The sequence below is a fragment of the Thalia democratica genome, chromosome 3, assembly GCF_965202585.1.
Source record: "Thalia democratica chromosome 3, ktThaDemo2.hap1.1, whole genome shotgun sequence".
Taxonomy (NCBI): domain Eukaryota; kingdom Metazoa; phylum Chordata; class Thaliacea; order Salpida; family Salpidae; genus Thalia; species Thalia democratica.
The window spans coordinates 38,711,505-38,783,593 of record NC_139167.1 but is presented as its reverse complement, the minus strand read 5'-3'; the positions used below and the strand labels follow the sequence as shown (position 1 = coordinate 38,783,593).

Here is a 72,089-nt window from a genome sequence, read left to right as displayed (position 1 = left end):
CCTTTTATTTTTCAACCTCTATAATGTACAAACAAAATAAAATATATGTGATATTAGAAGCTATGATAAGCTTAGATTGCAACAAGCTTTTGGTTTTTTCTTAATTAAAATAATTTTAGTGTTTACTAGTTACGACTAAAAACTGCCTTACAAAGAATGTTTTGATATATGAGGTTTTTTTTTGAGATACTTAATAAGTAGTTTAAATTTTATATATATTAGGTTTTTCATAGTACTTCAAAACTGAATAATTGAAGTATACTTTATCTTACAAACTTTTCATGATTGTGGTTACGCTTTTTATTTTTAAAGTACAAGTAAAGCTGTAATTCAAAATGTGTCACAGAATGCTAGAATTACCTTTGAACTTGAAATAAAAACTACTATAAGTGTTTTGTACCAAAATTTTGTAGTCAAGTAGCAACACGTTTTATCAAGGAGATGCTTTAAACTAAATAAATTCATTCTTTTTAGAACTTAAGTTTTCAAAGTTTTAATCAACAGTAATTCAACATGTTTTTGCTACATGTGCTGGTTGTTTATCTTTGTACTGAAAATAAATTATACTTAAATTGAGTTTATAATATATTTGCAGCAAAATTTTTGTAAATGTTAGTATAACTAAAATATTTTAAACAAATAATAATTTGATAAAACTATTTTATTAAAGCTACTTAAATAAAAGGTCAATAAACATGTTTTTAAATGCTTATTAACTTAAACTGTTTTAATTGATGTTTACAATAGTATAGTATAAGGTTGTTTGAAGCATTAAAAAACAGTGTTTTCTGGTTTTATCCCAAACCGCTGCGAAAATCTCTGTTAAAACCAACAAAAAAAAAATTAAATTTAAATTTTTAACAACTTAATATCGCAACAGGCCGGTGCAGGATTGCGAGGCGGACCAGCCGCTGATGTCGGTTTGCATCCTCCACAACGGCCACTCTTTGTTCGTGGGAAGCTCGCTCGGCTCCATATACAAGTACGACATGCGCAAGTTCGGTCACGTGATCGACAGGGTGGAGGGAGCCCACCACTCGCCCGTGCACGCCATCGTCAACCAGAACAGGAGGCGGGTTCGTTGAATGTTGTAATGTTTTCGAAATTACCTGTTAATGTGAAGTAAAACTTGATAGTTTAGTATTTAAATAAGTTGTTTGGTTTGGAAATAGTATTTTATTGTTTTCAAATATTTGATTGTTTACCGGAAGCTAACTTCAGTTTTTAAGTTGCCGTAAAGTTTAAATGAATAACAACTTGGTCATGTTGTATTTTGAAACAACGACTTTATTTAGAGTTGGGATTTTATTTATTTTTATCTTTACAGTCAACAAGGCAGTCAACAGCGACGAAAAGCAGCTCGTCAAGCAGAACTTCTGCAAGCAACCCCTCCAGCATCGACCTGCCCCGTTTGTTTTTTACTTTCTTTATAACTTACTTAAACTAAATTAGAACTTTAAGCACATACTCGTTTACTAATTCTAAAAGTTTTCCTTTTATTTTTTTATAGGAAATTAGATACTTATGTACATGATTTGATTGTGATAGATGATGAACTTATTTGTTGCTTTTTTTGTAAACTTGTTATCACCTACAGTAATTAATTAGTACAAAATTTAATCAGAAAATAAACGATAAAGTTTTTCTTTCAAGAAGTATTTTTTATTCTTAAATCAGCTTAAATAGTTTTAATAAACTCATTATTGCTCATTGATGAATAATATTAAATCAGTTTTTGTAAATACCAAAGAGTTTTTTACAGATTTATTTAATTACAAGACGATAGTGTAATAAAATAAAACCCACGCTTTCATTTCTTTCAAAAATATTTGTTCAACAAACATTGCAATTGAAACGCTTTTCTTTGTTTTTGTCAATTGCTTCAAGTTTTTGTTTCTTAAAAATCTCAAGAACTTCAAAAAGTAAGCAAAAAAGATATTTTATTTTTTGTTTGATTTAAGGTGTAAGCTTGTCTCCAAATACTTTTGTTGGTTTGCTTTTGATGAAGTCAAGTTCATTGAGTGCTGCATTAATTTCTTAAGAAACTAATTTACATTGAAGGGCGCTGTCATTTATGTGTATTTAAATTGTTTGGCAGAAAAATAACTTCAATTTTATTTCAAGTTATACTTACTTATAAACAGTTAAATTAAGTTCTGTTGGTAAACACATAATACTGACCAGTTTAAATGTTCAATTTCTTTAGATATATAACAAAAAATTTAATACATTATAAATTTATTTGAAACAGTATGCATGTCTTAAATTATTAATTTTTTGAAAATCAGTTTAAGTACATGAAAAATAAAAACTTAATGTTTTTAAATTTAAGCGTTGTATAAGTGAAAAGCGTTTGAGTAACATAGGACAATAATCAGTACATACTAATTATTTGCCCATCCTCATTTAACTAACAAAATTTTTGATGAACATATTTTAGGCTCGTCAGTTTGTGTCTTAAAATTGGGTTAAAAATTTATACAAACTTGTTGACTCGATGGTTTACTTTGATTTACAATTGTACAGCAAATGGTGGCGAAAAGCTGATGCTGCGACGGATGATGGAGAAAACTTCCCGCCCTTCCGAGTACAGCACCACCTCTTCCTCCAGCGTGTCGAAGTCCATCAGCGAACACGAATTACGTTTGTTCGCATTTGCTTCTACTTTAAGAAAATAACTGTTTTGATTTGTCGTAACATTTAATTTTACCGCTCAACAGTGCCACCCGTCGGCGAAAAGAAAACTTCGACGCCGGTGCAAGCTGCCAAGCTGCAGGCGAAAAGTTCCAACTTCGACTCTCACCTGGACCTGACCACTTCCACCGACGGCGGTTGGGAGAAAAACAACCTGCAGAACCTCAACGTCACCGATTTCAGCAGCGACACCAGCTTCGGTCACGGTTAGATTACGATGATTATTGTAAAAGTTTGAGTAAAATTAAAAATAAATTTTTTGATAATAGTGTAGTGAAATATATTTTTCGTTCATAAATGATTTTAATTTTTACAAAAATTCTACATGATATTACGTTGTGAAAATTTTTAACTCCATCGCATACTTTTAACCTTACACATCAATTCAGGCAACATTTTTCCTGAAAAGAGCAGCGAGAAGAAGATTCCTCGGAGATCTCCGGACGAACTGAAGCTGGACCTTCCGCCGAGAAGTTCATCGCTGAGGACTCCCTCGCCGCTCTCACCACCTTCACCCTTCCCCACCGTCAGAAAATCCAACGGCCCTTCCAGACTCCACGAGAAAGATGTGCAGCCCTCGAACGGTAAGTTGCAATGGAAAAGCTGCAAGTGTAATCTAGATGCAGTTTTATGTTCTAGATTCAATAAAAAAAATATTATAGTTCCCATGTAACCATCCTAAGGTTAAATTTAAAAAACTTATTTTCTATGAATAAAAATAAAAAACATAATGAGAAATTAAAAAATACACATAATATGTATTAGTTAAGCATCATTGAAAATCAAAGAACTAAAAATCTTGAATTAAATCATCATATTATAGAATATGTAAAGAGTAAAACTTCTAATAAAAGATTTTGTATAGTTTTAAGGTGAATGGAAAAATATTAAACTGAGTAATAATTAAATTTATGGTACAAACTAATGCTCACTAATAATAAATAAATTACTTTACTGCTTATAAAAACATTCATATTAATTTAGGTGATGGAGACACTGTTCATAATAATTTTAAAGAAGAACAAATAAAGAAATCAAATAATTCAAATAATTTACCAAATGGGGGAGAAAATTTTCAAATTGGAATTATAAGAGACCTTATCAAAGATTCAGAAGACAGAATATTGTTAGTGTTTAGTAATACATATTTTGTGTAACGTTATTAGATAAGGTTTAAGATTTTTATTATTGTTTGAATAAAGATTTAAAACAAGATGAAGATCAATGTTTTTTATTTTGTTACTTAATTATTAAAGTTTTATTGAAAAAATAAAATTAAAAAGTTAGTGTGTTTTACGCTAGGTTAACCTAAATGATTGTAACTAATAAAAAAATTTTTTAGTTAAAGTTTTTATGTTTGTTAAATTAATTTCTTGTAACACAATACACTACTTCATGTAAAAATCATAAAAACTTTAATTTCAGAGACAACTTCAACGAAGTGTACAGTCAGTTGGAAGCTTGCGTGGCGCGGAACGCCATCGACATCGAAGATCGGATAGACGCCAGGTTCGACGCGCTGGCAAGTAAATTAATTGCAGAAAACAAACAGTTGAGAGAGGAAAACGAAAAGTTACGGCAAAACCAACGGAGATTTCCGTTTTAGGATACTTTTTTTTTTGTTGAATCCGGTTTATTTTAATTTGATATTAGTATTCTGAATACGTACACATGCCAAAATTAAGATATTTTGTTCATTTTAATAAGTTTCAATATTTATTTGAAATACATTTAGCACAAATTTATTACTATTTGTTCCTCAACTTTTATAACACATTTATAAATTCAAACTAGTGTTTACCAAAGTATAAACTTCTAAGATAAACAATCGTTTTATTGTTTTACTAGTATTTTTTACTTTACAACTCGATTTTGTTAAAAAGTGTCTTTAAATTTCTTTATTATGCTTTCAAAATATTTTTGTAGATTTAAAATTCTGTTTTAATTTGCCTTAGAAACCTCTTTTTGTTAAGTTTAAAAATAACTTTATTTTTACAAACTAAATGAGATTTTGTCAATAAAGTAGTCTTTTTGTAACTTTGCCGTTAGTAAGTGGATTTTACTGTTTAAATTATACATTTCAAGTTCTTCTAATTAACAGATTAGACTTTTTTACTAAACTTGTAAACGATTTAATTTTTTATAACTGTTTTTTAATAAAGCTATTAAAAAGAGTATGCTTTGTCCAGATAAATAATTTCATAAATTAAAATCAATCGTTCTATGTTTTCATTTTATCTAACATATAAAGGTTTTTTGTAATTAGAAAGCTTTTTTTTACTTTTAAATAAGTTTCACCTACATTTTCAACCATTAAAACAAAATTAAGTTTATGTCATTTCATTCTGGGCGGGCATTCGGTAATTAACTTTTTTGGTGATTAGAAAGTTAAACAAAGAACTTATGAATTGTTTAATAAAATTATTCTTATCATCTAAAGAAGTTTTGTTTCTTTTATGCTTTAAGTATTTTTGAGTTTAAAGGCGCCCAATAAATTTAATTTGTTGTTTAAAACTTACCAAGAAATATTTTTAATTTTTCGTCAAAATTAATGCTTGCAACAACTTAATAGAGCTTAGAAATAGATGTCATTCCTTATTTTTTTAAAACAATACATTTAAACTAACCAGAACAATCTGTAAAAATTTTAACACGGTTGCCAATTTTTTTTTTTCTTTAAAGTAACAAGTTTTTTTAGTGGTTAATTTACTGCTCATGGCTCCCCTCTTACCCCTTTGCTGCTCGTGTCCCCCGTGTTTCGTCATGACCCACTTTGGAAAACCCTGGTCTAGACTGTAAATTTCTGGTAGGCAACTCTTTTAGTCGGCTGGCAAAATTAAAAAAAAATTTTGTCCTTGGCGGGCCTGGGCATTTCAGGTTGATCAAAAACACGAAAAATAATAAAAATCAAACTTGTTTCGACAAAATACTAATTTATATGGCTTTTCTCACTATATCTAGTATAAATTTAAAATATCCTGTAAATTGTGTCTAAGACATATTTCTGTTGCTTTTCATTTTTAATCACAGCAAAACTAGTATAATTTTTACGTTTTTGTTTAGCAGGACATATTTACATGCTCTCATCATTTACATTTTGAGGTCCCAATTCCACATATATTTAAAATTTTGGCCGCCAGTTATTTTCAATCCGTACGCTGACGTTGCCCACCCATAGTCTAGATATTTTAAAAAATTGTTAAATGCAGGGTTGCTACTACATGATTGAAATATATTGTCCTGAGTGTCTTTAAACTGTCCTTACTCAACTAGAGTATTTTTAGTTTCTTTAAAAATGTTTTCTTACTTTTGAAAATTTGATAAAAACCAAGTTCTTCAACAAAATTAGTTATAAAATTACAGAGTATTGCGATTAGGTTATCTAAATCTCATTTAGATTCTTAAAAAAATGTTTTGTTACTTATAAAAAACTTTAAACTACCCTGAGTTAAAAAAATCAAAAATATACCGAGTTGGCCGAAGTATAAAAAATGAGTTAGAATTTATTACAACATAAAAAATAGTATAACATTTAGGCGGGTTCACGGAATTCGGACAGTTCAAGTTTCGACAGTTCGAATTTCTTAATAAAATCTTTAAAAACAACTAAAGAGGTAATACGTATTAAACTAAATAAAATATCCGTATGTTTGTCTAATCAATATCTAAAAATAGTTTCAGTTTGTTGAAAAAAAAAATTGGAGATATTCCTTAATTATTTCAAAGTTTAGTAAAATATAGCTAGCTGCTTATAATTTTTATTTTAATAAATATTTTTTTTCTTCAAATTGTGCTTTTTGAGTTGTGGCTCTCCAACATTTTTTCGATATTTAGCAATGTCAAAATTTGAGTTGTACGAATTTAAATAGTCATGTAACCAAATTGAGCAATAATTTTATTCACGTTTTAAGTTAAATATTTAACAAAAACTTAATTGTAAAAAAGTGATCTTTTACACAACTTAAACATTTATAAATTTATATATTCAATAAATTTATCAAATGAACTAATGAAAACTGTATCAGTTTTATAAAAAAGTGTTATAAGCTTAAACTTAACCAATAAATAACCAGAAGAAGGATTAATAAAAGGAAAAAAAATAAATAATCAGACATAGAGAGTGTAAAAACTATTTAAAATCTTTAAATTAACATAGAGGTTTTCTGTGTTTATTTTTTTTCTTTTTTATTGCCTAAAACGTAACTTGTCATTTAAGCTGTAAATAAAGTCTTATTAAGTTGGTGTTTTTGTAATTAAAGAAATTTAATACACTAAACAAATAAACAGTGGTAAAACTATGTTGATCGTTGAATAAATTTTAAAACATAGCACTCTCTTCTTCAGAAAAAAAATTGTTAGCACTTGATAGTTGTGTTATTCAACGTAAGACGAACCAAACAGACATTATTATTTAGTTAGAATAACTGGTTGACCACCTGAATATAATTTTTTTACTTCACTTCATACATTATCAAAAAAATTAAAAATGTGCAAATTTCATTTAGTAGAGTAATAAAGAAAATATATTTTTTTAAATTCATTTACATAAAAAGGTATTTGTATTATTTTTTAATACATACTTTTCACTGAATAAATTGTTTACTCTTTTATATTCATTACGCAATACTACTTTATTCTATTTTCACAGAGATTGCTTTAAACAAATAGAAAAGGAAAGTTTGTCACTAGGTCTAGGAAATTAATTTTAAAAAATTTTTATCACTTTGTTCTTTGAGTAAAAAACTACAGGATGTGTAGTTGATTTCAGAGAAAACTAACTAGTAACTTTCATTACTTTCAGGTTTTTTTATTTTTGCCTGATAAAAAGCAACTAGAGAAACGAAACTTTTTTTTTTGATTTTTACTTTTTTGAAATTTAACATTCACTTTTAAAAAAATTAAGCAACAAATTACAACCTAATCCAATAAAAAAGGTTTGTTTTTTTACTAAACAATGTTTTTACTTAACTATCTAAGCTTCTTTTTCCTCGTCTTCTTCTTTTAATTTCCAGCACAGTAAGTAGAAAAGCAGTTAAAACACACTTCTGGCGTTACTATGCTAGTTGCTAAATCTAATTATATCTATTATTTTTTATATTGCAATATAATCTTATATACCATCTGTTTCAAAATAAAAAAGACAAGGGTAGTAACAAAAAAAGTTCTTTGTCATTATAAGATCTACTTTCTATTATATTAGATAGATTTTTAATTTTGTTAGCTCGAAATCTGAAACGATAACTTTTCATAAAATAAAAGCATTGAATATATGCTCTATGTGTTAAATTTTCTTTGATAATATGTTTGCAGTTTTTAGCAAATCTCATGCTAGTGAAAATTTATTGTTTTCCTTAAAAGAATTTGTTACGATTTTAAGAATATAAGTTTTAAACACATCATTTTTTCATCCTTTGATTAACAATTTTTTTGTAAATTTATTGCAATTCAGACTAACACAGACTAGTTTTTGCTTTAAAGGGCAAAATCGTTGTAAATTGAAATGACTTAGTAACAAAAAATAAACTTTTTTAAGTATATTATAATTAAAAAACATAAACAGTTGTCGACGGCGAATGCGTACTTATATGACTGTTGCTTTGGTATTTTTTGCATTTGCTGTTCGAACCAGAGGCGTGTTTTGATTGGTTCCTGGTACCTGTGTAGCCCACAAAAAAAAAAACTTAATTTATTTACTTTAACCTTAGATTTTGAACAGAACTTTTACACACGTTAATAGATATGGTTGTGAATTATTGTTCAACTTTAAAACAATGAATGTTGAATTTTTGAGAAAGAAATTTTACTTATGATTTTGAATAACGAGTGTGAAGTTAGCTTGAATAAACTTTTAAAAAAATGTCCAAACTTTAGATCCTTTAGCTAGTGCCTTGCTATAAGCTGAACTATATTTTTAAAATGTTGTAGTGTTATAGTTTTCTTTATAAAATTTAACAGCCTAATTGAAATAAAAAACTTTTTTTAGAGAGCTTTAAGTTTTTATATGTCTATAACTTAACTAAATAAATGTATTGAATGCAACAGAGTTGCCACAAAACCTACGATCCTGGAAAAACCTTGAATTTGAGAAATTTTGAAAAAAAAAAGGAAAAACATAAATCTTTGAACAAAAATAATTAAAAATCCTGGAAAAAACTAGAATTTTAAACAATATCACACTTAAAGTAGTAAAATTTTGGTTTGAACTAATAAATTTGTCATTATCAAAAGTTTTTTTATTAAAATAGAAATATAAAGTAGCTTTAAAGTATCTTTTCTATTTTGTTATACTACTTAACACAGTTTTTTTTTTACTTTTAATTTAATTTATAATTAAAACTAAACCTAAAAACGTGTACTTTTAAATTCCAGGAAGAATTTTAAAAAAAGTGAAGAAAGTTTTTTAAAAACCAAAGGCAACCCTGATGCAATGTTTTTAAAACTAAAGCTATTATTTTACTTCAATGTTAATTTAAAAGTTTGAAAACACTTGATAACTTATATTTTATAATTTTTGTTTAATAGCATTTAAGAGTTGGGTTATGATAGTGAGACTCCTTTACAGTTTTTTGCTTTAATATTTTTCTATTTTATTTGGTTATTTTATTTTTTCAAGTGTTTTATTCTAATTTTATTCACTAAAACTGAACATATTATTTTAACTACTCAACTACACATAAATAAAGATAAGTTTTAAATTTTTCTCAAAAATTTCAATTATTAAAAATATTCTATCTTTTTTGTGTATGTGTCGACCACTGGGATTGATCTTGCAATGTTCAGCTCAAAATTTTTGAAAACCATTAATAGGTTCCCTACACTACACCATCAGTCCAAGCTTATCTTTTAAAAATACACTAGTTTTAATATTTAGTTTGATGTCAAAACCCTAATTTTATATGGTAGTAGTTTAACTAATATACAGATGAAATTAATTCTAACTAAATTATTAAGATACGTGATTCCAAACAATGGTTCAATCAACTTGGCTCTAAAACCTAGAACTACAAATAGACTTTTTTACTTAGTCTTCTAATGTTTTTGTTTATAGCTAATAAAAGAATAAATTGCTGTTGAACATGTAAAAAATATGCTACCCCACTTATAAAGGTCTAGAAACGCCCCTGGTTTGAAATATTAATTTTTATAACATAACAAAAAATGTTTAGTGTTTGTTTTCATTGTAGTTTATATTTTATAAAAACGTTAATAAATTAAGTTTAAGTAATAATATAGAATTCTTAAAAAACAAATGGATCATTAATTTTCTTTTTATCAGGCAAAATTAAAAAAAACCTGAAAGTAATGAAAGTTACTAGTTAGTTTTCTCTGAAATCAACTACACATCCTGTAGTTTTTTACTCAAAGAACAAAGTGATAAAAACTTTTTAAAATTAATTTCCTAGACCTAGTGACAAACTTTCCTTTTCTATTTGTTTAAAGCAATCTCTGTGAAAATAGAATAAAGTAGTATTGCGTAATGAATATAAAAGAGTGAACAATTTATTCAGTGAAAAGTATGTATTAAAAAATAATACAAATACCTTTTTATGTAAATGAATTTAAAAAAATATATTTTCTTTTTTAGTCTACTAAATGAAATTTGCACATTTTTAATTTTTTTGATAATGCATGAAGTGAAGTAAAAAAATTATATTCAGGTGGTCAACCAGTTATTCTAACTAAATAATAATGTCTGTTTGGTTCTTCTTACGTTGAATAACACAACTATCAAGTGCTAACAATTTTTTTTCTGAAGAAGAGAGTGCTATGTTTTAAAATGTATTCAACGATCAACATAGTTTTACCACTGTTTATTTGTTTAGTGTACTAGATTTTTTTACTTACAAAAACACCAACTTAATAAGACTTTGTTTACAGCTTAAATGACAAGTTACGTTTTAGGCAATAAAAAAGAAGAAAAGAAAACACAGAAAACCTCTATGTTAGTTTAAAGATTTTAAATAGTTTTTACACTCTCTATGTCTGATTATTTATTTTTTTTCCTTTTATTAATCCTTCTTCTGGTTATTTATTGGTTAAATTTAAGCTTATAACACTTTTTAGCTTTTTTATAAAAATGTTACAGTTTTCATTAGTTCATTTGATAAATTTATTGAATATATAAATTTATAAATGTTTAAGTTGTGTAAAAGATCACTTTTTTACAATTAAGTTTTTGTTAAATATTTAACTTAAAACGTGAATAAAATTATTGCTCAATTTGGTTACATGACTATTTAAATTCGTACGACTCAAATTTTGACATTGCTAAATATTAAAAAAAAATTTGGATAGCCACAACTCAAAAAGCACCAGTGAAGAAAAAATAAAATAAAAATTATAAGCAGCTATGATATACTAAATTTTAAATTAGTTTAGCCATATGTCTATTTATTTTTTCAACAAAATAAAACTTTTTTAGGTATTGACTAAAGAATCATATGGATATTTTATTTAGTTTAATATAATTTAATGTTTATACATTGATATATAATTTAGTTTAATACATATTACCTCTTTAGTTGTGTTTAAAGATTTTATTAAGAAGTTTGAATTGTCGAAACTTGAACTGTCGGAATTCCGTGCACCCGCCTAATTGTTATACTATTTTTTATGTTGTAATAAATTCTAACTCATTTTTTATACTTCGGCCAACTCTTTATATTTTTTCTTTTTTTTAACTCAGGGTAGTTTTAAGTTTTTTATAAGTATCAGAACATTTTTTTAAAAATCTAAATGAGATTTAGTTAACCTAATCGCAATACTCTGTAATTTTATAACTAGTTTTGTTGAAGAACTTGGTTTTTATTAAATTTTCAAAAGTAATAAAAATTTTTTAAAGGAACTAAAAATACTCTAGTTGATTCAGGACAGTTTAAAGACACTCAGGACAATATATTTCAATCATATAGTAGTAACCCTGCATTTAACAATGTCTTAAAATATCTAGACTATGGGTGGGCAACGTCAGCGTACGGATTGAAAATAACTGGCGGCCAAAATTCTAAATATATGTGGAATTTGGACCGAAAAATGTAAAAACGCGGCCTGAGAGCATGTAAATATGTCCTGCTAAACAAAAACGTAAAAATTACACTAGTTTTGCTGTGATTAAAAATGAAAACCAACAGAAATATGTCTTAGATACAATTTAGAGGATAATTTAAATTTATACTAGATATAGTTAGAAAAATCAAATAAAATTAGTATTTTGTCGAAATAAGTTTGTTTTTTATCATTTTTCGTGTTTTTGATCAACCTGAAATGCCCAGGCCCGCCAAGGACAAAATTTTTCTAAATTTTGCCAGTCTTCTAAAAGAGTTGCCTACCAGAAATTTACAGTCTAGACCAGGGTTTTCCAAAGTGGGTCATGACGAAACACCGGGGACACGAGCAGCAAAGGGGTAAGAGGGGAGCCATGAGCAGTAAAGTAGCCACAGGGGGCATGAGTTCATAATTTGAAACTTACACTAGATATTCTTGAGTTGCAGATGCAGAGCGAAAAAAAAAGGTGTTTTTGAGTAATGTTGTTGAAAGGGCCATGGCTTTTTTAATTTATTTAAAGGGTCCATTTGCAAAAAAGTTTGGGAAATCCTGGTCTAGACTAATATTTGTTCCAACCACCATAGCTGTACGCAAAGTTAAAACTATCGTTTCTAGAACATAGGGTTTCAACAATCGTGTCGCTTTCTCAGTGCTGTCTGTTTCTACAATAGCAAAATTGCTTCCGGCAAGGGTTCCCTATTTTTCATGGTTTCGTCATAGTAATTTTTTTAAGTTACCGAAGTTATATTAAATTTCTAGCTTTATCTTTCAAAACTAGTTTATTCTCTTAGAAAAAGGAAACATATAGGTTGTTTGTAGTATACTCAAACTGTTATTTTAAGACCCCTGCTCAAAACAGACCCTGCAAATTTATCTAATAAACTAGCTGTGAAAAACCAGGAATTATTGAATACTGTACAGTACAAATATCACGTCATACTGTTTTTTGTATCAATTTCAAGCAAAATACTATTTATTTTAGACCGTAATAGCTGAATATTAAAAACACTTTTTTTTATGTTTTTACGTATCTTCTGTTTTATTTTTAATCGACTTTTCTTGATAAACTATATAAAAGCCCTTTATGTGGGCTCACAGGAAAATAATTATGTTCAAATTATTATTGTTATTATATTTTTTATTGCGCAATGTTGGACTCAGCCATCAAAACCTGAGCCACTTAAACAGGACACGCAAAAAGAAAAAGAAAATAAACTTATATTTAACACTTAAAGATAAGTTATATATATATATAGAAAAACATAGTTTAAATGAAAACACAAGTTAAACACAATATGATATACAAATGAACTAAATTAAAAAAAATCATTTTATATATTACTTAGTGCACACAATAAAGAAGTTTGTCTAAAATCATCGCTTATAAAACATAATTCATAATTACAAAATAAATGAAAGTAAACCTCAGTCTGTAATCACATTATTTTCTATTGGAAACAATATATATAAACATCAACAAATTTAAAGGGATCAAACTGTGCTAAAAGACACTTTAAGTAGTGATAAGAAGTTCGACACTAAAGTACATGATTCCAAAGATAATCATTTAGATGAAGCTTCACACTTAGAAGCATCACTTTCTAGTAATGATTTAGATTCAGATATTTCAAATGAAAATTCAAATTCAGAAGTTTCAAATGAAGACTTAGATTCAGATGTTCTAAACGAAGATTTTAAATCAGATGCATTAGAAGAAAACTCAAATTCAGAAGTTTCAAATAAAGATTTAGATTCAGAAGTTTTGAATGTAGACTTGGATTCAGAATTTTCAAATGAAGCTTCAGAAGTTTCAAGTGAAGATTTAGATTCAGAAGTTTCAAGTGAAGATTTAGATTCAGAAGTTTCAAGTGAAGATTTAGATGTTTTAAGTGAAGATTCAGATGTTTCAAGTGAAGATTCAGATATTTCACACTGGGAAGAAGATAACGACATACCTCCAGATATTAATTGGTAAGATGTTGTTACAGTATTGAAATAGGGTTGCCAAAAAGTCTGGAGTCCTAGAAAAACCTGGAATTTGATAATGTAGGTAAAAACCTTAAATTTGAAAAGCTTTTTTTTTAATCTGGAATTTCGAACAAAAGCTACTAAAAGCTCTGGAATTTTCAAGAAGTTTTACATGCAAAGTAATGAAGTTTGATGGGAAACTTTATCATAAAGAAAATAACTAGCTATAGTTTTTTATTATAGTTACTTTTAAAAAATGCAAAAAATTTGGCAACCCTGTTAAAACTTTCACGGATTGTTCTGGTTAGTTAAAAAAAAAATTTTTAATAAAAAAGGAAAGACATGTGTTTTTAAGTTTTTACTCCTTGCGCCACAATTAGCTAGATTTTCAAATACTTACAATTTAAACGATCTTTATTTTAGCTTATCTAACTATTTTATGTATGTAAATCAATTAAAATTATCAAACAGCTATCACATATTTAGGATTAATCCAAGAAACGTTGTGTCTTGTCTAAGAAACACCATAACAACTTTTATTGTTGTTGATTTTAAATGAGTGTTTTTCTAAGTAGTTTTAAAGCACAAAAAGCTTTTTATAAAAACAGAATAATTTTAAACAGTATGCTTTAATAGGTGTTAAGTTTGTAAGTGATTCTTATTTTTAAAAACACGAGCTAAACAGTTATTAAAACTTTTAGGTTTGAATACTTGCCAAATGACATTTCAAATTTTGATGAAAAACTTGTAATTGATGACTATCATTTAGGAGAAAGGTATTATACTTATGACGAGCAAAAGTGTCTGCAGATATTTTTTAACACTGTCGACTTGATTCTAAATAACTACATGTTTATTTTATTTCAAAGTATTTACCACGTTTGCTTGTTCCCTAGGAGCTGTTCTTTAGGTAAAAACAAGTTTGTAGAAGTAAGAAAACAACTGTTTGACTTTTTATATATGCACATGGATTTCATCAAAATCAACGCTGTCATTGTTAAGCCTAATGACTCAAACAAAAGTAAAAAAATTCGGTTATATTATTTACACAATGCTTCTAAACTTCTTGACTATAACTACTGCTTAAAAACGTTTCACTGGTTGGTAAAATTAGTTGGCGGTGAAAGTAGTTTAAAAGGAAAGTTTTCAGTAGATATCAAATATAGTTATAACAGAAAGATTACTTTGGAAGCGTTAAAAAACTTGTTTAAATTAGAGAAAATTACCGAGAAAAACATGATTGATTTAGATGAAAACTACTTTATTGGAAATGATGGTTTACTGAACACACACCAAATAGATTCGTACGAAGGTTTAATTGATTTTCTAGAAGACGATTATTTGGAGCACACTATAGATTTTATGCTTGAGATTTATGTAGTGGATGTTGTAGAAGCATATATATATTATTTGAATGTGATCTCAATAGTTAACCGTAAGTCAAATGATTTCAAAGTACACTTGAGAAAATTTGAAGAAGTTTCAAAAGAACTTTTTAAGTTTGCTGAAGCTCACAAAAGTGTTATTGAAATAAAAGATGTGTATATTCTACATTCTACAAAAACAAAGACTGAGTTTACTAAAGCTGATTTTGATTTTTCGAAGAATGGTCTAGATTTTGTTAGCTACAATGATCTTAGGAAGTTGGTTAAAACGAAATACTTATTAACGAGAAAACATAATAAAATGATTGACTTACAAATTAATTTTAATTTCAATAAGAAAAACGCATTGAAAGCCTTTGGATCGTTAACAGACAGCACATTTGAATCATACGAAGAACTCGGACAAATGTGTTTGGATAGCAGGTATTCAGAAGCACAAATCGGGTTATTTTATGACAACTTGGAAGAAACAGTATGCAATAGGGTTTGCGCTTTCCATGAAGGAAAAGTGTATTGCGCTCACTTTAACAATTTTTGCTCCACGTACGAAGGATCTACAGATGAGAACGGAGAAACACCACAATGTTGCATCTGCATGGAAGAACTAGAAATTGGAACTGAATTTTGTCAACTACCGTGCGGACATTCCAACTGCAAGACTTGCATTGAAGGTTGGTTTCTTTTTAGAGCTGAAAACTTAGAAGATCATGCATATCTAATTCCGGTGCAACAAAGAAGAAATCAATGTCCGGTTTGTAGGCATATTTGCTCTTAATAAGTTTTTATGTAGATCTTGTTTTTATTACTGATCTTGTACATCAAGCCATTGAAGTTAAAATTTTGAGCGCTTATTTTTTATTGTTCAATAAACAACTAGTAGTTATTTGTCGATTTTATCATAATATAAAAATAAGTTTAAGCTTAGACGAAAGTAAATAAGTAGTTGCTTTTTAGAAAGCATTAAAAATAGATTTTGATGAATATGTTTTTAGTTTCTTTAGTTCATAACGAAAAAAAATAATATTTCAATTATTTTTTAAACTATACATTTTGTTATTTAAAAACCTTCATAGCTTAAATTGTAAGTTTCATTAAAAAAAGTATTGTTGACATAATCAACTATTGAAAACGAAAGAGTCCTAATAATAGGATCTTTAAGTTCCAACCCGCGTACAACTTTAACCAAAACAGTTCATATCTAAATCAAAAGTTCCGACCAATCAATCTTGCACGTCACTTTAACACAGCATCATGGAGAGAAACTTATGTGCAGCGTCAGTTTTGCATAAGGTAATTTTGCACGAGTCAGCATTTTTGCAACCAGTCACTTTTCAACAAATCACAACTTTTGCATGGCTGCACTTTTGCACAAATCATTATGTTTTTATGGCTTTAACTTTTCATCGGTTCAATCTTTAGATATAAAATCAAAATCAAGCCTAAAACATACATTGTTCACTGATTCAAATTACCGATTATTGTATAAGTCCGGGGCTCAAAAAGTTTACTTAAGTCAGCTTAATTATGGTTTCAAAATATTTTGTAGATATGAATGTCTGTTTGAATTTCCTTAAAGACCTCGTTTTTTAAATTGAAATATGACCTTGTTTAAAAAAAAGATTTTGTTGTTATTAAGATTGTGAGTAATTTAATTAAGTTCTTTTATTACTTCTTATTTTTAACATTAAATCAATAAAAAGTATACGTGTCATCAAGATGAATAGTTTCACAAATAAAAATGTATCTTTCCTTTTTTAAATTTAGATTTTTACTTGTTATTTAAGTTTTTTTTATAATTAGAAAGGTATATATAATTTTTGAATAAGTTTAAACTACATTTTTAAGCAATAAATGAAAAATAAGTTAATGGATTTTGTCTCTTTCAATTAAATAATTTATTTCATTTTGGGCTAGCAAGCGGTAATTGACTCTTTTGCTGACTATAAAATTAAACTTAGTAATTATAAAATGTTAAATAAAAATTTTCTTAATCTTTTAAAGAAGAGTTGTTTCATCTATGCTTAAAATATTTCAGAAAATAGTGAGTTTAAAGGTGCCCAATAAAACTTAAAAACAAATTTTTTTTGTATTTTTGTCAAAATTAGTGCTTGCAACAACTACATAAAACAACTGAAGTATTTGTTTATATGTATACTCGTTTTATTTTCTACTAAAATCTATTGAGTATCAAAAATAATATAAAGTTTTCGAAAACTCAAAATTTTGGGTTTTTTTATGGGTTTCAGTTTAGTTTTTCGAAAACTCCGTGGAGGTTTTAAGGCAATTTTAGGAAATACTGAGGATTAAATAACTCTTCACACCTTCGTGAAACATAACTTATTTCTTTAGGCAAGAGCACATACAAAAGAGGAGCTAAAAAACATAAAATTAAATTCTAAGGAAAAAAATTCAATGTTTATGTAACAAAGTTTATGTTTTTTTTTTAAGAAACAGTTCAAAACAAAAAAAAAAGTTTTAAAACTTAAATTTTGATACAATATCACCTTATTTTTCGAAGGACAATCAATTATACTTAGGAATAAATATAAAAAAATCAGATATTAATTTATTTTATCTTTAACAAAAACTTCGAAGAACTTCTAGTAATTTTTGAGCTAGCAGACATTTATTGTATTTTAACTTACCTAAATTCTTAAACACTCAGAACAAAATTAATTGGAAAACAAAAATCCAATTATATTTTAAATTAAACTACGTATAACACCTGTTTTTTTTTTCACTAATTTTTTTTTCTATAGTCAATTACCGCTTTACCCCCTTTTTAACCTGTTTTACAATTTAGAAAAAAACACTCGAGTATAAGTAAGACACTTCAAAGTTTATAGTTACCCAATACATTCTTTACTTTCTGCATCTCTTAAGCATATTGAAGAATAAAATCTATCTACAAAATATGTTTCAGGTTTTTAAATTAAATGCTAACTTTAGAACGTCTCTATGGCAAACAAGCATTTATTGGAGTTGAGTTTGTATACAGTTTCTATATGTTGAAACTTGTATTTAAAAAAATTAAAAATATAAAAAGACTCCATTCATATCAAGTATTTTCCACTCCTTTTGTGCTTTATCAAACTTCTTAGAGCTATATAACTAAGTTAGCAATTTAAACCCTTCAATGTATAATTTATAAAGTAATTTAAGTATTTTTGTAGTAATATAAAACCAGTTTGTTTCTTTCGTGTTTATCTAAACTCAACGTCGTTTATTACTGACATATCAGAAAACGAAAAAAGTTAGGTTTGTAATATTTTTTATGTAGTTTTAAGTTAAAATGTTACACTTTATGTCGAAATGTTTTACTTTTTTTTTGCAGTTATAAAACCGTTTTAGATTTTTTTAACAACATGCCTTATCAAAAAGTACGCTTTGAATATAACTTCTAACTATTTTATTAAGTTTATCTTTTTGTTGGAAAAGATTAATTGTGTAAAGTTGGTTTAGTTCTAGTTGAAAACAAAAGAACGTTTACACAATGTATGTAGCATTGTTTGAAATTAAAGGAAACTTCAAAATAGATTTAGGAAGTGATTTTTGAATTTATATAATAAAAAAGTATTTTTAAAAGATTCTACTATTTTATTCTATCCTTTTCTTATAACATTCAAGTTTATACTTTTATAGTATTTCATGAAAACTAGCTTAATTTTTTATTAAAAAAATCCTATAAAACTTCCTACGTTTTATTAAACAAACAATCTAACCTATAATATAAGTCAACTATAAATATTTTTTTGGTAATTTTAGTGTACAAAAAAGACGAGATAATGTTATAAATATTTTTTAAATATTTATTACTTAAACATAATCATTTCATTTTATTCTAGAAATTATTACACGACCTGAGCAATTTTTTTTACTATTATTTTAAAACTATCTGCTAGTTGTCGTTGAATGAGTTAGCCGAAGCCGAAAGTAAAAATATAAACAACTGGCTCAGTTCTATGTGACGCTTCAATTACTTTCTTAACTCAATGCGATGTCATCGTGCTTTGACATCAAGACAACGTTTATTTTTGGTTCATTTGTCTTAATGTGTCGTTTTAATTGAAACATTGTGTGTTAACAAGATATTAGATTATTTTATGTTGCTTATAAAAGACATCCACTTTGCTCATTTGTAAAGTTTTGTTATTTACAACTAAAACTACAGATTTTATTTTTTTCAATCAGTTCTAATAAGTTCAGGAAGTTTCAGAAGCTGAAAACGTATTTTTTAGTCTTAAAATATTTTTAACGCTTAACGTTTAGAACTTTTAGTAAGAATAAAGCATTCAGGAATATATTATAATAATCAAGCTCTTGTAGATAATTATAGTGTTACCGCACCAAAAGTCTTCATTGGTACATGTATATTATTCATTTGTGTTATTTTGTACAAATGAACACATTCCAACATCAAAACTTAAAAAACATTGCAAATCAAAATACTTAAAGTAAAGTAATTTAAAACATTAATTGTTAAATATATTTTGATAAAAATTCAGTAGTTCTACGAAAAAGGTGGTCACACAGTTAAAATACTGAGCTTTTGTATCCTATTCGATTTCTTATGTCGATAAAAACAAAAAAAAAAGTATAAATGGTATTAAAAAAAACTAAAACTTCAGTCTGGAAGCGACAACGATTTCTTATAATAAATTATTACTGTTAAACAATAAGTATTACTTTTACCTCTTTTCCATCGTTAAAGATTAATGAATCTAGAGTATTTAATTTATGTTTTAAGTTAAACTACCAACTTTATTTTTTGTTTAACATTTTCTTTCTCTCGAACATTGTTATTACTAGAAACCTGGTCTTCCTGACACCAATTTAAAAAAATGAATTAAAGTACTGCCTTAACAGTTCAATTTTTTTTATGTCACTCATTATGTTGAGTCTTTTTATCGTTTTTCTTTTTTCTATTGTAAAAGAAATCTGTAAGTTTTTTTTTAGGACAAGTTGACATGTATAAAAATAATAAAAGTGTTAAGTAAAAACTATTAATTTTTTTACGAACTAAAATGGTATAAATCAATTCATAATTATTCCAGGTTTTTCAGATGTAGATTTTGTGAACATGAGCTTATTATAACAACGTCTATTTTTGGTCACTAAAAGAACATGTGCAACAACATAAACAGTTTTTTATATTTGTTAGAAACATGTGTGCCAAAAATAATTATAAATTATTTATGAATTTTGATTTCAAAGTTTATGTTAAATTTTAGCCTTTTCATTTTTTTTTTTTTTTTAAGCATCGATTTTTAACTTATGTTGTTATAGTTTATAATTTATACATGGATAAATTGAGCTAAATTAAGATTAAAAAAAATTTTAACGTTCAATTACACAAATAAACTAGAAATTTTACGGCTTTAAAAAATACTTTTACATTAAACATTTTATTATTATTTTTTATTTCTTATGTTATGATGTACACAAATAAATCATTGATCAAACTTTTTTGTCAACCAAAACTACTTAAATAATTTTTTAAATCTTCTTTATCTTCTTATGCTTTGCTGTTATTAAACTTTTTTGTTAACAAGTTAGAGGTACACTTTATTCGTATATTACGTGGTAATTTAGATTTGCATATTTAGAACTAATGATATTTACAAAAAAAAAATTTAAATTTGATAAAAAAGGAGACAACACAACCAAAACTACCTCAACAAAAATATAAACAAAAGTTAATGATTAACTAGTAAACCATTTCAACAATGCAGTATTAGTTTGCTTCAGCCTCTAATATAATATAGTATCTTAAATTTTATGACTTCCAGCAATTAAAATTCTTTTTAATGGCATCGTTTTTTCTTTCTTCTAGCCATATTTATTATATTTTTAATTAGAATTTGTTTTTATTTATTTTTGCTTGTTAGTTTTTTTTTTTTATGAAACCAGAACAAAAAAAAATTTGAAAAAAAACTTTGTATTAAATCAGAACAATGATAATCTCATCGCCATATACTTTACTAAACGATAATTTTCGTTGTTTTTTGTTTTACGGAGGTTTTGCAATACTCAAAACTCTAGCAATGTCACCTATCACTTCTTACTACAGTAAAACAAGAAAAGTTTTTCGAAATGAAGAAGATGCCAAGTGGTACTTTGGAGATGAGAACAAAAGTAAAGTTCGAAAATCGCTTGAGAAAAACGAAGAAGTAGAACGAGTAGGTGTTTTATTAGATTACAATTAATTATTATCAGTTCCTAGTAATAAAACAATACCTATTAAATGTTCAAAGTTTTTCAGAAATTAATTAATTGAATGTGTTAAAAAAGTTTTTTTTCTTTTCAAAACTGTTTTGATTATCGAATTAGAAATTTTTTTTATTTGTTATGTAAACTCAGTTTTTCTAATACAATAAAAGTTAATTACTTTAACTCTTGTTTTGCAAACTGTAAATACATAAAATATTCTATAAAAAAGAAAAATAATAATGCTGCTGTAAAACCAATCATAGTTTCTTATACTGAAAATAAACATTAGTTAATAGATTAAGTACTAACTAAAACTTTCAAAGTTTGTTTTGTATGAAAACATTAAACTCCGTATAAAATATAAAAGGTTAGGAGGTGCCACCGAAATGATTTAGAGGTTGTGTTTGCATTTGTGTTGCTCAGTTTTTTCTATGTGAGTGCAAGGCCGAATGAGTTCGTAGCTGATTTGCACTTCAAAGTAAGTTTTCTTAGTGGTTAACATTTTAAAAATTTTTTTATAGCTTTTCAGTTTAATTAGTAAAATGTTTATGAAGTAATCTGTTAACTTATGTATTTAAGTTCATTAAACGAAAAAAAAAACGCTTAAAAATTTGGTTCAAGGGTTTACAAAAAAAAACTTTCGGTTCTCGAATGATACACCAGGGTACATGTCCACCAGGTTTAATGTCATGTCCAGGACAAAAAAATGTTGTTAATTTAGCATTTGGTTCACTAACCTGTCTTCATTAATCTTTATTTAGAAATATAGTTTTACATCAGAATAAAAAAATTGTCAAATAAGTTTTACTTTAACAATTAAAAAAAAATAATAATAGACATCACAGTTTGAAAAAATACTTAAACTTAAAGAAAAGTTATACAAAAACAAAAAGTTTTTGAGTTTACTTTTTTTAAGATTTAAATTTTTTTGATCAAACTAGTAGATAAAAGGCATTAAATTGTAAATCAGACAAACGATTTGTCTACTAAAAAGTATTTTTTAAGATATTAAAAAAAAAAATAATAATAAAAATATATGTTTGATAATAATAGTAAGTATGTTTATATTGAATTAACTTTATTTTAACTGAATATTACTGCTTATTTCATTGTTTAAATTTGATACTTTTTAATTAAGATTTAATTTATAATTTTATTGGTAATTATTACTATTTTTCAATTGACTGTGAAATATGCGTAAATGATGTAATCTAAAACTAAGTAATAAAAACTTTTTAGGTATTTTTAACCTCGAGAGTCATGCATACAGTAGCTTACCTTGCAAAGATCAGGCAGCCCATGCGTGCTTATTCGTTTTTGACCAGCCTTTTTACCATGCTTTCAATGTTTCTTCAAATTTTGTACAAGACAGTTTTGTAAATTTAAAGTATTTGTAGTTGATATTCAAAAGATTTTACTTGACTATTCGTTTTTATTGTTTAAATTTAAATATTATAATAAAGTTTTATAACATTTTAGCTAATTTTTAATTTAAAAGCAACTTTATGAAAACAGAGATTTTTTATTGATAAAGAAGATATACCTATGTAAAAGTCTAACTGTAAAGTAAAATTGGAAATTTACTAACATGGTAGTAATGTATTTTTAAATTGACTTGTTCAATATGCAGTAACGTGTTGAAAAACAAAAAAAAACTGTATTTAAGTTTTTATGCTTCGGAAGTTGTTAAAACTATGTAACTGTTTTAAAAGCTTTTATAATTAAAAAATTTTGATAAACGTTAAAACAAAATTTATTTGTTGTAAGCATGAAACTAGGAGAATTGTACCTTCTTTTTTCTTTAATTTCTACTAAATTAAAAAAAAAATAGAGTTCTGAGTTTGTAGGTTGAAAAAAGTTACGTATTTAGAGTTTAATGTTTAGCATAAAAATGATAACTGTTCGATTTTTTGCATATAAAAAAATTTTAAGAAAGAAAAAATTGAATAATTTTTAGAGAAAACACTTAAAGTTTTTAATTCTAGATTTTAAAATACTATCTCAGATTGTAATTGAAGCTACAAAAAATAATTAAACAACTGAAATTTATTTTAATATTTATATTTAGTTTTTAAATGGTACATAAAAAACGTATTTAACTAGTAGTTCATAATTTTTTTTTGGTTGCGTATTTTAAAGTTATGTAAAATTTGTTAATCAGTTTCTATTCAAAAAAGAACTATTTTGAAATTAGTTTTGTAACAAAATAAATTCCACTTTGAAACAAAACTCCTTATCATGTTTGTTTGTGTCCGAATACATATCCATTAAATCATATAAAACAAAAGTTTAAAATTATATATAAAACTTTTATTAAAAAAAAAATTTCAGTAAATTTGTACAAAAAGTTCCTTCAAAAGACAATAGTAGACCAAAAAACAAAAAAAAACAACAATTTAGTACAATTAGTTTATGTTTTATTTGTACTATAACTTATTGATGAACATTTTAGCCTAACAAATACTTAAATTTTTCGTTACTATGAAGTTTAAAAAATTAAAAGCTAATTTTTTTGTTTGTTTTTTATACTCTTCTGTACAGTTTTAAGCTTCAATGAAGCTTTATTACTAAATAGATAAGAATTTTTGTACTTTTGTATGTTCTGTTATAAAATGAAAATCTTACTTACTACGCGATATAAAATTTTAAAGCCACATGTGTTTTTTGTAAAACTTTATCAAGACAGACTTTTTAATTTTTCTTTTCACCAGATAATAACGTCATAACCACAAAAATAGGACTACAGCTTACTAAAAATTCAATTTATGGTAAAGTTATATAATAATATTCAAACGCAATACCAAGTACTTTTTTAGTACAAACTTTTATTTTTATTAGTTTAATCTTGATTAGGATCCAACCCGCAAACTACATGTTATCACCCCTTTTCTACTGCAAAATCTTTCAAATAAAAAATTAATGTATGAAAAATCAAATAAATTATTTCATTCTATTACAAACTAGATCAAAGTCAAATATTAGCAACGTACAGCCCGCGAGTCGAACCCAGGCCACCGAACAAAAACTTCTGGCGGGCGATGTAGTTTTTAGCTTTGAAAAAATTGCTTAACAACTAAAATTTAGCTTTTTTTCCAGATATATTTTCAAATGTGCTATCAATTCGGTTATCTGTACCATTTGGTTTACTGCAATGCTAATAAATGATCATTTTAGCAAATTGTTATGTTTAAATACTTGGAAAAAACTACATGAACTACGCAGTCCGCTAAAAATGAGTTTTTGGCATGTCGTGACCTCGAATTGCTTTTCTAATAAATCTTGCCAACGGAATATAAAAGTTTTCTATTCATTTTATAAGAAGTAAAAAATATACTTGAAAAGAAATTTAGTAAAAATAGTTTAAAAAAAATAACAGAATGGTTCTAGCAAGATCTTGATTTAAAAAAGATCCGGTTCTGGTAGACCACTACTTACTAGTATTCAGCTAACTTGTAAAATTTTAAGTTGATTGTTTGTTTTATATTGTTTTTATTACTTAAAATGTGTATAGATCCTTTTTTATAAAAACAAAGTATGTACTTACAAACAAGAACTAACTATTTTATATTATAGATAATAATGTTTAAAATAAAATTTTACAGTTCTATTTCATAGTTGCAGTGTTTACACAGTCGACCTATATTTGTGATATAGGATGCATTTTGTATAATCAAAGTATACATAAGGTTTTAACAATTGATTGTCACGTCTCTGATGTAATACTTCGACTGGAGTATGTAATAATTGCTAGAATTAGAGGACTCATATCAATTTTGCTTTGATTAAGTCACAATGCGTCTTAATTGTGTCTTAACAATTGTTTTTACTATAAAAAGCATCAAACAAATTACTAATCGCTATTTTAATTTTAGTTCTTTAAGATATTTTTTTCATACAGTTTTCGATCCAAAAAAGCAGTATAATTTAATGTTTACTTATCTTTATAAACTCGCTAAGCTTAAAAATCTGCTTTATTTTTTTGATTACATCTATTTCTTCTTAGTTTTAGTATAAACCTGTCATAATCTTAAGAACCATCAAAATTATCATTTTCAAATAATAGATGGAGTTTTTAAAACTTATTAAATTTGATAAACTTTGACATAAAAAACCATTGGTTAAGTTTAATTTTTTCTTTTTTATATTTAAAAAGTACTAACAGATGCAATGGTGTTACATCAACATTGGGTGTACAGCTATGTGTACACATAAGCAGTGCACAGTAATGTATCAATAAATTAATTTTCTGTGTAAAAAGGGATAAATGAATTCATATAACAGCAATAATGAAAATGTCTTAGTTTATCTTTATAACTTGAATGTTAGCTTCTAATAAAGTGTTTACAAATTCTTTTCATGCAATATTATATCTTTTAACTATTTATCATAAAGTACAGTACGTTTAATGCGTACAGAATATACTCTGACAATTTTTTTCAGAATTTACTAAATTCTTTCGAGGTCTATCAATTAGAAATTTTAGAGCTGAAGTACTTAGTTTACTGATAGTGCTGTTAAATATAGTGTATAACTGTTTTTTATAACCGATATATATATTCTTATTTCTGATCTACAAAATAGTATTTGTATTTTAATGTGTTCTATCTAATTTTATTAAATGTTGAACTTATGGTTTTGAGCTATAACTAAGAAGGTAAATATTTAATATCGACCATCATATTGTATTGCTTATTTAAAGTTTCAAATATTTTCGTTTGTAACAACAACACCATTAATTAATAAATATTGATGAATGTTTATTGAATTTTATAGGAACGCAATACTTGTTGTTTACTTTAAAACTTTTAGATTATATTACTTAAATTTATTTTAAATAATCTAAAACCGTTTTTTTTTTTTAGTTTTTTTTATAAGTTTACAAACTAACTCAGTGATAAAAGGAAAATAAATTTTTCAAATAAAAACTTTCATCATCTTGTTCACGCTTTCATAACTCTTCCTTAATGTAAATAGCATCTACACACTATATATATATAAATTACAAAAAAAAACATGTTTTTATTAAGCAACTAAAACGACTTTTATCACATTTGTTAACTAATCAGTAGTTATGATATTTACTTTTCTGTTTGTTCTAACAATCTATTTTTCGCATATAAATTAAACTTTACATAAGTACAGATTTATTTTTACTTCTTTTTTAATTAAACTAATTAAACAATGTGAATTTAATTGTTTACGAGATTTTGATATACAAGTATCATACAATTGACGTAGTTAGCTCATTAGTTCAACATCAACATCTAATTGATGTAATGTAAAATCTATAAAACTGTTTTTAATTTTTTAAGTACCAACTTTGTTAACTTTTTGAGCTCTTTTTTCGGCAATAAAAATTTAAATCAACAAATTACTTATACGAAGGATAGACATGTTCTACTCATTTATAGTTAATTAGTTTTCGTTAAAAAAAATATTATCAGATAAACTAACAAATGTTTGTAGCTATTTATTGAAGATAATATGGGTAAGTACTTTTTATATACGTAAATTGAAATTTTGAGATATTATTTTATACATTTATTTCATTTTCGTTAAAAGAACTCAGTTATGATAAGAAAAACATAAACCATAATGATAAAACCAAAAGAATCATTAATACAAATAAATTATTGAAAATATTAGTAAAATTAGTTAAAGAATTTAAATCAAAACAGAATAGAAACAATTAGTTAGCCTACATGCTTAAATAAGCATTTGGCTTCTTAATAGTTATTGAAATCCAGCAATTTTGGTTCGTTCCATGTTGAAGACGTAGACTTCACCATGTTTCCTAATTCCTGCAAACTGTGTCGCAATGTAAGCATCATCCACATCTCTGCAAATAGATGAGACTTTAAAAACAAAATAGCATTTATAAATTGTCTATAGGTATTTTAACCAGTCTATCTAGACCTGTAATCATGTTTTGGTAATACTTTAATGCTAGAAGTTTTATCTTAAATACTATTTATATGTAAGCTTTGTAAGTTATACAATAAAAAAAATTACATAAGTTGGCAAACCTCGGCACTTTGCAGCCTGCTGCAGTATTTAAAAATTTATATAATGTATGTATACATACTACAAAAATGTGTAAACTAACTGGCAAACTTAAATACATTTAAACTTTCAAAAGTTTTAAGAACATTCAAACAAAATAATTTTTAATTTTACAAGGCCAATACTTGCAGGATTATAATTTAAATATGATTGTGGAAATAAACAAATGAATTTATTTCTTTTTTAAAAAACTGTTTTAGTTCTCCTAACTTTCTTCTCCTTGAAGTAAAAAAAACTGTTAAAACTTACGTATTAAGATGTCCTTGTCTTCTAAAGTCGTTCAGTTCTCTAGTATTCAAATCAAATTCTGCTGAATATGTTACAATTCTAGTAGCGTGCGGTGGATGATTGACTGGATCATTGTTTCTTGTAGGTTTCCAGAACCCAACGCGTCGGTCATCTAAAATAAACACTTTACAAGTTGTTCATCAAAAAATAATACTAAAAGTAAATAGTTTGAACCTACAATATCTTTTTGGGTCAGGAATATTCGAATTTCTAAAAACCTCTTCAAATGGCCCATAAGTACGTCCTTTTAGGAGATTATTGTTCGCATCAAAATGATAGAAATAGTAGTCGAAATCATAGTAAGTACGGAAATACCTTTTCTTCATAAAATTTGGGCCCCATTCCGGCCCATTTGAAAATATATATTCTCCAACAAAAACCTAATGAATTAATTAGTTTCGAACATAATTATCTTTTTACTGATTTTTGTTTCAACTTATCCTGATTTATGCTAGTCATTATAAAAATAAGCATAAATAGTGTTTTATAACTATATTTTAATATAAAACTTACATCATTTCGTAGACGTGGATCGTTGTATTGATTTAACAAATTTTGCAAAGCTTCTCAAACTTGCGTATAATTGAAGCGTAAATGTTTCATTACATACAACTGGTAACTGAAAATTAAAAATATACAATTGACTAATATAGTAGAAATATTTACTTATGATATCATGTTTTGAATTAATTTAAGTTGTACATAAATATAACAAATAGTATATATTCTTCTATTTATTATTATGAAGTGGTTAAAAAATACCACATGTTTTCAAATTTATAATATTTAAAAAAAGCTTGAGTAATTTGAAACATTTAGTTTTAGCAAAAATTAAATTAGATGGTGTGTTAGTTAATGTACTATTAAACAATGTACTGGTTACAACAAGAAAAAATATTTTTTTAAGCTAAAGATTTTAATTAATCTATTTATAATGATGAAAGTTAAAACTACGCAAACATTTTAATTTTTCTTATGTAAGACTTAAAGAAGTTTATCTTATAATGTTAAGTGCACTTGTTTTTTAGTAAATACTACTATAGTAAAAACATTAACAGTAATGTATGGTGTAAGGTATGAAGTAATTATTTTATTTTATTATTTCAAAATAACAAAGTGTTAATGATAATCAATATTTACACCACAATTTTAACTTTAAAGTGTCATCAATTATATTCATTACTGAAAACGAGTTTACTGATTACAATTGATTTAAAAGTTTTTAGATATTACCAGTCTCTCTAAAACTATGTTTAACATTAGAAACTCGTACAAACATCATAGCTAATTTTTTTTAATTGTTCAAAAAAAACGGAAATTCTAAATTATTTTATTTATTTTTTATAAGTAGTTCAAGAATTTAATTATGAGAGGTTTAAAATATTTTTTTTTGTTACTAGTTTCTAAAGCTAGTTAATTTTATTTTTTAATTATATAGTATAAACTTCACTTTTACTTAACAAAAGTATTCCATTAATTGATTAAGCTTTAATGTTTTCATACTGAACTATTGGCTCAAAAAACGTTTGAAAGTAGTCTAAAAAATATTTATGACTAATAAATATTAAACATTAAATATATTTTTATCCAAGTTAGTTTTAAAATCGAAATAATGGTAAAAATTCAAATATTAAGTAGTTTTCTCAGGATTTTTAAATAAATAAAAGTTATACAATAAACTTGCAGAAAAATAGATTACCAAGTTTTTTGATTATATGTATATATGTATATATATATATATATATATAAACCTTTAAAATGTTAATTAAAATAGATAAACAATAAAAGTAATTATAAATCACTTAAACTGGTATCGTAACATTTTAAATAATTAAAAAAAAATACTAACACCTGTAAACCTTTAACTGTTTAGTTAAATATTTTTCTATCAAACAATTGCAAAAGTATAATAATATGCACAATCTTTACTAAACTAATGTCATATCGACCAAACTAACTTAAACAATAATGACTTACCTCAAAAAAACTAACTATGTTATGAGCATTCTCTAAAGCATTTCAAAATAAATGATCCTATCCAATCTGTGTAAACTTGTTTGATTTGTATTTAAGCATTTGATTAATTATCTTCCAGATAGGTTTTAGGCATTTATTAATGCAGTACATAATTTACTACACTGATAAACTAGATGTTTATGTCGATTTTTTTATTAAGTAGTGGTAAAAATAAGTTTGTTGTAGAAGGTAATGCTTAATAAAAATATTATTTTTCAATTATACATAAAAGCATCAGCTCATTTTCAAACAAGTTTAAAAAAATGATACTTTATTTGTTATTTTTTAGTTACTTTTTTTGTTATATCTTTTGTAACAAATACATGCTAGACTAGTAAACAATATTTATTCTTGTAATTTAAAAATTGTACTGTGTATTTGTAAAAAATGTTCAGGTTTAACTATTTTCTAAAAAAATTGTATTATAGTTCTATTAAAACTCATATTCAACTTCATACTTTTTAAGGATAATAACAAACATTTTTAATAATTTTTTACATCCTATTCTAGCTTTAGGGATAAATTTATATTTTAAACTCTTATTTCAGTAGTTTGTTCATATATTTATAGTTGTAAAAAATATTTATTAAGGTCTTATTCGTTGTGTTAATTCTATCACATGCTTTATTTGTATTGTTTTCTATAACTTTATCAGTTTTCTTATAAAAAAATTAAAGTTTCAAGATAACTCAGCTTAACTACTTTATTTTTTGATAATTTAATAATTACTTGCTATGAGGAATGAACTTTACTGCAAGATCAACAACAACAGCATCCGAGACAATCGTACGACCGGTTTCGTCCTAATTAGGACTCATCAGGCAGGAACAGTCGCGAGAAACCGCTTTTAAGATCTAACCAAGCGGGCTTAAGTACAAAGTACTGAAGCGACCGTTTGTGGGTAAAGTCGAAAAAATGACACAGCTTAATCATTTACAGCCCATTCCTGCAGACTATTCCTGCATACTATTTCGCACATTTATAGAAAACAATTTTTTTCTTTGTTATTAGTAGTGCTAATCCTTTTATTTTTGTTACGTAATAAAAGCATTCAACAAATAAATTTATTTCGAAAATATTACTAACTTATAGAAAAAATGTTGTTTTTTATGTCGTTAAAATTAAAGCTTTAGGCTGGTTATATTAACGTTTATTTTGTTGCTTATGTTTATCATCTTAGGTTGTAATCTTTTTTTTTTTGGTTTAGTATCTTACGCAGTTTTCCAAATCGTTTTCGCCCAACAATATCAGACTTTCTAGAATCTTAAAAGCAAAGTAATGCATCTTAGATCACGCTCCGCACTTTTGGTTAGATATTTTCGTCTTCAAATTGTCAAAAACAAAAAATTTAGCTCATTTGCATAGAAAATCGTTGTTAAAATGGTTCGTAGTCTTTTTTTAGATGTAGTTGTTCTCTATTCAGTTTTATCCGAAACAGCTACCTTAGATAGCTTAAATATTTGATTTTTAGCTTTTAAAATTTAAAAATTTTTTACTTATGTCTATAAAAAACCATCATTTTCTGATCAATACTTGCAATATCTTATTAGTCTTTTTGAACTAAAAAACAAAACTTTAACTTGATTGAAACCTTTTACAATCGATCCGATCTTGTAAGAATTTTAAAACAGCAATTTTTAGAAAACACTGTTATTTTAGTTATAAAATCACATTAACCTTTTACTGGCTACAAGTTTGTGTAATCAGCGCTGCTAAAAATTTAAATAAACACAAGTTTTTAGCATGTTTTTAAGGTTCATGAAACCGTATATTTATAATTTCATGTAGTTTCATTTGACAGTTAAAAATGATCACTAGCTGTTTTCAAAAGATATATTTTTGAGCTTATTCTACAACTTAGCTTATAGTTTTGTTAAAGTACATCAACTAAGTTGTTACATTAGGCAAAATCAAATCAACTTTAAAAATTATAAATATATTTTTTTTTTTTTTGCAAACATCAAAATACACTTATTTTAAGCGATGTAATTAAACTTGACATTTAACTTTTTTCAGGAAAGTAAAAGAACTAAATGCTTTTTATTATTGTCGTATTTTTAACAATGTTTAGTATTTTTTATTGATTTATAAAGTTCTAGTAAAACAAAAATGTTGTTTTTTAATCTACCAGCTTAACACTTTGAATACTGAGTTTTATCTTTTAACTTTACTAATATAAATTTGGATTCCCCATCACTAAAAATTTTAAATTCAAAAATATTGTAGAGCATAAAGTTTATTTTATAGGCAAATTTATTAATTTTTCAAAAAACATAAAACTTTAATGACAATTATTTTCCTTATCTTATTGTAAAATTTTATTTTTGGAAGGACTCCATGAAATAATTCCAACCCCAAACCAATTTTATTTTTTTTAATTAAAGACAAAGATGCGTTCTCTAAAATAAAATAAAATAATTTTAGATAGCTTTTAAGATAAGGAAAATAATTGACATTAAAGTTTTATGTTTTTTTGAAAAATTAATAAATTTGCCTATAAGATTAACTTTATGCTTGTAAATATTGTCCACTGAACTGCTATCATATGAGTTTTTTTTTTAAATTTTCATAATATGCTTACTAAATAAAGTACATTGATATTTTTTGATTGGTTTAAGGTTGCACACTTATCCAAGTTCATTTCTTTTATGTTTTAGATATACTAACAAAAATCATGTTTTTTTTGTGTGTATGTGTTGGCCATGGGTTTCTATCTTGCAATGTTTAATTTAGAGAGTATTCAATGCCTTCATTATGGCCTTTACTCTTCAGGCCACACCTGTACCAACTTAGTTCCCAATTTTTATAGACTTCTGAATGCAATTTTAATTTAAAACAAAAATTAAACTTATCACTAATTAACTGCATGTATTGTTATAGAAGTATGTATTATCTTTATAAATATATAAGATAATTTTAAGTTGATCCATACATTAAGTATGATATCACACAGACAAAATAAAAATTTTCAAATCAACATAAAAAAAAATTGTTTACTTACCATACTTTAGTTGTTCTGCTTGTAGAAAAAAAACTTAACCTTTTGGTTTGGTAATTACCTAGAGGTCTATTTTAACCATAATTTTAGGCTACAAATGACATTTATAAATACATAACTATAAAGTCAAATTTATTTATGATAAAAAAATAAAACTTGAATATTTAATTATTTTAATTTTACAATATACAGGGTTCGTGCGCGTCAGGCTAAGTCAGTTTTTTTGAAAAAATTTGAAAAACGTCAGGCTAAATCAGTTTTTTTATTTAAAAATTTGAGAATCTCAGTTTTTCTCAGTTCAAATGCTTGAAAATTTTTGATTGGAAAAATGGAGAAATCTTTTTAAGATCAAATTGAGATGTGAATTTATTTCTAAATAAAGATTTAGTTATTAAAGACAAAATCAGTCAGTATTTGTAAAAATAAATGCTTAAAACCTTTTGTTGAATCTTTAAAAAATTTAAAAATCTTCATTATTTTGTTTTGAGTAGATTATATACGTCATAAATATGAAAATTCATAAAAAAATACAGTTTAAACATTACAGTTTAGTTCAACAACTTAACTGTTTGTTTGAATTTGTTTACATTAGCTATGTTTTTCATAGCTTAGTTGGTTGAACTGTTTTAATTTCTAATTTAAAGGCTTTATACCAACTACTTTTTAAATTAAAATTTTAGCAATTCTTTCATATATTTTACTGTTTGTTTAAAGTTAATAGAGATATTCAAAACACTAAAACTTAGCTTTATGATATAAATACTAAGTTTTGTGGGAGTACAAATTTTAGGTATAATTAATTTTTCTTTACAAGAACAAAATATAAAAGATTTTTTTTTTAAATTTAAGTGTAAGCTTTTTAAGTCTGATACGACATCAACAATCACTGTATTTATTTAGAATTTATGATTTAGAGTTATGTATCAATTTTAAGTATTAGTCAAAATACTATAATATTTTTTTTTACTTAATTTAATATTCGTGTAAGCGATTCATTTTAAATTTTAATAAAACACGACAATGCACATTGTTTTGTTATAAATCTGGTTTTAATGGTTTTACTTAGTACTTAATTATATTAATCAATTGTGTTAAGTAATATATATTACATTTTTACACTGGTTTTAGTTATAGATTAGATATAACACTTGTTTTAAAACTTATCACCGAATTTGTTATGTTTAGGGCATAGGGGGGGGGGTCAATCACCTTTTTCACAATTTAGTCTTATTTTATTGAGTTGTAACTAAGCTATGAGTTGCCTTTTGCAGATTTTTATAGCTCAAAATATTATTAAGATAAAGCTGGTTGAAGTCGTAGACTACAATAGTACTAATCAAGACCCCCCAATACCTACAATGACTTCTAAATGGGGTTTTCCTTACTTTGAAAAAATGTCAGGCTAAATTGGTCTCAGTCAGGCTAAATGAAAAAAAATTTGCGCACGAACCCTGAATATAGATCAAATATATCAATACAATTTACAAAGCTGAATTTTTATAGACTTTTAAAATCAATACTTTTAGCACTCCCCAGAAAACGTTTATTGTTGCAAGGGGTAGAGTTTGCAACTGATGTTTTTTTATAATTAAAAAAAACATTCACATTTGTTTCTAATAGACATTACTGCATGCCTGAAGTCACATTAGAGCAATGAAACTATAGAACATTGTTTCATATTCACAAAATAAAATAGAACCTTTTACTTTAAAAAATAAAATAGTTACAGTACCTTGAAAAATACCAAAAAAAAAGCCTAGTCAACCCAATTAAAACCGCACGTAGTCACATTAATGCTATGAAACTCCAGAACCTTGTTACATGTGCGTAGAACTATAAACAAAACAAGATGAATATTGGTGCAACATCCTAAATTCTAAATTTTCACAAAATCATCTAATATAAAAAGTTGACATTTTACCACTAACATGTTCATAATTATGCAAACTGCAATGAAAATATGCTTTGTTTGGATTTGATCAAATTTTAGTTTCATTAATCCTTATTTGTTGTAGAAAACAACTAGTGAATAAAAATGTCTGACCTCGGAGATACAGTTGACTACCAGGACTCCAATGATGACTTTATGAATGAAGATGCCAAGTTTTTGGAGCAAGAAGCTGAGGAGTCGATTTTGAAAGAGGAAGACCATGAATCAGAAAATGAAGCTGATAAGGTTTACATTTTTTTTATGAATGTTATTTACATTTGTGTATTCTATCTTTTGATTAAGTTTTAAAACTTAGTTTGCATCAGCTATCTAAGGATTATTTGCTCCTTTTTCTTATGTGTTCTTTTCTAAAATATTCAGTTTTCTTACTAAAAATAAGTGATTTAAAAGTAATGAGATTATATATTTTCATTGAAATTTCCTATTAGCAAACAGAAAAGAGCTTAACCATCTTATAAACTTATGTTTCTCAAGTTAAACACACATTCAAAAACGAGTTCTATATTTAACTTCCCCCTCCATAGCTTATTTTACTCTTTAAATATCTATTTAATCTTTTGTGCTTATAATCTAACACACATCCTTTGTACGCAAAAAAATAATATGTATAGATATGTATAATGAAATAATTTTAATAACACTAATTTATTGTTCATAAGTACAAGATTTTAAGTAATTTTTTAAAATAGCTTTTAAAAATATTTTTTTAATAATGAAACATAATTAAAATAATTGAAGAGTGTCATCAATTTATATGTCACCCTTGCAGAATAAAAACACCGTCAATCATATTGAAACCCAAATTTATTACAAAAAAATCAACTTGTAATTAATTATTATTTAAAAAATTGTGTGTGAGGTTAAAAAAAATTCTTTGTGAAAAATCTTTAGTAGAATATTAGGCGTATCTACAAAGTTTCCGCAATACCACTTTATCTTATCTAAAACTAAAGACTCAAAATTTTATTTTGAGTTATTTTATGGAAGGCAGTTGAAATGAAACCACTTTTTGCTTTTCGAGCATCCTAACTGAAAATATAAATAAGTTTTTAATGCAAATAACTATAACCAATTATTGATTTACTATATGTTAGTACAAACGGACAGTTATACAAAATTACAAATAAGCTTACTAACCCATTTTACCATTTCATTCTTGTTTTTTTATGCCTGGCAGGGTCGGCTCTATAGAATTTATAGCAGAAGACTTGATTTACAACTGAAAGTACTTAGAATTTGATTAAGGGCATAGGGGGGGTAAACACCCTTTTTTGGTTTTTGATCTTATTTTATATAGTTTTTACTAAGTTACAAGATGCTTTTTACAGATTTTAAAAATTCAGAATAATTTTTGAGATATAGCCGGTCAGAGTCGGAGGCAACAATAGGTTTCTTATGGGAGGCGCAAACTAAAACAGCAAAAATAGACTATTTCACTAAAAATCTATCTTCTCCTACGTTTTTTGAGATAACTACCTCAAACTTTCAGGAAACGTTCCTTAATATATTTAGAAAATTCTGTCGGAAGGAATTTTTGAAAAATTGAAAAATAAAAATTTTATAAAAAAAATAAACAAAAAAAAACAGTTTTTTTTTATTTTTTTTATTATAAAATTTTTATTTTTTAATTTTTTTAAATTCTGTTCCGACAGAATTTTCTAAATATTGCAAGGAACATTTCCTGAAAATTTGAGGTAGTTAGCTCAAAAAATGTAGGAGAAGATAGATTTTTAGTGATTTCTAGTTATTTGCCGTTTTAGTTTGCGCCTCCCATAAGGATCCTATTGTAGCCTCCGACTTTGACCGGCTATATCTAAAAAATTATTTTGAATTTTTTAAATCTGTAAAAAGCATCTTGTAGCTTAGTAAAAAGTATATAAAATAAGATCAAAAACTAAAAAAGGGTGTTTACCCCCCCCCCCTATGCCCTTAATTAATGTTTAAAAATATTTAACTTTTTAGTTTCAGTCAAAACTTTTTTTTGCTTAGTTGTAATTTATATTTAATTAAACTTAGCTTTACCTCTGTCTTTTATTAGGCTTGCTGCAATTTCCAAACCTTTTAATAATGTTTTTGCTGTTAGTCTATACATGTATTTTTGTAAGTGGGAGAAGGAAGCGATATTAACTTCTGCAGCCTAAAACTTAACAATAGCTTTTAAAAGTTTATGATAATGTAGTGTTTTTATGTGTTTTGTCTTATACAGTTGGTTATGACGTAAATATTTGTTATTTTTTCTCAAAATTTTTTTTGCGTATAAATGAAAAGTGTTAAATAATAAGTTCAAAGTATAAAAAGGATGTTTGAAGAACAAAGTAAATTATGGAGGGGTAAATACAATAATTTAGTGTTTTTACAAGTATTTTGTCTTAAACAGTTGATTATGAAGTTAATTTTTTTTTTAATATTTTTTAAGTACAAAGGAGGTGTGTTAGACTATAATTACAAAATATTAAATGGATAGTTAAAGAGTAAAACAAGTTATGGAGGGGGAAGTTTAATATAGAACTCAATTTGGCTGTGTGTCTAACTAGAGAAATGTACTCATTTAGATGAATTAATTTCAATATATTATTATTTTATAACAAATTTTGTTGAAAAGTTAGATTTTTATCAATTTTGAAATACTAAAAAAAAGTTTTTGATGATTTTACAAAACTCAGGATGATTTAAGACAGGAAGTTGCATTTCTGTTTTATAAAAGTAAATTTTAATTTTAAGAATTGAAGTATAACTTTAAAATAATGCATATATGATTTAAATTAATGTTAGTATGCATATAGTAGTTGAAGGTAAACATGGATAATGTTAATTTACTTATACTGAAACAAATGGTATCAACTGACAGGAGCTTGCTGCCATAAAAGCTCGCATTCAACTGATGGAGGCCGAAGCAGAGAAGTTAAAGTCTATGACGGTTGAAACTGAAAAGAAGATGATTGTTGAGCAGCATGCAAGCCCAACTCCAACATCTCCAGCTGCCGCCAACCCTGCTGCCGTCACATTTCCAACTCAAGAAGAAAGGAAAGAAGCAGACACTAGATCTGTATATGTTGGAAATGTTAGTTTATTTCAAAAGTTTTTAAATCTGTTTGGCTTGTAATAATCAAAGTTAAAGTTAAGTAAGTACCAACCAAAATTGGCTATGCAAGTTGTGCTCAAAAAAATTAATTATATACTATGAAAAACTATACTAAACTTAGTGATGGAAAAAAATCAAACAAAATAGTACAAAAAAAGTGTTAAAAATAAAACTTATTCTGTTTCTAATTTATTTCTATAATTGGAGTTCGAAAGTATTAACTTTTTTTTTCCTTTTTTGAATCATTAGTAGATAGATATATCAAAAAAAAAGAAGTATATTTAAAGATAATAAAAACATTACTAATCAGAAAATACATTACTGAAGTAATTAATTCAGTTTTAAGCATACTTTTTATAAAATTTATCTTGTTCTTGTTAACTTAAAATTATTTTTTAAACTTTTAAATTGTCATTCAAGAATTGAAACACAATTTTAGTTCAAAGTTAAGTTAAAAATATCTAATAAACTTGAGTTTAATTTTGCACAGAAATTGTAATCATCTACTTTTATTTGTAAATTACTACTTTTCTATCACCAAGCTTGTTTTTATTAACAATATGTGATTGAAACTATGTAAAAACTTAGTTCACTTATAAACTCTCTTCTTAAACTTATTCGTTCAGACAGATTTTAATTAGTTTTAGTAATTATTTGAAATAGTTTGATACATTTTTTAGTTTTCCAGCAATTCTATAGAAGTGTAAAAAAATTAGTTGAAATTTTAGAATAGAGTTTTAACAATTACCTGTCATGAGCTTTAGCCATAAACTTTTACAGCAGTGGCTATATATTAAATTTAGTTGTAGTTTTTGTACATTGTTAAATGTATCTTCTATATAAAACTTAGTTAATGTAAACCTTTTTTATTTAAGCTTGTTTCACGGCAAACGAAAGTCCAGGCTTCTGCTCTGCAGACTTTCTCTGATGTTTTTTTTAATATATAAGCTTAAACAGCAAATTGCTTTGTATTAGACTGCTTATTGAACTATTAAAGCAAAGTACTAAAAGTTGTTTTAAAACTCTTAAAGATATCTGCAAACGCGTATAAATCAGTATAAAAAAGTTGATATGTAAAACAAACCATTAAATAAATCTCTGATTTTTGTTATTTAAAATTAAAACTTTCAATTATTTCAAGAACTTATACTATATGTTTGGGATTGGCTAACTACGACTTGCGGGAAAGATCTGGTTTGCATAAGTCTCTCCCTGGTTACACATGTTTAGCTTGAAAACAACTTATGCAAAACAAAAAGATTTAAGATTTTTATAAAAACGTAACTATCAACCTAGGTACGCACTTCCTAGGTACGCCCTGCTGGTATTTACGCACTTTTTAGCTGAAAAACCATGCGTTCAAAATGTTTTTTTTTCTTTGAAATTAAAAAAAAAATGTAGTAATACAAAACTATTACATTTTATAACAAATTATACTATATTAATGGCTTACAGGGGGGTACAACATAAATTTAACATTGGTGCTTATAAAGATAAAAGTATGAAATATAAGTAAGTTTTTATAGAATATAAAAAAATAACTACTTTTTGAGATACAGGTTTTTTTGCTAAAATTTCCTTTACGAACGTATGGACCAATATTTAACAATATTGTTTGTTGCTCTAAAAATAAAAAAAATCAATATAAAGCGTACAGCAGTTAAATATTAGACTTATCTATAGGTTATTCATATCTAGCTTTTCTGTAGCTTTATAATTCAAATTGTTTCATGATGTTAAACTTTTACACACATAAATTTTAAATAAGAATTCGTTTAAACAAACTTTTGACTATAATGATTGTGAACCACTCACGTAACAGGTTGACTACGGAGCGACGGCCGAGGAGCTGGAAACCCACTTCCATGGAGCGGGGTCGGTGAACAGGGTGACGATACTGTGCAACAAGTACGACGGCAGCCCCAAGGGGTTCGCCTACATCGAGTTCGCCGAAGCCGAGTTCGTCGAAACCGCCCTCGCGTTGGACGGCTCGCTGTTTCGGGGGAGGGCCATTCAGGTTGGTGATCATAACTAATTTTGGTTTATATTGATGCAATTTTAATTGTTAATATTTCAATTACCAAAAGTACCTGGTAGAAACATTTAGATTATAGATAGTTTTTCGAATGATACAACTTGTTAAAGTTTAGCTGTTACTGTATGTGCTTGAGACTCTTCTTTCTTACGATTTTGTATTTTTATATTAGAGCTTCCGTCAACAAATTTACTTTGTTGTCAGAGCCTTATCTTTAGTTTTTATAACAAGCTGGGTAAAATAACCAAAATATGGTTTACTTATCCTTTAAAATTTTTGTATAAGTTAAAAAGTTATGTTTGGTTTATCACAGGTTGTTAAGTTTTTTATGTGCTAAACTTTCCTGTTTATAGATTTGGCATTGTTTTAAATCCAGACAGTTGTTGCTGTAAGTAACTTTTTTTATGGTACTTATAGCTTCAAAACCGTAGAAGACAAAATTTTAGTTATGTTTTTATATTAATTTCCATATTTAAAGAGTATATATATACTCTCGGCTCTTAAATTATTTTCTATTTGAATATTTCGTAAAAGGTTTATTGTAAATAGAAATGAGAATTTTTCAAACTAATTTTTGATTTTTAATTATTTTAAATAAATTTTATAAAAAACTTTGTTGTTAGTTTGCTGAAATTTTCTTTTATAGTCTTAAAAGCCTTTTGTAGAATAATATTTGATTTGTTGTGATCAGATTATTTGTAGGTTTTACTATTTATTTTTTTAATTTAGTATCCATAACTAAATGTATTAGAAATTGAAAGTATCATTTTAAATCATCTTATTTTAGCTAATTTAATATAAATAAATCTTGTGTTTAAATATTTATTTACTCAACTACCAAAATAAAATATATTAAATAGATTTGTTTATTATGTTTTATATTTTTCACGTAAGACAAAAAATGTATCAATATTATGTAATATATTTAAGTGTAATGAATGCTTAATACTAATTGCTTAACTTGACAAGCTGTATTTAAGTTTAATTTTATGTTATAAAATAATATGTGAATGAAGTCATTGTTTGAGTAATTTTATATTTTAGTTCTGTCTTTTCAAATTATTATACTTGATGTTTTACAAGATACTAACAGTAGTATAAACTTTTTAAAATATTTAGTTTGACTATCAAAACCAAAATATGTATGAACTAAATAAAAATTACTTATTTGAAAAATGATTTTTTATGTAGTTTTAATATTTAGTTCATGAAAATCATAAAATTACAAAGCTTAAATACTTTCATTATCCTATTTAATTGTAACACAGGTTAGTGATTAAAAAACACTTTCCAGCAGACTTAAAAAAAGATTAAAGTTAACGCTACTACAAACTGCCTAACTTAAATTCTAAAAATAATCTAAAGTAAGATTGAATTAGGAAATCTAGTTGACATGTTTTTCTAAACTAATTAATTGCGTTTACAATGAATTTAAATGTGTAATAACTCTTAAAAGGCTCTGCAGGATGTATAACATACATAAAAAAATCACGTAAGTTTTTTTTTAACCTCTAACGTTTTGCAGGTGACGCAGAAGCGGACGAACGAGCACAATTTTTACGGCCCGCCCAGGGGTAGGGGCAGGTTCAGAGGGGGTTACAGGGGAAGGGGGAGGTACAACCCTTACGGGGGCTACCGTGGCAGGGGAAGGGCAAGGTTAGAAATGTAATTATTTTTTTATTAGAAAAAATGTTTTATGAACGACTCTCTTAAACTTGTACTTTTTTGAGCACATTACCTCTTACAAGGCTTGCACGTGTCATGTAAAATGACGCTAAGTCGGTAAATGTGGCAATATTGGAAAAATACCAGGAGATGTTAATATAAGTGAAGTTTGAAGTTTGTAAACTTAAGAAAAAACTTATTTCAAATATTGCTGGTTAAAATTTTCCGTATAAGGATGTATGAATTATAATATTTTATATAAAATAGTTTGCAAAAAAGGGATTTATATAAATTTGATCCATTACGTTTGTTCTAGATGTTTTCATTTTCAACTTGGGTATTAAGTTAAATTATTTTATTTAAATAAGCGTCTTTTATGAATTTTTTAATTATTTAAAAAAAAATTGTCACAAAGCTTTGTGCTGGACTTATGATTACCACCACTTTATTTTTTATTTAATTATTTTTACTCTTTTTTTGCCGTTTTTATCAGGACCTTTTAAGTGTTTCAATTAGAATCATAGCTAGACTATTTCTGAGTTTGAGTTGTACTTTTTATACACTAATGTATGATAAATAAGTGTTTCTGAGAAGCTCGTTGATAAGAAGTCATTTTTAAGACTTTATTAGGATTCAGGTAAAGTATTAATATTAATTTCTTTATCCGTAATGTATTTGAAAATTGTTGCATTTAGAGATTAATTGCAAAGACGTAAGTATATGTATATACCAATAAAAAGAGAGAATTATTAAGTGTTGCTGTAGTTAAAGTTACTTTAAAATTCAAGACTGAATTAGCTTGCAGTTGTAACTTAGTCAGTAACACTTGGAGGCCACAAAACATGGAAAAACTTCGAATTAAAATTTGACAATTTAGGCTAAAAAAACCTGGAGTTTTAAAAATTTGAAAAAGCCTTGGACTTTGAACAAAATCCTTAAAAAATCTGGAATTTTAAACAATTTATATATGTTTTAATTTAAACTTCTATTTGACAGAAAAATCTATCATTTCCTTATCTAAAAAATAATTAATAAAAACAAATTTAAAGTAGCTTTACAGTATATTTTCTATGTTGTTATACTACATAACACAGTTTTTTACCTAAAACTTAATTCTAAACTATAAATAGACCCAAAAACGTGTACCTTAAAAAACCTGGAAAATGTTTCTCAAAAACAAGTGGCACCCTGATAATAACAATTTTTTTTTTAATCTTGTTTCAAATAACCAAAGTGATAGACCACGCTGTTATAAAAGTTAACTGGTCGCTGACCAACAAGGTTTAGGAAAGATTCTGCGGGATAAACAAAGAAAAAGCGGGACCTAAAATTTTAGGTTAGAATCAGGGTAAAGTTTGGTCCACAAGTTGAAGGCTACCAGTAAGCTTAGCTTAGAAATATCAGGCTAATAAAGAAAAATATTTGCGTATGAAAGGCTGTTGTTACAGGTACTTTAGTAAATATTTTAAATCTTTAAATTTCTTTTTAATTTTTTTAACGATTACTTCAGTAAAGTTAAATTTAATATGAGGAAATAACTTTATTTTATTAAAAAACTAACTGTGCTAAAATAAGAAACTAATTTTTCAATGCTTCAATTAACTAACGAGCCTTTTTTTTAATTTTAGTGTTTAATTAACCAAATATGTATTTAAAAGTTTACTAAGCATTAAAATTTAAGATATTGTTATTACAAAATAACTTTAAAATTTTAATACGTATGTCCTTTTTCATATTTTTCTATGGTTTTGGTTATGCCTTCTTTTTTTTAACTTTTACTGAGTCTTCTACCTCTTTCAGGTCTTTAATGTTTAGGCTTACTAAAGTAACAATTAAATATAAGTTTTAAATATTTGCTTAATGCTTTTTGTACACTAATAATTGTTTATGTAATAGTTAGCAATTAATTTTTCCCTTGAAATTATTTTTTAGATGTACATTTAGTATTTACTGTAAAGTCTATTGATTTATTTATTAAGTTACAGCTAAATTTTTTATGTTAAATAGATTTATATTTTTTCTAAAATAGACTCCCTTCAAATTTTGTCGAGTCTGTTTTGTAAACAAAAAACAGACAATAACTTTTTTTTTAATAAAATGCCTATAGTGCTTTTATTTACCAAAAGCAAAATGTAAAACATAATCCATATTAAATTATAATATAATTTGTTTATTAACAGGAGAGCATTTCGTGGATCTCACCATTATGGATATTAAATTGTGAAAAAAATTTTTAGCTGGTTTTTAGATTTTTACCTGAATTAAGTTTTGATGTTTTATTAAATTTTAACATTTGTTTTGTTGCAAATTTCTTTTGTTAATATGGCCTTTATACGCTTTTTTAACAGACATTAAAATTTAGTAAAATTTTAGTTTAAAATCGTTGTTGTATCACAATAATGATTTATAAGTGTCTTTGAAACATTTTTATTTAAAGATTTTAGGAAACTTTTAATGATTTTCTATTAGCAAACTTAAAAACAATAATATTTTAAGGTTTTTTATCTGTGTTTTCCTGTTTTTTAAATCAGTGATCATATTTTTTCTTCTACCTCTAACTGGTATTGAAAAGCTTTAAAAAATAAGTCAAAAATCATAAAAAAAGAAAAAAATATGTAAAAAAAAAGTTAAAAAATAAACAAAAAAAATAAAAATCAATAAAAAAAAATTGCAAAAAAGTATAAAAAAGCACATGAAAAAAAAAAACAATAATAAAAAGAAAACAAAAAAGTAATGAAAAAGAAAAGCTAACAAAATACCATTTTTATTTTACATTTTACTATAAAACTATTTTTAATAAAATCTAGGAACAGTTGATTTAGTTTTACCAAAACTCTATTTATATAAGCAGTAATTATATTTATGCTTAGTTCAGGGTTGTCACTTTACCTGGATACCTGGAATTCTACAATTTAGGCAAAAATAACCTGGAAAAACCTGGAATTTTGATCAAAAAACCTGGAATTTTAATTCATTTTAACATCTTCAGTGGTATAATTTTGATTTGACACAAAAAATCTATCATATAAATTAGATTTTTTTGTCATCATCAAAAATTTTTTTTATTAAAAAACACATTTAAAGTAACTTTACAGTATCTTTTCAATGTTTTTATACTATTTAACACAGTTTCTTATATTAAAATTAACTTAAAACTAAAAATAGACTTAAAATGTGTACTTTTAAAAACCTGGAAGAAATATGGAAAACCTGGAAAAAAATTTGAAAAAAACGAGTGGCAACCCTGTTAGTTACAGCTTAGAAATATGGTAATATTAGTGTTTTTGTAGAGTTTCTTCAACCAAGTATACAGGGTTTTCTTTTTAATTTTTTACTAGTTTCCCTCTCACAGATGACTTACTAGTTAGAGTGCTACTAAATATTGTAATCTTCTTATGAGTTATGTCATGATTCATTTTAATTTATTTAACTGTTCAAGAATAAAATTACAAGCAGCACGGCTTATAGCTCATGAACACAGAACTTGTTGTGAACAATAAGCTTCGTTACTAATATAAATGTTATGTGGTTGTCATTCATTTGGGAAGAAACGTATTTCACACCTTTGCTGCGTTTTCTCGACTTAATATCATTTTTGTAGATTAGCTTGTCGGAAGAAAAAAAAACATTTTAAATTTGTTTTAAAGGTAAGGGTACTTCTACCTTGAGTTTTGTCTGATAGTCAAATTTCAAAAACATTTTTTGAATAAAAATCAGCAACTTTATCAAAAGCTTTAATCCTAGGTACTCGCAATCAGGTTTACTATCCTGATTTAAACTTATTTACAAATAGGAAGTTTATCATTACAGTGCAGTTTAAATTATTTATTACTCATTTATTAAAATTTCAAATGGCATAGAAAATATTTCTGGAATCCCTGCTTGCATTGCAATTTGGTATCAATTATTATTAATTAATGTCCATATAGTCTTTAGTTGCCTTATTTACTACAGTTATAATGTTTCAAAATAAAAAACTAGCAGACTAAGAAGAATTCGATTGTATAATTAGGAAATGTTTTTAAAAATTATTTATTATAACTTAATCTGCATTGTTGCACAGCTCCAACTTTATGTCATCTTTGAAAAAATTATACTTTCTAACAAAAACCAAATGAATAAATTAACTGATTTAAATTGTTAATTAAGCTGCCTACTTCATATATCCGCATTTGTGAAACAGTCACTTATTAAAAACTGTATTATAGTAGAATAAAATTGAAAACTGGTAATCCAAGAGTAACTTTTTTGATTGTCTGTAAAATCAATTGTAGAACATACTTTCGATGATTTATTTTATTAATTAAGGATTTTTTTTATTAGTTCTGAGATTTTTTTTAATATTTCAATGCAGTTAGTAAGTTTTTAACTTCATCTGAAAAACTTTTTTTCAAACTGTGTCAATTTTGTGTTTGAAAGTTTTAAGTAATTTGCATTGTCACTTAAGTACACCGTTGTACTCTTAAAATGTCAAGTTTTTGAAAATATTTACTTCTTATACTTAACAGTGCTTTAAAAGTTTATAAGCTAATTTTGATTAACTTCACCAAAAATATTTGTACGCTGTTTTATCCCTTGAAGAAATTTTTAATAAAACAAAATAATTAATCAACACACAAAAAAATCTCTTTTAATTTAGATTTAAACCAAACCTTGTAATTTTTCTAGTATTGAAACAAGGTTCTTTAAGTTTTAAACTCTTAATTTTTTTCTTATCTCATTTCAAATTGTATCAGACAAAAAAGAAATAAGTTCTAATTTAGTTTTAGAAAGTTGTTCGACAAGCGTTAAAATAGGCTATAAAATATTACTAATAACTTAGTTCTATTGTAACAGATCTAAATAGTAAAGAAGTATAAATACTATGTCTGTTATACTACAACTTGTCTTTTTTAACAAAAAAATAGTTTTCAACTAATAAAGTGCTAATCAATAGTGTACTCTTTTTCTCAATATTTTTTTATTAATTTAAAATTTAGCTTAAGTTCATTAGGACCAATCTTTAGCTGTCCTTTTGCAACTACACACGAATTTCCATTCCTAATTAGCAAAAGTTATTTTCCGATTTTTACTCTTCAAATGTTTTTTGAAAATTGTCACAAATAACACATATTGAACAGTAAACAGAAGCGGTCGTCCTTATGATAAACAAAACTACTTTCATTTTCTTAAGTTAAAAAATTGTTGAAAATTGGTTTTTGAAAATAGCTTATGTTTACAACTGTATTTGTTGGGGACGGGTCAAATATGCATGAAGACATTTTTGCACCATGGGACATATAAGCACGTAAAAATTTTTATATAAAGACACTTTTGCACGAAGGGCCATTTTTTCACGAGAGTAAAAAATAATAATCAAAGTTGTACTAAGAAAGTAAATTAATAAAAAAACAAAAAGAAGAAAAAATAAGTTACCGACCGAGGGTTAGGGGTAACAGCGATAGTAAAAAAAATAGCTAATGAAAATTATAGATTAAAAAAATATATATGTATACATAACAAAAACTAAAAAACAAGCTTCTGACCAAAGGGTAAGGGCAGGGGTAACAGTGGTAGTGAAAATAACTGATAAAATTATTAATAGAAAACAAGCAGCATACAATAATAACAATAAATAAAAAAACAAAAAGAAGAATAAAAAGTTACTGACCGAGGGTAAGGATTTATAGTGGTTGAAAAATTAAAAGAATTTCAACCTGTGAAAAAGTGTCCCTTCGTGCATATTTGAAACCTACCCAAGACTGTGGTACATACTGAAGTAGTAAAAATAAAACTGTTTTCAAAAAGTTCTAATAGTAACAATGTCTGCTGCCTAATGAGGACTAAATCTGGTCGTAGAACTTTGCGTGGTTTATTATTTGTGGTCTTGCGGTGCATTCTATTTTATATTAATTATATTTTAGCTTTTTATACAGAAGTTAGGCTTTTTAATGTAAAGAGGTCAGCAAAATGCTATCTGCAGCCTGTATACGGTTCATCTAAGAAAAAATCCAACCATTGACTTATTTTAAGCTCTAAACAAAACTGATAAGTTTTGTATTTTCTAAAAACGATCATTTAGCTAAAAAAAGTTGAATACTTTTCGTACTTAGCTGATCAAAAGAAAGTATTTATCATAACTATAAATACAGTATTTTTTATTGTAATAATCTATTTTTACAAAGTTTGTTTCATTAAAATAATTTATTTCAAACATAAATACACTTTACAAATATAAATTTATTAATAGGAAACTAGTGGAAGATATTTAACACAAGAACAACAAACTGTTTAAAAATAATAAGAAATAAAATTAAAACTCAAAAATATGGTGTGTAGAAGACCTTTTGTTCTATATTTAACTGTACTCATTTATTAAAACTTTTTAAACTACGTGAAATATGTTAATACAATGAAAAATGTGCTTAATCCTTAAGTCTTCCTAGGATGTCAACAGTTTTTTGTGACTTTAGAGTCTTAATCTTGTTTAATCTTGTACTTTTTATCACACTAAAATATTTCATAATTTGCAAACGTTTGACAATTTTTTTTTTGTTTGTAAGTACTATCAGTTTGTAAGTATTCTTTAAACAAACAAAAATCAACTGACTATTTGAGTATAAAATAGTTTTATTTTAATCAATACTGTTTTTCCCCCCTTGTTAAACAGACTAGTTTTACAATTGTATATATATCCAAACTTAAAAATACAACTACAAAAAATAAAAACACTCATAAAAATTTTTTAATTAAATTTATATATATACATACTAATATCTTATATTATTGAAATTATATATACTAATTTCTTAAAAGTAAAAAACGTTTAGCTAAAATAATACGTATATTTTACTTATATTTAATCAGAAATTCGATTTAACGATTCAACTTTTTTTTAATAAAAATTAAAACAACAATTTTGTAACAATAACAAATAAACTAATCACAAATGAAAAATATTATTATTATACAATAAAAAATTAAGTAAAAAATAAAACTATTGACAGATATTATAAAATACAAAAAATAATAATAGATGCCAAAATGCACAGAGCAGATTTCATTAGAAGTAACATTATGTCTACTAACATACATAATAATGACCACTTTGGAAATAAATTAACTGTAAGGATGCTCATAAAGCATATCTTAAATTACATCCCCTCCGCAGGCAAACTGTTTTTTTATGCTTTATTGCCTTAAAGTAAAACAACGTTCAGTATAACTCGATACTTTTAAAGATAGCTTTGATCTTTAAGCTAAGAAGTTTATAGCTTACTACCCTGATAATGAGGAAATTTTGAAATTGTTCACTGTGAAATCATGGTTAGAAACAGTTCGTCTTAAAGACTTTGTTAGATGGTTAAATACTTTGTCGATTTTTATAAAATAAAACTTAAAATAAACTGATAAGGTTTACTTTTAATTTTAAATTACAAGAGCTACACAATACTGATAGCTACCACTGTTGATATATTTAGTTTAAGCCTTCAAAAAAGTTTTTACTATTATTTATAGAAGAACACATGACGGATAACAGATCCAAGCTGTTTTGAAAACAAACTACAGTAATAAAGGAAGTTTTATGCTTATTCAAATTAAAAATTAAAATATGTTTTAAAAATTAGAAATACAAACTATGTATAATATTTATGTGAGTAGTAACTATAAACGAATTTTATGATTTAAAAACAAAGTTTAGAATAAAAACATAAAAATATAAAATTGTCTACAAAAACTACTCTTATAATCAAACTAGCATTGATTAAATTGAGTATCTATTTAAAACATTATATATAGATTTTGGCGAGATTTTCTGTGCACAGTAAAATATGGTCCATGCACAGTTTATAAAACACTGCCCGTTTGTTAGACTTTTTAAAACATACAATTGATATATTCACAGTAAATTAAAACAAATTCAATTACTTTAGGTTTGTTTTTATATTTGTATGTCCGCTCGGAGGGCCTGATAGCACCGGCGGAACAGGTACTGCCTCACTTGCAACCCTAATAGTCGCAAGGCTCTGGCTATTACTTTACTATTTGACTTATGCGTCTCACACTCATATCCAATCACAAATGTCAATAATAGTTATAAATATGAACATCAATTTGAAGACCAATATGAGTATCAAAATGGGTATCAATAGCAATAACAAATATTAATAATAATATGAAAATAATTTGATAATTTTTGATAATCTCTTAATAATGTTTGTTGATAATTTTTGATAATAATTTTTTAAAACAGAAAATACAACAAAAACAGTTTTTTTTGTTACAAAACTTAAATTTTTGAAATTTTGTTCCGACAGAATTTTCTAAACATTGCAAGGAAAATTTGCTTAAAGTTTGATGAAGTTATCTCAAAAAACGTAGGAGAAGATAGATTTTTAGTGATTTCTAGTTATTCGCCGTTTAAGTTTGCGCCTTTAGAAAGGAACCTATTGTTACCTTCGACTTTGACCGGCTATATCACAAAAACTATTTTGAATTTTTAAAATATGTGGAAAGTATCTTGTAACTTAGTAAAAAATATATAAGATAAGATCAAATTATGAAAAAGGTGTTATAGCACCCCTTTGCCTTTAATCTTAACATATAAGATATTTTTTATTCTTTAGTCTCAAACATTAAAACTGAGTTAAAATATACTACTTTTTGCTTTCAGTAAGATTAGTTATAAAGTTCTAATTTGTTCTTTTAAAAAATCTACCTTTATTTTGTTTTTTAGTTTTAAATATAATTGCTTGATGCAATTACACCTTAAAAATATTTTTCTATATAACTAGTATTTATCTTATTTCGCAAATATTTTATATTTTAAAACATCTTAATTTCTTCTCATACAGCAAAAAAACCTTTATAAATAAAGTTCCTATAGTATGTATAAATAAAAAAAAGATGATTAGCATTCAAGAAATTTATTATATGGAAATTAGAGTAAAATAAAAACAGTAAAACAATGAAAGTTTTGAAATTGTTTCTTGGGTTTTTATTTTTTCTGTCCTTTACTATTTCATTGAGTTTAAATTCAATTCTTATAAAATCTGTTATTAATTTTGATCAAATTTTAATACAGTCAACAAAAAACAACAGTTTATTAAACTTTAACTAAAATTAATTAAGTTAGCTTTTTTAATTATTACGACAAATTTTAACTAACCATTATGTAAAGTGTATACTTTATTAAGACTTTTTAAAGGTAAAAAACAATCAAGTTTTATATTATATTAACAAAACATTTAAAACAAAATAAGAAGAAATAAGAAATGTTGATCAATTAAACCACTTTTATATTTATTACTACACAACAAAAGACCTAAGTTTGAGTTTTCAGAGGACTTCATTATGGTAAAAAGAATTATTTATGGCTTGTAAACTATAAAAAAAAATTCTAATGTTGTTAAAGAGATTTTGAAAATGTATTGTCTTTTAAACCTCTTACCTGCATTTACAAGTTAATATGTTTAAAAATTTGAATCGTTTATATTTAACAAAACAAACTAACTTTTTTTTTAGAGAAGAACAACCAATATTTAACTTAAACTCTAAGTTTGGCCCGCTTTTTGTTTATGTTAAAAATTTTATCCAATTAAATAAGTTTTAATTATTAAAAAATAAAAAATATTGTAAAATAAAAATAAAGCTGCAAAGTTCTGCATTCAGATTTAATTTATTTTTCTATACCTATTTTCTAAACTCTAAGTAAAAAAACTAATAAGATAATTCTTTTAAAGCAAATAATTAACTTAATGATTGAAAATAAAAAGAAATCAAACTATTTTTTAGTTAACACCGTAAGAAAATCAAGGACAAAAATTAGTATTTTAGTAAATTTTAACTTTAGATTATTCTTATTTAAATCATTAACTTATTCAAATATTTAAATTTTAATATTATAGCAAAACTACTACAATTTAAGACTTATCGTCTATGTAAGTTAATTATTTATGTATATTTTCTCACTAATTAGAAGTTAAATAACTAGATAAAAAAAAGTTCAACTTAAATAAATAGATAAATTTTTGAATCATTAGTTCTATAATAACAAAATTTGAAAAATATAGTTTAAAACAATTTTATACTGTTATGAAAAATAATTAAAGAATACCATTTAACATGTGTAAAAACTATTTATAAATAATATTCAAGTTAATCATTTATCATAAAAAATCAAATAAATCTTTCTGATTATTACACTAGAATTGTAAGTTAAGCTTTAATAATTAGATTTAAACTAATGTACAAAAAAAAGCTAGACTATCAAGTTATTTATGTTTTACAAAAAATGAAACTTCTAACAACTTTTTAAATTAAAATATTAAACTTAAGCTAATTTACAAATACTAATGACTTTAATAACTTAAAAAAAGGTATTTAGTGTCCTAAATAAAGTAAATATAAAACAATTCTAACTTTTTCCCTTTACATAGGTACTCTTAATAAATATAAAATATATTAGTTGTTATATTTTAAGACTAAACTTAAAACTCCACTACTAAGTGAATTTACTTTTAGAGTAAAACAGTTTGACTTTTTTTCAAGTAAACTAAAATACATTATGTTTATATAAATAATAAAACAAATTAAACTAACTAGGAACATTCGAACTCGATCTTAAGTTTTGAGGTTTTGTATTTGACCAACTCTGATCTTTTCTCGAGTTTGTCCTCTTCGAAGGCTGGCTGAAAACAGCTGAACAGTTAAAATCAGTTACAGCACTAGCTTCGATCTTTTGTTTGTTTCCTGATCTTGTCGCCAACCTATTTGACCTTCTAATAGGACTTCTCGATTCACAGCTGACGCTAACATCCCATTTCTTGCTAGACTTGATTTTTCTTATGAAAACGCGACGCTTTTTGCAAGGAATTCTATCATTTCCTGTTTTACAAACTTGCAAGTTGTTACCATCAATTTTTCTTTTCTGAAACAACTTTTCTTTGTTCTTCTCAGCTAGAGGTTTGAAAATATCATCTAAAGTGATGACCTTTTTACCAGAACTTTCAGTTTTCTTCACTAACGGAGCACAGACTTTCCACACAGTACTATCTAACTTGCTTAACCTCAAAATGATCTTCCCAGAAGCTAAGCTAGTAGAAGTTCCATGGCATTCCACAATAGTATCTTCAGAGGCAAACGCTTCTTTTGCGATTCTCGCTAGTGTTTGGTTGGCCTTCCTTGTGGAATTAAAATAATCAAACATTCCTTTTTCTTTGTAAAACAAAAAGTATATGTATACAAGATGTTTACTGTTTGATTATGTTTTGCATTTCAAAATGAAATTTTTAATGCAGTCTTTCATCTGACGTCATAAACAAATTTAAAAAATAGATTTTAAATTAGATTAACTGGTTACAATTAAGTACTTTACTTTGACTATCAAAAAAGCTTGTTTTTTGCTACCAGCTCAAATTTTTAACTCTGGGGTCGGCAGGCTGGAGGTACTCGGGGCAAAATTTCGAATTTGAAGCATGTTCGGGGGCCACAGTTTTAGTGAAACATTAAAAATTATATAGTTTTAATCAATCTAATACTTGCCTCTAAGTTATATATGCATATAGGGCTTATTATTTAAAGATAAGATTGCGATTTTTGTCTTGATGAACTCACTATCTGTCTAATTAAATATTAAATTCATACTTAACTATTACCTACTAGCACGAAACAAACGAGCTTAGATTGTAATTTTAGGTCTTTTTTTTTAATTGTCCTTATCAATCTCTTTTTATAACTTTAATACACTCCTTACTTAACGTTTATTAACTTGATAAAACTTAAGTCTTTCAAAAATGAAAAATAAATAAACAAAAAAAATTACTTGTACTATAAAAAATTTGTTTAACTTCAACAATTAATGTTTAAATTTTTAAAAAAGCTGTTTATTTTTCAAACAGGGCCACATTTTGAGACAACAAGTTTAACCTAAGTAATCTATCTTGAGTATTTTAAAATCAAAATTCATAAAGGCTTATTTACTAATAAGTATTTTTACCATCACTTTTATTGTGATTACAGGAAAATACAGGAAATCTGCATATTACTTAGAATAACCTTTTGCAGGCCGCTTCCAACTAAAACTGAAAAATAATCTTGCGAGCCGCAGATTTACTCTTCGAGGGCCGCATATGGCCCGCTGGCCATGTGTTGCCGACCCCTGGTACATTTGATAGTAAAAAGTCTGAAATTTTTGGCGACATTGGCTGATACCAGCTTTACAGCTATGATTTACCTGCCAAACATTTTAAGTAATATTAATACGCAAGCTCAAGTGAAGTTTGCTGAAGATGTAGGTTATCTTGAAACTTAAAGAGACGATTTGTTCCACTGTTTACTGATTTTAAATAAGCTTCCATCATTATTTATAAGTAGGAAGACTTGGTGCATTAAGTTTGAAACACGTGAAAAGTGTAGTTCTTTATAATATTTTTTAAGCAGTGACATATACAGGGTTGTGAAAAACTTGGAATTAGGGTAAAAGAAACCTGGAGTTTGTGAAATTTTGAAAAATTCTGGAATTTTAAACTATTTTTACATGTAAAATTTCGATTAGATGCGAAAAAATGTCATCAAGATAGAAACGTTGTGTCATTAAAACTTGTTTTCACAAAAACACACATCTAAAGTAGCTTTACAGTATATTTTAAATGTTTTTATATAATTTAAGACTGTTTATTAAACTTAAGCTTAATTTTATATAAAAAAGAACCAAAAACATTTAATTATAATCTGGAAGAAACATACTAAAAACTTTTGGCAACTCTGTATTTAGTATATTTTTGTAAAATAAGGCCAGACGCCTAGGTTTAATTTTTTTTTCAAAAACTATTATCAAGTCGATGTTTGCTCAATTTGATGTTTAAACTTTAAAATTTTTGAAAAAGATATCTGTACACCATTTTATGAAGTCAATCTGAGATAAAACTTTGTAGGTTTTTTATCTGGGTAAGTAGTTGTGTATGTTGTATTGTTATAAAAATCAATTATAAATAATTTTTTAGACAGTATAAAAATTTGAAAAAATATAGTAAATAAAAGCTACAACAAGCTTTAAAAATTTATGTGTAAATTTATAAGAGAGTTTATTCTAAAATTAAAATTTTATTTTTTAATTTCGTTTTAGATGTTCTGTGTTTTACTACTAAATTTGAATTAAATAGAAATTGAATATAATCTAAATTAGTTACTTAATAAAATTAAAACAATAACTGATAATGCACTTAGTTTTATGAGTTTATAAAAGTTATACAGGGTAGACTCAAGTTTTTTTTTTGTTCTAAAGTCTGTACAGCTGCAAACAGTAAAAGAATATGTTAACATTTTTTTTAACAAAAATATTCAATCATTTTTATTGCAGTATTATTTTGTATATTTCTTAGAAGTACCAAATTGAAAACATAAATTTACTTTCGTTTAAAAGATTATCTGTATAAAATTGGCACACACTAAATTGTAATACTATTAAAAAACTTTGGTAGTGTTTTTCAGAAACATGCATAATTTACATGATATTTTTGGTGTAAACGTATAAATGATTTTTTTGTAAGCATTCATAAAAGCTTAGAAAATATGTAAACTTTAAAAACTTGTTTTCTAGCTATTCAAAACAAATTAAATATATTTTTAATATATGTGTCGACCACTGAGTATCGGTCTTGCAACGTTCAAACTCAGATAGTTTTCAAAGCTTTTCATCAAGACTACACACTTTCATCATAACACTTTTTCAATATAACTGTGTTAACGGTTTAATTCTCTTTCTAAAAATGTATTTGTTTTAAACTAAACATTTACTTCAGCTTATACTTCTTGTACTACAGATGTTTTAAAGAGGCGTTCATGCTAAACTGGAATCAGCAAACTACTGCGGCACATTGTTTTATATCAAGTACAAATACCCACCTCACTACAATTGAAATTAAATCAAAAAAAAAAGAAATGTTTCAATTATTTAAAAAAAAACAGGTTTGGTTATGGCTAAACAACATTGCTGATTTAATTTTGAAGTTTCGTACAAATTTACTTTCATTTGCTTGTTGAGTGTGTGATCCGATTAATTTTACTAAAACTACCAGATTAAGAAAACTTGGTTAAAAAAATCCGGTCTATTTCTATAAAAAAAGTGCTGCGTACTATTGACCTTTAAACATAAGAAGCCAATAAATGCATTAACTGTTCTCAATGTGCTACAGGGGTTAGAAAAAAGCGGCCCATGATGTACTTTTCAGCTAAAACATATTTTTTAATACTGAAATAAGTATTTCTGGTAAAAAAAAATACAATAAGGCAGACTTTTAAGCATATCAGTTGCTTGTTTTGTCACATTTTTGGTTTAAAATAATGTTTTTTGTTGACTACTAAAATAAGTTTATTATTCGGCCGGGAAGGCTTTTATCTGTACAGTGCGGTACACAAGTAATTTTTTCTTAGAAAGTTTTCCCGTTACTTGTAATAGGCCACTAACATATACAAATATTTGTTATTAAAATTTTTTAATAAAAATATTGATCAGTTTCAAAATTCTACAAAATTTTCATCTTTTAATAAAAAAATTAATAAAAAACTGTATACGACGTTTATACTTTACTTAAAATAAGAATAAACTTTGCTCGAATAAAAAAATAGATCATTTTATAATTTCTTTTGTACATTTAACTTTAACACTTTTCCGTTTTTCAAACAGTTATGAAAACTTGTACACCATTTATAATCAAGCTCGAGTTAACATAAAGGTTTGATCATACCACTTCAATCTTTCGGTAGATATAGACCCGGGTTTCGTTCTTATTGAAATTCTTGAATCAGTTTCAGTCAGTTGCAGCCGAAAACCTTTTCTTGATGATTTAAGTTGTATTATCCCGTTACACAGATTTTAAAGGGGGGTAGGGATTAGTAAAGTAGATTAGTACAACAATCAAAACAACACTTATATTTTATTTACATAAACTAAGCAACACAAAGATACAATTACATCACTCTATACTAGAACTACATTAAAACACAAATTAAAACATTAGTTCTTAAATCTAACGTGTTTAAAGCACATTGTTTCAGCACACCGATAACCGCCGAATGCTCTGCCGAAACTGCTTATATATGCATTAAAAAACGCATTAGTTCTCTCAAATAAATAATTTTATTATGGGAAAGCTTATCAAAATGCATTATTTTTACAAAATATTCCCACGCCCTAAAATCATAAAACATTTATTACTTATGATTACCGTTTTAAATAGATTATTTTTAAGAGTTCCCACACCATCGGTACAGTATGATCAAAACTTTAGTTTAACCTAAAATACAAAACTTTCAATTTTTATAAATGTTTTACTTTTGTTTCAAATTTAGTTGGAGTGCTTTTTAAATAAGTGGAAAATATTAGATTCTATATTTGTAATTACCCTGTTCATACGTTGCTAAATTATGCATGTTATTTATATTTTATACCCTTACAAACTATTATCGGGCCATTTCCTAGATAAAAAATTGATAAAAAGAAAAAAAATAATAATAAGAATTTGTTGTAATTCACACTCTTATTAATTTTTTTTTTCTTTTATCATTTTTTTATCTAGGAAATGGCCAAGGCAAATGGTAGTGTAATATACATTATTTTGCTTCGGGGCCAAATCGTAAAATATATAAACATTATTTATAAAATAGACATTTAAGAGTTTAAATAACATGCAAACTAAGGAAAATATAAAAATAAAAAACAAATATTTATTTTTGGTTCTAAGGCAATAATAATGAAAAAAAATAAAACCTTTATTTTTGGAGGGACCCCATGAAATAATTCAAGCCCCAAACCAATTTTTTTTAATTAAAGACAAAGGTGCGTTCTCTAAAATAAAATAAAAATATTTAGATAGCTTTTAAGATAAGGAAAATAATTGACATTAAACTTTTATGTTTTTTGAAAAGTTTATAAATTTGCCTATAAATTAACTTTATGCTCGTTATTGATTTTGCGGTAATTCTTGAAGAAATTTTGCTTTTTTGAGTTCATTTGCGGCAGTCAGCTAAGAGTTTGCGGTAGTGTAGTGAGATGGTCGTTTTCTAAATTGGAGTTTTATGAGAGATTTTGTTCTAAAAAATAACGAAAACGTTATAGATTCTTAATTTTTTCTTACAAAGTTTTAAGGTTGTGCAATTGCGGCAGTGCAACACCCCATGCGACGCCCTTGTTATAGGTATTATACATAATTTCACATGCTTTTTTTCTAATGTGTGTTAGTATTTTATAGACTCCGTAGATCTGTTCTTAAATTTATTTGAGAGCAGTTAAACGCCGTTAGTCGGAATAAAGTTTTAACACGAAAACATCTGTGGTATATATACCGATAAGCTTTGCTTATCAGGATCTCTAGGATTTAACGCCTTTTAATGATCTTATATTCTAAAAAACTTAGTTTTTACTAGTCTTTATACACTTTTCAACTTTAATAAAAAATAAACGATGTCAAGCAATTGTTTGTTTAAAATTTATTTAACACGATAAATCGTTCGAACACTTCTTTAAAATAAATTAAAGTTGAGCTTGGATCCATGGGATGACAGCAGAGTTCTTGGAGTAGATGGTTGGGTAAACATCGGCATCACAGGTACCGGATCCCCATGAGGTGTTTCCAATCAAGTATTTGACTCCGTTAACTTCTTGCCACAATGGACCACCAGAGTCTCCCTGTTTATTTAGTTGAAATAACAGAAATAAAACGGCTTAAACTATTTCCAATTTTTGTTTTAAATGTTACTAACCAGATAAAAAACAAAAGTTTAACGAAACATTTTTTGTCTAAAATGCTATGTAAAAATTATATAAAATAAACTAACGTTGCAAGATCCAGTTCCTCCGAGTCCGACACATTGGGATTGTGGGGTGATTCTGAAAGATCCCCAGACGGCAGCGCAGTCACTATCTTCCATCAATGGAACGTCGGTGATTTGGAGGTTGATTGGGAGAACTGGGTTTCTTCCTCCGATCTTTCCCCATCCTGAGATGGTTCCGACTCCGGTGAATTCTTGTCCGGCAGCTGGAAGAGCGATGGTTTCGACGAGTCCTGATTTCAGGGTGACGGCAGATTTGAGGGTGATGACAGAGTAATCGTAGTTGATGATAGCTGATTGGGTGAAGTCGGGGTGAACAACCCAGGTGCTGATTTTCATTTGTTGGGCCAAGTTGTTGGATTGAAGTCCTTCAAGGGCAACAGTGGCGCTAAAAAATACAAAACATTTTAATACTTTCACTTTTTTTGATGAAAAACATGTTAACGTAAGTTTAAAAACAACTTACAGTACTACTTTACAAAAACTTTGTTGGAAAAAAGTTTAAAACTTATTAAAGTAAGTATATTAAAAAAACAAAAATCTTAAACTGTAGTATTCACTATATTATACTTTTACTGAGCTTCTTTCTTTAGCTTTAAATTTTTAAACGTATACAATTTTCTTATAGTTTTATTATAAACATAAGTGAGATTTTTAGAAGGTATAAAAACAAAAAAAATAATTTTAGTTTTTTGAAAAAGTTAAAGTTTTGTAAATTTGTTATTTTAATTTCAAATCTATTTTGACGAGTCATAGACATAAGGGGAAAATAGTTGTTGATCAATATAATAATAAGTAACTAAGATAAATAAAAATAAGCAACTTTGTTTTACAAAAACTTACAATTGCCATCCGGAAATTCTGCAGTGACCAGCTGACATGACGTGGGTGGTTGAGAGAAGAGAAGCTCCACAGAAGTGGGATCCTCCTGATTGGAGGGAAACTTGGAATGGTACTGGGGAGGAAGCATCAGATCCTCCGATGATACGTTCATCAGCCAAGGCGGCTATTTAAAGTTTATAATAATTTGTTTAATTTTTTAACAGCAAAGTTTACTTTAAATCTTTCTAATTAAAAAAAATGTCTATATACGACAGTACACATTATAAGCATAATTACTTAATACTAATTTTAATATTACCAAAAAAAAATTAACTTTCTATTGTAGTGTTTTATTGAAAAATTACTATTAGTTTTATTTTAGTGTTCAATAGACTTGGTACTTTTAATTTTAACTATGTTTAATTTGATAAACGATTATTGCTAGAACTACTTTAAATTTGTAAAGTATTTTTTAATTCATTTAACTAAATCATTAAAACTTACCGACAGCCAAAAGCAAAACAGCTACGAAAAGTTTCATTCTTGTTGTACTAATTGTTATCAGTTGAATGATAAATTTTTTATCAAACATCTTTCTTTTATACGAAATTTTCGCCATATTGCTGGTTTCACACACTACGAAATGTTTGATGTTACTTAAAATAACTTTTAAAAACAAGTAAATAAGCTCAACGCTCTTGTTTGTTGTTTTTAGTGTTGTAATTGCATAAAACACTGCGTGTCAAACTGTTGTGAAACTGTAAAGTTATACTTTTGAAGAAAAAAAACTTTGGGCTATAAATTTTTAATTTATTAAATGAAAGTTGTTGTAATATGCTCCAATTTTTTTCTTATAAACTTTTTTTTTAAGTGCCCACTCAGTAGTAAATTCATTACAAAAAAATAATTTATAAGGCAGCCGTAAAAACAGTAAAGTACTTAAAATATTAGGTTGGTCCTACTGGTTTGTCTTTCATTTTATTTATTTAGTGTACTTTTTTACATGAAATATGGTAATGCTTAACTTTGTCGCAATAAGTATGGAAACTAAAATTAAAAATTACTTTTAAAATAAGATTTTTCTAGAATAACACACTATAGATTTATAAACTATATTACGTTATACTTAACTATATATATATTTATAACTTAAAATTCTAAGTTCTACTTTGAATTTGATTTTTTTACCTAAAATAAAAGATGGGCAGCTTTTCTAGTCGACGGACCCGTTTTACTAGAAAATTCTTTCACGGGCTGAACATATCAACGACAATTCTGTGTTGACCTTGTACATTATCAAAATCCTACTATAAATGTTTTATGTCCGTTAAATGAAAAATTTTACATAAAGAATTATTTAATAAGCACTACTGTTACGGAAAACGAACTTAAAGACGTTTTTAATTAAACTCATAAGAAAAAGTTCAATTTAAGTTGTTTTGCACAGTTTTTTTCAAGCTAAAAACTATTATGACTAATAAATGTATGAAAAAAGATTTCCTCGGATAGCAGTCGAATGTGGCCTGCAGAAATGATCTGGCTGCAGCAATTTTTTAAGCTATAAAAGTTTGTACAAAAAAAAAGTAAATAATGTTGTTTACTAAGTTCAGACTATTATATAGATTAAATTGAGAATAAATGTGATGCTGATTTTATGGTTAACCTGTTATAATTAAGTGATTAAACAAACTAAAAACTATTTTATTACACTTTTAAAATAAAGTGACCCGCGAGAATCTATATCGAAAAAGACCGACCCGTTATATAGAATGGGCTGTCACATCTGGCTGTCTGGTATAAATTGATAAATTGCTCAACCCTGTTATAGAACATTGGATAAAGTTTACAAGTATTTAGGATTAAAACAGTTATTATAATATAAAATAGTGTAGAATAAATAATATTGTGAGTTTTTTAAAAAAGAAACGATATATAGACCAGTTAATTAAAATGCTTTTGTTGGTTCGGTTAATGACATCATGTGCCAACAAAACTTTTCTTTTAGTTTTTCTCAAAAGACTTTTGCTACTTTTTTTCACAACAAGAAAAAGATTATAAACCTAAATAATAAATATACCTCATTTAATATCGTAAATGTATCTGATACTGTGAATTTCAATATGCTTAACAGTTTATTTTTGTCTTTTCAGGATTTTTTTTTGTTATAGTTTGAGTATGATTGTTTTTCAAAATAGAAATGTTTTGTTCCTATAAAAAAAAATTGACCATTGTTCTTATCAACTAGTTTAATCTGGTCAGATCCGGTATAAGCTTATAAAAATGAAAAGAGAATAATTTCCAGCTAAAATCACGTTTATTCTTAAACTCTAATATCTTTAAAAAGTATTGTTGTGGTCGAAAAAAAGTTTATGAAATAATACAACAATTATCTAATGATCATATAAGAATTATAACTTTAAACAATTAAACAAGTAAAAACTTTTTGTTACGACACTTAAAAACGTAAAAAATAATTCAGCATGCTATACTTCCGATATAAACAATAATGTTTTTTATAATAATTCAAATTTAAAACTACTTGATATTACTAAGTTGCATTTTTATTTCTAAAAGTTTTTATATAAAGAAGTTTTAAAATTTATAATGTTACAGAAGGTATAATATTTAGTTTTGACACAGAAACTAGTTTTATATAAATCTCTATACAAAAAATATTTAAAATGTTGTTTTACTCGCTGTTAAGTATAAAATATTTTAGCATTAACTTTATTTTTGAACAGTAACAAAAGAAATTCCATGAAATTAAAAAAACAATTTTTAAAAAATAGTTAAATAAATACTAATCGATATTTTTTAAACTAAATTACTAATAAAACATTAAAAATTATAACTATTTTTATACTAAATCCATTTAGACTTTTTTTTAAAAAGCAGACACTAAATGTGATGTTTTACTCTAGTTTTGTGTAATTTAAGTAAAGTTAGTTTCACAATATAAAATTTAACTTAAAAGCTGCGGTATAAGTCTATTTTAAAAACTTTTAAACGTTTGTACAAATATTTCTGTTTATTATATATCTAAAATAAAACGAAATTTTAACGTAAAACGTAACGAGACGTTAAATCTTAAAAATGAAGACAAGCAAAGGCCGTCAGAAATTAAAACAACTGCTTTTGTGTGCAAATGCTTTATTCAACAAATGATATATTTTTAACTAAAGCTCTGTAGAGCTGTTAATATTTTATGGGTGTCGACGAAATTTCGTTAGTTATTTTATATCTTAGTGTAAAAATAGTTTAATTCATCTAAAATAAAAATACTTTTATAATACATACAAACTTTAATATAAAACTAAGGCATTAAACTTTATGAGAGCTTAAAAAAAATTATATAACTGCTTAAAAATAATTTAAGTAAAACTATTTTGTTAAAGAGAAATGTTATTTAGTTTGACTTCGAATATATAGGTAAAAGTTTTTTATTTGTAAAATTATAATTTTCTTCATGATCTATCAAGTATACAAATTAGAATCCTGTAGAAATCGGATAATTAAATATTTTTAAATTAAAAAGTGCTAAACTAAACTTGAAATATAACATGTCTTTTTCTTTACTACTTATTACAATGTTGAATCAAATAGTCATAAGAACTTAAACTAAGAAATCTGGTTAGTAAAATTTCAACTAAATATATTTTTTATAGAACGTTGATAAAAGTAAACACAGGTTATATGATTTAAGTAAAATAAGAAATTTATAAATATTCAAAACAAAGTAAAATAAAAACGTTTTATTTTTCTGTAACAAAAAGGAAAAAAGCATGTTAAATATATATCAATTAATCAAATATAAAAGTTAAACATTTTTTCGGATTTCTGATTTAACATTTTATAACTTTTACAGTATTGAGAAAAGGCTTAAAAAGTTTTTAAACCTATACAATATGAATCAAAAACTATGTTAAAGTGTATTGAATACTTTGAATTTTTTTACGTTGGATTCATTAAGTTCAAGTAGTTGTGTCCTATTAGGAATCTTCTCTTTATAAACTTAGTGGGGTTGTTTTATTAATTTTAGATTTTTTTTTTTACAAAAATATTTGAATCTTTTTTTTTCTAAATAATAGAACTCGGACTCGACGTTTATTGAGCCCAGGGTTAGGCAACAAAAATGTTCGAATCTCGTTAAATCAGGGTTATGCAAAACTATCTTAAGCTTTTTGCCCTAGATGGTTTATTAAACTACAAAAATAAAGCGCTCAAAAAATGGTTTAAGGACCTAGGAGTCTTATTTAAATGATAAGGTGTTTCCCCTAATATTTACTGAGTCATTAAAAAAATTTATGTTAATTTTAATTTTGTTTTTTAGAAATTTATTCTTTGATTTATTTTTAACATGTTGGGTAAGGTAGGTTAGCGATAAGTTAGAAATAAATCAAAAATAAAAAATAGCTATAAATTTGCTTTCTGACTCAGCAAATTCAAGTGGAAACACCTCATTGTTACAATCGGACCCAGGAACTAGTGTACGAAAAATCCTTTTGGTTATTGAGTCGTACACTACTTAGATACAATTTAAAGTCTGTATCATTAGATATTCTTGTAATTTATTTTATTAATGATAAATTTTTTATTGCAACAACAAAAAATATATGATTATAAAAACTAGTTTATTTTTAAATCAAAAATTTAAATATTAAATATCTACTTTTGATTTATTTTCATAGTACTATTTTTTTATAAAAAAAAGAATTATGAATCAATCATCTTATAAATTACAAAAAATTATATGTAATATTTTTGTATAACACATATTAAGTTATGTTTGATGAAACTGTATAAAAGTACTTAAATATATAATTTTTTAAAGATTATTACGTCACAAAGAAACAACTGTAAAGCATCTAAATTAAAACTTCAAAAAAAAAATGTCTTCTTTTTTTTGGCGATTTCAATAAGTTGGGGGGCAAAATAGTTATTAAGAGGAAAAGAGAAATTTTAAACTATGGGTAAGATAGAGTGATAACTAGCAAACTGGCAACCATAGTTGCCAGAATTTTTCTGCTATTTTTGCCCTCATTCAACTTGTATTAGAAAATTGACATATATAAATTTTTAACCGTTAAGTATCGCCCAAGAGCTAAGTTTGGCTTTTTTTGAATTTCAGTAAATGAATTAGTCTACAACTAAAACACTATACTATAGTGCTATTCTTATTAACTTTCAGTTTACGGAAAATAACTTCTTTATACTAAAATACTAAAAGAATAATTCTTGCAAACTTAAAGTTCAAATTCCGGTATCATTCTTTAGCTGATTTGAAAGTTGCTTGCAGTTTTTTGTTAATACTTAAAATTTTTAAATGCAGAAGTCTATCAGTTAGGTTCGTGTTTTTTGAGTTCGCACAGTCGCTTAAATTTGCAAAATTTGACTTTGCACAGCTGTTTAAGTTTGGATTTTAAATTTAAAATATTTGCTTAGTATGTAACTTTTTCAATTTTAAGTTAAGTGAATTTGAGTTTAACATAAGCTTCAAAATATTATTTTTAATTGAGTAATTTTTTTCTAATGTATTTAAATAAAAATATAAAAACTTTAGAAAAAAACAAAACATAAAACTTTTAAATGTACTTTAGGTTCTAATCAAGGAAATAAATTTAATTCAAAACTTAAATTTTATATATCTGTAAACTTAGTCTCAAAATAACAGTAATAAACACTTTTATTTGAAAAAAAGTAAATTATAAGATTGTTTTTCAATTTTTACTAAAGACGATTCTTTTAAAAATCTTTAAATGAAATTGTACATAATGTTTAGACTATGATTTTTTTTATAATTTACAGTAACTTCAAAATATGTAACCTTTTTGTAATAAATGTTGGTTTAAATTTTAACGATAACAATGGATAAAAGCATTTTTTATTATAAATAGATTAATTTATAAAATACAGTAATTAAGTATTGAACTCTAATATTTATATAGCTTTAGACTTTTACACTGAACACAAAGTGAAATTTAGTAAGTGTATTTAAAAAAAAGGTTATTTATCAGTTTTATAATAAATATTATAAAAAAAAAACTCTTTAGTTTATTTAGTTTGCATATATTCCTACAGTGAACAGGATTTTTGGATAACCTTAGAAAAACAAATGATATCATTTCTAATAATTGGACGTATACAAATTCGGTGCATTTACCTATAGGATACAGAAAACTTTTAAATGTAAAAAAATCATTAGTTTAAAGTTTAGTTTTTAAAGCTAATTTAAGTATTTTTTCCAATACTTGAAATATATTAAATTATTTGTTGAATAAATTTGCGATAAATTAGTTATAAAGAATATATTAAAAACTAAAGCTTTATCATAGTCAACATATAAAAATAACAAACAATAAAAACAAATCAAAGCAATTGCAGAAATTATTAATTGCAGAAATTGTAAATAGTTCACTGTCTAAAATCCAGCAAAACTATTTACATAACTAAAAAACACCTTAAAAAACATCTTATAAACAGTAAAACTTATTTTACAATAACTTTACAATATAAAACACCTAGAAGAACTTATTTCAAATTTTATGCTGGTCTTTTAATCATTTTTGTTCATCATAAAAATGAAAAACAAATGGATTAAAGCTATTAGAATTAAATTGCTTCAATTGGTACTTCTTAAAACTAAATTATAAAAATAATAGGTAATAATTTAAGCTTCATAATTAACTGTTTTATGTCATTATTTTAGGTATTAATTTGAAAAATTAATAAGAAATAGGTCAAAAAACATCATATAATCTACTGTGAAATTAAAAAGACTAATCAAATAGATTTAAGATATTTTCTACACTATTTAATCTTAAAAGGTAGTTTTCACATAAAAAGTAGAGCTTACTTTTGTAGTTTCAAAATTTCATTTCTATAAAAGCTTTTGTGATAAAATAATTATGAAAAACTTTAAATTTGGTATAAAGAAAATTGATAAAAAGATACAGCTTAAAGTGCATTTTAAGATCAAAAATACTGAATATCAAAATGTTCTATTAAAACAAAACTTCCAAGGTACGAGGTAAAAATTTCACTTAGTTTTAAGCATCTGAACGAAAATATCGGTTTAATAAAAACACAAATTAAATTTAAAATTTTTTTGAAATGTCACATAAGCTTGGTTTATACAACTAATTTGTTTAAGCATTTCTAAAAAACTAGTAAATCAGTAAATCAACAAGACAAATAAGATTTAACAAAACCAACAATTCATAAGTTGACACACTGAATAAAAAACTGTTTACTATTTCTAAAATTTTTAATAAAGTTAGTATACTAAATTAGTAAATTTTTACATTTAAAGTAAAAAATAGACCAAATAGACTAAAACTAAATAAACTCTTATTTAATTAAAATAATCAGAAAAAAAACATCAGTATTAATATTGTAGATTGTAAAGTTGGCTTAAAACATAAAGAAACTCTAAAGCAATTAAAACAAATTGCTTTAAACAGTAACTGTTTTTATTTTTAAGCCACGTAATTATTTATTTCTGATTGAAAAATAACACTAAAATGGAACAAAACTACACAAAGGAGGAATTTTCTATTGAAACCATTAATTTTTAACATACATCACTTTAAAAAGTCAATTGCTACAGTATATAACTTTTAAAATGTTTGTTCTTTTAATAAACATGACTATAAATAATAACCAGAAATTTATGTTTTTGTTCAAAATTAAATAAATTTAAAAGATCTAATAAAACAAAAAATATTTTTTGAAAACATTTTAATAAAAAAACAATTAGTTTATATAATTACTAAAGTTGTTTTACAAAACAGTTAGTGATAAAACTATTAGTTCTATAACTTCAAAAAACACAAGAACAACATTTTGTGAACATATTTAACACAACTAAATTTACTTAAGTGCAAAATTTGTTACATAAAACTGTTAGTAATAAAATAATAAATATACACTGAACTAATTAAAAATTAAAAGAGTTATATTTTTTTTTATTAATCTGAAAAAACATTTAGAACAAATTACTTCAAGTTACCCTAGCAGTAAAGTATGTTATTTTTAATGTATAATAATTAAAACTGCAAACAATTAGGAAATGAAATAACTGGCATATAACAAACATTTATTTATTTATAGTTACAGAACATATACCTTTATATATATTTATTTAAAACTAATTTAAAACTTTTCTTCTAGTTCAAATGTTTATCTAAATCATTTAATTTTTTATCATTGTAAATTTAAAATTTTTAAATATTTTAAAAATTATTGTGCTCTCAATTTTAAACAGTTATATTTCAAAATTTGTTTAATAAATTAAACAAACAGTAAATAAACAACATAAAATTTAGTTAAAAATCTACAAAGTAAGATCGAGCTATACATTGTTTTAAAATTCTTTAGAATCTATTAAACTTCAATTCAACTGATACAGTTTTCATGAAGTAATACTTAAGTTAACCAAAAATAAAAATCACAGTTCTTTTGATCAGAAAGTTGTATTACATGACACAAAGCAAATGCAAATTATAACAAAAATGAAGCACTTTGAGTATATTTAATCTCTAATGTTTACTTAAACTTGGATTAGCATTGTAATAAAAATCTTTATACAAAAGTTTTAAAATTTGTTGATTTTTGAGTAAATTTATATCTAAGTTTAATTGATAATTTTATGTTTTTCTTCATTGTAAAAAAAAAATTAATTCAAGGTTTTTTGCTTAAGAACATAAGAAAAGTTGTGTAAATTAGTTAAAACTTTTAAATATAACTACAAAAGCTTTGTTTTACATATGTTTGTATTTGAAACTTTTTATAGAGAAGTAGAATTTCAAAAACTTGTTTATCACTCAAAAATATTTTTTTGAATATTTGAAAATCCATTGTAGTTAAATATAATATTATTATATATTTTAAAACGAAGAGTTAGAAAAACAATATAGATATTATAAAGTGGAAAAATTGGAATCATACTTTTATTTAAGTTGAAAAAAAACTTTAGAAAGGTAAAAATCTTTTTTTTTAACTAACTTAAAGACCAAAGTATCTTTTTAATTAGGGAAGATGGTCTAAAAATAAAAAATAGATAAATTACAAACACTGATGAGTTATATAGAATAAATGAAATATTAAAACAAAAACTAACTTAAAGAGATGAGTGCTCCTGGGACAATTAAAATCCTACTTGTTTTACAACTTTGACAAGCACTATCAAATTGAAAAATTCTCTTGAAATCTAACTAACTTTTTGCGGTTGGCTTTACTAAAATCAGTGCTTCAAGTGATATAAATTCCTGTTTAGTCAAAAAAAATTTCTAAAATAGTTTGAACTAGAACAAACACATTTAATACTAAACAAAAATATAATTAAAAGTAGAAAGCTATAAAATTTATTCAAGTATAAAACATTAAAAATTGATTAATTTGTACAAATATTTCAATTAAAAAGTTAAACAAAAAATAAAAAACAACTTTCAAACAAATACACTTTATCAAACTTAAAAGATTACTAGAAATAATTGTATATTTACTGATAATACTTTTATCATGTTTATAAAATGTTCGAATATAATTTAATTAGATTTAAATTGCTTTTATATGCAAAAAAATGTACGTGTAGTATATTATTCTTAACTATTTTTAATAATAAATTTTAAATTAAATTAAAAACTTAATAGTAAACATTCTTATTAAATGAAAACTGTGGACTTAAATACTTTGGAAGAAACAATATCTCAGTAAAAAAAAATTATAAAAGTATTGAATATATAGATATCTCATTTGTGGCCTGTGAATAAAATTAATTTATGTAAGCTTAAATGTAGCAAATTTTTCCTTAAAAAAAAAAAAGAAATAGTTGAAAAAACCTAAAATTTTTAATAAAATTAAGGCCAACATCAACTGCTAAAAAATACTTTAGAAGCTTTTATATAAAAACTTTTTTAGGTTTTTCGATTTCTTTGGTTTAGTGTTAAAAAATGTCAGAATTCTTTAAAAAATTGAAAAAAAGTGTATATTTTCTCAATTTAAAACTTATTGTCTTTTGAAAATTTCATTGATGATTTATGGTAATATACTACAAAGTATTTTTAAAAGAGAATATTTCAACTGCTTGGTGCTGAAATATCTTCTTTTTTTTATGGTTAAGCAAATGTGATAAAAATTCTATGTACAATTTTACAAAATAAAACAATCATTAGGAAATTAACTAATTTTAGGTTTATACAAGCAACATCCTGATGCCTATTTGCACTTTTTTTTTTGAAAAAATATCAATTAAAAAAAATAAGTTAAAAATTTTAAGTTTTTAAATAACTTATTGTTTTTCCAATACTATTTCAACAAAGTTTAAGAAAAATGCTAAAAAAGTTTCTCTAAATTAGTCTTACAGAAATTTTTCTCTAACATTTTGCAAGAAAATTTTGTCAAAACTATTAAGAATTCGGAGTAGTTTTCAAACTGTATAGGCAAAAACTAGTTGGATTTAAACTTACATAACTTCTTAAATACTTCAAGCAGAAAAACAACAAAAACAATTTTAAAACAAAAAGAATCAAACTTTGTTAAACTATGTTTAAAACTTTGTAGAATTTTTTTTTTAGCAAGATTATTTTATTATAACCAATGGCCGCTTTAACCCGTTTTCAGCTTACTGTGTTCCGGTAAAGTTTATACAAAATGATAATATTTTAGAAAACAAGCATGCATAATCTAGCCCATTTATGAAAAAATAATGAATAAAACCTGTTATTGAAGTTTTAATCATGAATATCTATGAAAACTACATGCTAATAGTAGAGCAGTATGAAAATTAATTTAGTTATTTTTAAAATCAAGAAATGCAAACAAATTTTATAAAAGTATCAAGGGCATAGGAGGGTTAACACTTTTTTCTCATTTTGATCTTATTTTATTGAGTTTTTAAGCTACAAGATGGTTTTTACTGGTTTTAATAATAATAAAAAATTTTTGAGATATATCAGGTCAAAGTGGGAGGCAACAATAGGTTCCTTTAGGGAGGGGCAAACTAAAACAGCAAAAAAAAAAGACTACTTCACTAAAAATCTATATTCTCCTACGTTTTTTGAGATAAATACCTCAAACTTTCAGGATATGTTGTTTAAAGTACTTCAAAACTTTGTCAGAAAGAATGTTTTTAAAATTAAAAAAAATAAAATTATAAAAAAATAAAAAAAAAACAAACAGCTTTTTTTTTTGTTTTTTTTTTCATAAATTATCTATTTTTATTTGTTTAAATTCTCTTCCGACACAATTTTTTAAAAATTGCAAGAAGCATATTCTGAAAGTTTGTGGCATTTATCTCGAAAAACGTAGAAGAACATAGATTTTTAGTGAAGTAGTCTTTTTTTGCTGTTTTACTTTGCCCCTCCCAAAAGGAACCTATTGTTGCTGTCCAATATGACCTGCTATATCTCAAAAAGTAATTTTAATTTTTTAAATTTGTAAAAAGCAACTTGGAGCTTAGTTAAAATTCAATATTATAAGACTAAATTGTAAAAATGGTGATCTACATCCCTATGCCCTTAATATGTTTTTAATTGTTATTCAATTTTTGGTAGGATGATTAATTAAAACTAACTTTTTTCAAATGTTGGCTAGTATTAGCATGGTATTTAAGACTTAAATCTCTTCTTAAAATATCTACACCATTACGTGGTATGAACTAGAAACATCAGGCATAATCCAGTCTATTAGTAAAATCATATTCTATATTTAATAGATAAGTCTTATTTATGTAAAGCAATAATCAACTACTTTACCTTTAAACTCAGGAACAGATTTCCATTTAGAAGTGTATTTTTGTTTATTCTTCCTAGTAGGTGCTTCAATTTTGACAGTTATCATTTTTAACCAGCTGTGACAAATAAATGTTTTAGTGCTTTATATTAAATAGGCTGTTATAAAGTTAACTATCATAAAATAATAAATAATATTTTTTTAGTATTTTGGATTAAATAAACATTGGGAATCATAATTGTACATATTTTTTTAGTAATATTGTTACTTTTTTTAAATTAATCAATTTAAAGTTCTTGACTTAAATGCCTATTTCAATATTTTGTTTTTAATTTTATCTTACTTCCATTTATTTGGTCAAACTTTTTTTTCAAATTTGTTAACAACAACTGAGGATCTCCTATATGCAAATATAGGAGTAAAACATTGTTTTGTTAGTAATAAGCTATTAAAATAAATATTATTATTTTTTCTTTACTTAATACTTAATAAAAATTAATTAGTTAGTTAGATAGATGTTTTTCCTACTTTTTAAACAACTTACAAATGTATACTTTGCTTTTAACTATTCTAACTACTAAGTTAATGTAATTATAATTTAGCTGAGTTAATAATAATCAGAATTGCCACTCTTTGAGACAAAATAGTCAGTCTGTGTTACCTCAGACTAGTTAGAGTTTATAATTAAATAGAAACAAAGCGTTTTTTTTATAAAATTTTTGATCAAAAATAATACTAATTAAGTTTAAATACAAAAAGATACCTAAATAATTACAGAAGAATTTAAAAAATCAATATTTGTAAGAAATAAGAAATAATTAAGGCATAAAAACTGGTATGAGATACTTAAAGGATATCAGCACTAGCATGAGATTTCAAAAAAAGTTCATACTAGCCTAAGAGTGCCACACACAGTATGTATCTGAAACTTTTTTTTAACTGAATATATCTTGAAAGTTAATTGAAACTGTTTTTAGTTGTATAAAATATCTTAGTATAGACTTGATGGATGATACTATAAAAAAAAACTAATCTACTGATGTTAAATTTTTACATGATACAAACAAACTTTAAAACTGAAACATTAATTCTTAGCACAAACATTTTATCTAAAGTCCACCACAAAAATTAAAGTACATTTTCATTGACTATTTGAATGCTTTAAAAGCCATAACTTTACTTGTTTGCTCATATATTGTAGGATATGGGAAATGTGAGCTGAAAACTTTTTTAATGAAGCAACTCCATCAAATTTTATAATGAATATTTAATAAAACTGCTCTTAATGATTCTTTTTTATAACAATTAGATGATTAAGATCAATTATT

General features: G+C 25.5%; 3 protein-coding genes across 3 annotated transcripts in view; 2 read left to right on the top strand and 1 right to left on the bottom strand.

Moving 5' to 3' along the window:
- Positions 1-4,452, top strand: part of LOC145831813 (uncharacterized) — a 10,676-nt gene extending 6,224 nt beyond the window's left edge. The window contains exons 7-13 of the mRNA XM_082939154.1: positions 881-1,076; positions 1,328-1,409; positions 2,527-2,643; positions 2,721-2,900; positions 3,084-3,278; positions 3,679-3,820; positions 4,120-4,452. Coding sequence (XP_082795280.1) covers positions 881-1,076; positions 1,328-1,409; positions 2,527-2,643; positions 2,721-2,900; positions 3,084-3,278; positions 3,679-3,820; positions 4,120-4,300 — 1,093 coding nt within the window. The 3' untranslated portion in view covers positions 4,301-4,452. The remainder of the gene's footprint in view (positions 1-880; positions 1,077-1,327; positions 1,410-2,526; positions 2,644-2,720; positions 2,901-3,083; positions 3,279-3,678; positions 3,821-4,119) is intronic.
- A 30,234-nt stretch (positions 4,453-34,686) lies between these two features.
- On the top strand, positions 34,687-43,863 carry LOC145831401 (polyadenylate-binding protein 2-like). The gene is made up of 5 exons (XM_082938654.1): positions 34,687-34,843; positions 37,467-37,679; positions 39,523-39,717; positions 41,261-41,391; positions 43,581-43,863. Exons 1-5 carry the CDS (start codon positions 34,703-34,705, stop codon positions 43,615-43,617), a joined length of 717 nt encoding a protein of 238 aa, XP_082794780.1. The 5' UTR covers positions 34,687-34,702; the 3' UTR covers positions 43,618-43,863.
- A 14,047-nt stretch (positions 43,864-57,910) lies between these two features.
- Positions 57,911-59,572, bottom strand: LOC145832269 (chymotrypsinogen B-like). Its single transcript, XM_082939587.1, has 4 exons — positions 59,536-59,572; positions 59,053-59,215; positions 58,216-58,597; positions 57,911-58,066 (listed from the first exon to the last, which is right to left on the bottom strand). Exons 1-4 carry the CDS (start codon positions 59,570-59,572, stop codon positions 57,911-57,913), a joined length of 738 nt encoding a protein of 245 aa, XP_082795713.1.
- Between the last annotated feature and the right edge of the window lie 12,517 nt (positions 59,573-72,089).

What these genes read in the sequence shown, in the direction of transcription:
- LOC145832269 (XM_082939587.1), bottom strand. Translation starts at nt 59,572, where the DNA reads ATGAAACTTTTCGTAGCTGTTTTGCTTTTGGCTGTCG. An exon ending in TGTTTTGCTTTTGGCTGTCG is followed by an intron (nt 59,216 to 59,535) that starts GTAAGTTTTAAT and finishes AACTTTAAATAG; the next exon opens with CCGCCTTGGCTGATGAACGT. An exon ending in AGAATTTCCGGATGGCAATT is followed by an intron (nt 58,598 to 59,052) that starts GTAAGTTTTTGT and finishes TGTATTTTTTAG; the next exon opens with CGCCACTGTTGCCCTTGAAG.
- LOC145831401 (XM_082938654.1), top strand. Translation starts at nt 34,703, where the DNA reads ATGTCTGACCTCGGAGATACAGTTGACTACCAGGACTCCAATGATGAC. An exon ending in TTCGGGGGAGGGCCATTCAG is followed by an intron (nt 39,718 to 41,260) that starts GTTGGTGATCAT and finishes AACGTTTTGCAG; the next exon opens with GTGACGCAGAAGCGGACGAA. An exon ending in CGTGGCAGGGGAAGGGCAAG is followed by an intron (nt 41,392 to 43,580) that starts GTTAGAAATGTA and finishes GTTTATTAACAG; the next exon opens with GAGAGCATTTCGTGGATCTC.